At 42.4% G+C, this 72,089-nt stretch overlaps 1 protein-coding gene across 1 annotated transcript; it reads right to left on the bottom strand.

Moving 5' to 3' along the window:
* Nucleotides 1-24,501: 24,501 nt before the first annotated feature.
* Nucleotides 24,502-61,015, bottom strand: PKDCC (protein kinase domain containing, cytoplasmic). The gene is made up of 7 exons (XM_050314228.1): nucleotides 59,970-61,015; nucleotides 45,825-45,947; nucleotides 42,481-42,752; nucleotides 38,604-38,683; nucleotides 37,646-37,753; nucleotides 27,688-27,861; nucleotides 24,502-25,760 (listed from the first exon to the last, which is right to left on the bottom strand). Exons 1-7 carry the CDS (start codon nucleotides 60,630-60,632, stop codon nucleotides 25,675-25,677), a joined length of 1,506 nt encoding a protein of 501 aa, XP_050170185.1. The 5' UTR covers nucleotides 60,633-61,015; the 3' UTR covers nucleotides 24,502-25,674.
* Nucleotides 61,016-72,089: the final 11,074 nt, after the last annotated feature.

Raw genomic sequence — 72,089 nt, 5'->3', positions numbered from 1 at the left:
TTCTTTCACAAGGGCTTTCAGGTCCCCTTTGTACCACTGCACTTTGATATGGCTTTTGGAGAGAAAAATTAAGATATTTCCAGAGTATTCCCCCCCCAAAATTTACATCCCTAAATAATCTCCAAGCCAAGTTAGATTTGAAGACTATTAAACCTATTGATTTCTGATTCCAAAATGGTAAAAAAAATGACCTTCAAGTAAGTCCGAGAGTCATGATTTTCAGGACTGCTGTCTCCATACTCCAGCTGTTTGTACGGGGCTCAACCCTGCAAACACTTTTGCACATAAATGAGGAAAGCCATACCTGAGTGTAGATGTTTCCAAGCTGCCATTTCCAGCTACTAAACTCTTTGAAACAGAGAACTGTGTGTATGTGGAACTGTACCTAAAGGATCTGGCATGTCTGGGGAGCACTGTAATAAATCATCATAATAATTGTGTATAAATTTGCAAATTTAATTATGCAAAATATGTAAGAACCAATGGATTAAAATATAAATACATAGTTGGGACTCCTAGCATCAAAAGTGACCTCTCTGTCCAGTGGAATGATATAGATGAAAAAATTCTAGTTCATTAATCTTATTTTTGCTCTTTTTGAGTAAAATTCACCCCAGGGTTTCATTTGGTCTCTCATGAAACCATCCTATAGATTACACAATGTATAGTGCACAAAGATAATTATTTTGCTAAGGTTTAAGCTAAGTATTCCACTGCTGTGCTGTCATTTTTAAGATTTTTTTTTCCTCCTTCTGTAGCACTATAAATCGCAATGCTCAGATACACTTCATACCTGTTACAGAGTACTGTTAAAAAAAATGGATTCAAGGTGCCAAAATAGCAGGGAGCGCCAGCAGCTGCTTTGGGACCTCTGTGTTAGTGAGCCTGTGTGCAAATAGCTCGTTTCCTCCGTGGCTGTGGCCGGAGGAGTGAGCACTGCCCAGCTTTTCACAGCTCCTCAGGGAAGGGCGAGCTATTGCGTAGGGACTGACCTTCCTGTCAGCCCATGAGACACCACAAACCAAACCTGGTAGAGAACTGGACTCAAACTGTTTCTCCTCAGCCAAGATCACACCCTTCTGGAGATTGCTTTGTCCCAGCACAGAAGTGTGAGCTGCTGCAGTAATTCTGCCATGAATGAGAGCCTTTCTTTTGAGTCATATACTTTTGTTTCCAGCCTACAGTGTCTTGGCTTACTACTGTGCTGGGGATTATCCCTCCAAAAACCCAGAGCCTGGAAAATGAGCCATTTTCAACAGCTATGAAACGACATTTCAAAAAGTGTTTCCCTCTTCATATATATATGTGTGTGTGTGTGTGTATGAATTGGTTTCAATACAGTGAAAATATGTAAATTATTGTAATAATAAAAAATATGATAACATATTTTAGTACCATAATGTAATAGGAAAATGTAATAGCAATAATATTATCATTTCTATTATAATTATTACTAGTAGAATAATACTCTGACAGTTAAAGCTTCATTTTCCTAGGTGCCATTCACACATAATGAATTGAACTCTCTTTTTTCCAGGCAGCAAAAGCCTCAATCTTACAGAAAACTGCATACAGACAAGTCCCAAATGAGCACAGATGGGTCCTTGGCAGCTCGGGAAAATAACCCAGCGATGGCTGCAGCAGGACTGTGATCCAAGTAAGGCCCATAGAAGAACTGATGAGAAAGAAAAGGTAGGAACCATTACACAAGTACAAGGAGATATTTATATCAACAGTTTGAAATCAGTTCTCTCCTATCCTTAAAATCCTATCAAAACTGCTGCAAGCAGCATCAGAGTCATACTGGTACAGTTTATGGCAGAACTTGGCAGAGACAGTGTGTTTCTCCATTCCACGGGGCTGGAGTTCTGCAAAAGTCTGATCAGCAAATTCATAAATGCCTTGTGTAGTTATATTATCCTGTATTAATGTGAGATAATATATTGTTATTACTTCATAAGATCAAATGCAAAGTTTATGAAAAAAATCCTTGGCACTGCAGAAGCTGTGAAACTATACATACTTAAAAGAGAATACTGTAACACAGAGCAGCTCTGAACTCTTTAATGTTTTTTAAAAATTCCTTCATTTCTTGAGGGTGTCTGGAATTTCTTCCATACTAGAGCGCTCCGTAGCATGTCACACGCATCAGAAACAAGGCTGAAGTCTTGTCCTTTGCTCATCCTTTTAATGCCTTACTTTTGATTCTCCTGTGGTTGTACTTTTTTCATCAAGCCCTCTAAAAGTGCAGTAGCACAAACAGATCTACCTCTGACTACATCAAATGTTATATTTCAGCCTTTCTTCATCAGAAACCAGATGCTTTAGGTTCTACATTAAAGCTTGAAATGCAGTGCCCTGGCTTACGGATATTAGTCCTTCCTCTTCCCTGTATGCCTTCTAGTAGCAATCCTGAAGTGCATGTCAGTCTTGGGGCTTTGTTAATACTCATTTCACTCACTATTGGTTACAGAAATCCTTAAAAATACCCATTCTGCAAGAGTATCAGACTGAGATGTATCAGACTGAGTAGGGGCAGCAGGGTTAAACTGTGCCACCAGAGTTCATGTCCATGGAGAATTTATTTCTTTCCCAGATTTGTTTCAAGGATACGCATGCCTGGAAAGGTAGCCCAGAAGAGATGAGTCAGTAGGACCCACAATTTAAAAAGGAGGAAAAAAAGGGAAATCTTTATGGAAAAACCAAATGGAAACAAGAATGAAAGAGGAATGGAGAAGGACCACAGGACAAGGGAGAGTGAGGCTGCAGGAAAGACATAAGGAAAACCTGAGGCTGGAAAGAGTATGGAAGCAGGAATAATGGCTACTCTGTGGTAGGTACAGGACAGTCAAACCAAACTTCTGGAGCTACTGCTGCTCCAACTGTTTCACCTGAAGGGAGAGCCAGCTTAAACAATCTGGCCTGAAAAACTGCAGCAGGCTAGCAGCTGACTCAGAAACTGGTCCTCCTTGCTTCAGGATAACCATGGAATCATAGAATATCCTGAGTTGTAAGACACCCACAAGGATCATCCAGCTCCTGACCCTGGACAGGACAGACCCAAGAAGCACACCATGTGCCTGAGAGCATTGACCAAACGCTTCTTGAATCAGACAGGTAGTGACCACTTCCCTGAGGAGCCTGTTCCAGTGCCCAAACATCCTCTGGATGAAAAGCCTTTTCCTAACAATTCATCACACAAAGGTGGGGTGATTGGTGTATCTTCATACATCCAAATCCAATCTGATGCTGTAAGTCTGCCCAAAATCTAGTCTAAAGGCTGTACTGAGAGAGGATAAAAAACACTTTGCCTTTTTTCACAGGGAGGAAAATTGAATTAGCAAAATTAGCTATCTCATGTGAAAAGAAACCCTGCTTGCCAGAGTCACATTATCTAAAGTTTTGATTGACCTCAGAGACTTTCGACACTCTCTTTCCTCTGCCTTCCACTCCCCATACTATAGGAGGGCTTTTTAAATTACTTTTAGATGTATCATGACAACAAATTTAAAACTTTTGGATCTCTCAACTCACTCCTTTAGTTGGCGCCTCATTTGAGTAATGGGTCATGAAGTTGACATTCCTCCAGTGATATATTGCTTGCTAGAGTGGCACTGACCACAAAAGGCAGGTCAAATAGTCTTTTAATTTAATCTTTTACAGCTAGAGATGCGAATGCTATAAAAAATGCAAAAGAGAATATCCATGCGATACTCTCGCTGGGGAGAGTATCCATGGGGGAGAGAGAGAGAGACAGCATCAGGAGCCAGGGAGAGCTATATCTCAGGAAACATGGCTTATTTTGGGGATGAGCCAGACAGAATAACTAGTGAGAGGGAAATGACGGAGAGTTTCTGGGTTTTTTTCACTAGTTGATTACCTTCTGTTTAAAGGTTTGGCTCCAACGTCCTTTTAGGTGGCTTCATCCAGAATACCCTTCACAGCAGAGGAAAACTGTTACTCCTGGAAAATTACAGCTGAGTACATTAAACTTGGTTTTCTGCCTGTGATTTTGATTAATAGTGTTTCTTAAAATACATGTTATTTCTGTTAGGCCATTACTCCTGATGGCACAGACCTGAGGTTTTTTAGATTGCTGCAATTTATTACACCATTTCTTAAAGTTTAGTGTGTCCTCTTAACTGAGAGAAATTAGAGTACACACAACAAGAACATAAAAAGAAAATAGTGAATTGTTTAGCAAACCACTACCATTTTGCATAAGATTATGAGGTATGTTAACCATTTAAACAGCCAAGTTGCCATTATTTTAAAATTTTTTTCCACTGAATTTGATGGAGTAAGGTTTCTCTGATGCAATTCCATTTGTTATACAATTTAATTAGATGCTCCCCACAAACAATGAACAGAAACTTTTCAAAGCTATGAAACTCTTTTTTCCATCAGTGCTTTGCCATTTTATTGTTCCCTGGGCTGCACACAAGGTATATTCTTGGTTTTTAGATCATTCTAGCTTTTCAGTCTTTTTCTATTTTTCACTGAAGCACAAAGTTTTGTAAAACCACCATCAGGAAAACCATACACCAAAGCTTGTCTTGAATGAGCAGAGATACATGCTTGTACTTGCTAAGGATACTGATACACTTTCAGCAATCTGATTTCAGGCAGAAGATTAATAGTTCTGGTCACAGATGAAGGGCAATAATTCTGCCGAATCCCTAATAGTAATTTTTGTTGTTTTTTAACCCAACATATTGATCATGCTGATCTATCTCTTCATGCAGAAAACCAAATGTCTATATTTCATCTTTGCTGAAGGCGCCCCATAGCATTTTAATGTTAATGAGAAAAGTCTGACACTCCTATTCATTCATCACTGACATTGGAAAATTACAACATATTATGAGAATGTCTCAAGAAAGAAAAATATTTGTATTTGACTTCTCATATCTTGACCCTCTGAGGTTATTTGCTTAATATTTTCAATTTATATCCACATCCTGAAATGCTAGCATGTCTAAGTTTCCGTTAAAATTTCGTTGTTTTAATGGAAACTTAGGTTCTCACAAACTTCTCCTATCTCAGCAGCTAAGGTACAGTAAAAAATAAATATCACAAGACTGTGATAAAATTGAAAAACTTGGCAGCACTTATGCCTCCTGCTGATTAGCCTTTTAATCTATGAGTAATCTGATATAAAACCAATGGAGTAAGTCACCAGTAGATAATATTCACTGTAAAGCTGGCAGAAATATGTCCTGTTTAAAACAAAACATGCTGAAGAAAGTTCCCAAATTGATAATCTTGGTTAAAGTATATACACTGTATAAAATGTATGCACATATATACACAGTCATAGATCAATATACAAACATATACCTACACTGTTAAAAAGCCCACACCAGGTTAAAAACTAAACAGAGCTACTTGAGTGATGGTTCTGGTATGACCTCACCTTATTAAATAAAACACCAAGTTATTATTACTCTGTTAATTTTAAATCAAGTGAACTGCATCTGTATGAAAACAGAGACATTTGTTTAGGGCTTGTGTCTTAAATGGCAAGCTGCCACAACTGTGCGATCACAAGGTGGTACATGACATTAATTGACACATAGACCGGGTTGAGTAGAGAAAGCATTGCTTGCATCTGACAATTACAAAACCCTGGATTTTTTTGAGGACTTAGATTTGTTTGTTGTATACATCCCTTGATGTATAATAAATATATGTGTCAGCCTCTCCTTTAGACAGGACACTTGAAAAACCTCTTTCTGTCTCCTCTACTTGATCACTGACTGACACTACTTGTAAGAACTTAATTGCTTTCTAAATATCGGCTACCTCTGTCAAATTTACTTGAAATCATCCAGTGTTTTAAAAAATATTATTTTGGGGACACACAGTGTGACTGCAAAATAAGAAAAAAAGGAATATATTCACCTAATAGAAGTAATTCTGGCTTATTTCTGTATTCTATCACAAATCCCCATGAGAAGCACTAGCTGGCATTTGTAAATGGCAGCTGCTGCTTATGAGCCAGTGTAATCAATCTTCATGCTACTGCAGTTATCCACATAAGAATAATCAGTGACTTTGAGTCAACAGGCTGAAGCATGTACCATTTATTCCTATCCACCTAGAAGCATAAAAATAACAGCTCACCAAGGCAGAAAAGAAGGCAGTGGCTTCTTGTTTTCATGCCATATTTAATATGAATACAGTAGTTAAATACAGGGCATTCACAAAGCCTTACCTTGCTCATTCATCACTTTATTGGTTTGATATATTCAGAGAAAAATGAAACCAACCAGACAGACAATATTGCATTAACGTCTTATTCATTCTGAGCTTTGATATAAATGGCACTCTGGAAAATTTATAAACAGATATTTTGTTCCAAACATATGGTCTTATATACCAGTAAAACTAGAGTATAAATTCTCTAGAGTATTTATGTTGCTGACTATAGGACAAATGTCTGCTAAATCATATTATGGAATTACTATCCCTGGTAAAATATTTAAGGATATGATTTTTACCTGTATATAGATTTAGAGAAGATACCTTTCTATTTGGCATTTAAAAAAAAAAGGTTGAATCCTTACCAAACTGAAGAGTTGTCCTAAAACTATGTAGATTTGAAAAGCTGAATCAATCAAAACCTTTTTCCACACAAGAACCAAGAACCACAGTGGACCCATATTCAATTTAGAGTGTTATGTTCATGTTCTAGCAGTTAGTTACATATGTCAATGAATCACAGATTGACACTACTATTAAAAATAGATAAAGTAGTATTTCCTATAATTTAGATGTCCTAAATGTTTGACTCTGAGTTCAATCAGATGCCTTGAAATGTTTATACAGTGGGGGAAAGACGAAAGAAATGGATGCCTATTCTTCTCATTGACATTCATTATTTTAGGTTTGAAATCACATTTTAATCTCACTTAAGACAGTTGTTTTCAGCTCATGGGCTGTGGATAAAGGAATACATGGACTACTTTGTAAAAAGCCTGCAGAAAGTAACTACAAAGAGCAATGTCAGTGGCTGTCATGAAAATGGGCTCTCATCTCTCCTACTGAAAAAGTTTGACCATGCATCTGGTAAACCAAAATTTCGAATCAAAAATCCAAAGCTTAAATTTAAGAAAGTAACCCATTTTGTTAACCTGGTCTTTATATGTCAAATCCCCAGAGCTGGAGTAATCATTCAAGTGAATCTTCACATAACTTGAACTTGTTTTGTCATTCTTCTCCAGAAGCTTTCTCTGCCTAGCATGTCTTTTTACATTGAGGCATCCAAAACTGAACTGTGGTGCAACTGGGAATGTATCACTGGTAGTTTTCTATTAAATCATTATTACAGTGAGATATTACTTCTGTGAAGTATTTCTCTAATCCTTCCCTTTGTTAGTTTATTTTGTAAAGGCATATTTATTAAGCTGTAGTACTCACAATGATTCATATCTGTTTCCTCAGGGAACCACGTTAGATCAAAGTCCATTACAATAATGAGAAGTTTAATGAGAAGAATATTTTCTAATACATACTACTTTTCATTACAGCTGCCAGAATGCTGATAGATGGATGGAAGAATGAATGTTGTGAACAAATACAAGTATTTCTGGAAGTGTCTAATGATCCTCTTTAGTTGTTACTGATCCAGAACAATTTGTTAACAAATTGCATTAAAACTCTTTTTTTCAAAGTAATTAAAATAATAAACAGCAGTCTAACATGTTTTCTTATTGCTCTTTTAATTTAAAATCAGCTTTGCTATTAATTCCAAGCATCCTCTTGGCTGGCAACATGACTTGCTATTTATTTTATTTCAAAACTTCTCACAAAGGGTCCTATCAGTCTTTTGAAATTCCACATGAATTATGTTTGAAAGACACATTTCATCTCTTACTTTATGCACTTTTCTCAAGGAATTCTTGAAAGATAGAGCAACACAATTTGCCCTTACAGAAGCTGTGCCTGTTGGTCCTTATCGTACTATGCTTATCTTAACGTGTAATCTAGTCTTGAAGTAGATTCCATTTGAGGTCTTATCTTTCCCAACTAGAGCAGATTAAAGAGGAAAGTCTTTGTTCATTGAAGTGCTGTGACTTACTTGCTCTCAAATCCTTGGAATTCAGAGCCAGAGCCCTGCAAGACTGCTGTCTAGCAAAAGGTTTTATGCACTTGCTTAACCCCAAGCACAAACAGTCTCACTGCAGTCAGCAGCCCTCTCTCTTGCTTAAAATTACACGTGGGATCAAATACCTTCCAAGCTGCATTGGGTGAGTAAAAAACCTGAACCTCAGCTGAAGAAAAACAGCCGAATGCAACTATCTCAGGCAATTAGCACTTTTTTCCCTCTTTCAATATAGTTTCCATAAATCATACAACACTCAGATCATTCAGAAGCTTTCTCTGTTAAATACCCTGTTTCATTAGTTCTAACTTCCTCAAACACATTTTCTGTCATACCCAAGGAACTGCCAAATATTTCCAAAAGAAGCACATCATGGGAACATTTCTAGATGAGAAAAATGAAAAGAAAACATATGCCTGACTTTTCCAAAGCCTGTTAGAAGTTCTGACTAAATTTCTGTTCTCCTCACATGTATGGCTTTCAAGATAACCTTATACCTAACACTAAACTGACAGAATTAGCCTTTTTGACATTTTTCCAGTGACTAGCGGAAAATATGCCCCCTCTACCCCACCTTCTGCTATATCTCTTACTGTGAGGTTGTTTAGTTTCACTGTGTTAGCATCCAATGCAAGTCATTTTTGCTGTGTGTAACTGGGTCTTTTAACTGTTGTAAACCCTTTGAAGTTTCCTCTTTCTGCAAAGAGGTCAACGCGGTCTTTCTTTTGCCCTTTCAAAAGGACCTTTCATTCATTCCTGTGTTTGGTCAAGTTGTTGTGGGTTCTGCTCTGGCCTGGCACCCTGAGTCCCCCCTACACAAGCAATTGCTGCTTTCGTTGCTACTGCTGTTTGTACTCCTTATTGCTTCTTTCATTTATCTTCGCTGACACACCAAAGGAAAGAGGGGGCCGAAAGGGGAGAATATGGCTGTAAGCTAAATTGATTGCATGTTATATTTCATGGAAGTCTGGCAGGAAGAGTTGAGTGATCTCAAGGGTTTCAGGAATATTTTCGTTCCTATTGTGCAAATCAATCAAAGCACGCTCAGCCCCGGTCGCCCGCCCCCCTGGCAGCCCAGAGCAGAGCTCGCTGCATTGTCAACAAAGGTTTGAATAGAACAAAAGTCTCCCAAGTGGACACTGCATTCACTTGATGGGGTCACATATTACCCAACATTTAATAAAATTCACATGAATTTGAAAAGGATTCCCAGATAGATCAATGACTGGAAAAGTAGTAAATTTAGCTGGTAGAAGCGATGTCCTAGAATCAAGATGATGGTATTACATGTGGCACTTACTGTTCTGTTTAGATATTAAATATTATGGGTGTCTTGGGACTATTACAGTGAATTCTTGCCAAATAAACATATCTACTGCTTTCCAGTGATGCTTCCACTCACCTTGCATCTGTCATGGAGGAATTTGTTTAAAGTGCCTTGCTTTTTCCCAAGCCCTCATCCACAACATCAGCTGACCAGGCTGGTTTGGATCCATCGCAGCTTTACACACTTCCCTGTGGCACAAGCATAAACACGGCAGGGCCAGCAGAAATGGTGAGGCTCAAGCAACGCCTAAGCAATTGCCTCCTTAAGTGCTTGGGCAGAGATGCCTCCAGTAGATCACACTCCCTGCCTTTGTACCAGAGCATTGTCTTAACCTTCTCTAAAAACCAGAACAACCACTGTGCTGCCATTTTCATCCTGCTTTTTCCTTTTAAATCCAGGAGATCCTCAGGCTACAGCCACTCTGCTAAACTAATAGTCTTCCACCAGGTCCTGAAAAAAGGTGATTTTAGTAATTTGGATTGCTACAACAGTAACAAACTCTTAAATTTTGGCACAACATGTGAGTTTTTAATTTCATGCTTGAAAACAAAGTGAGAAATAATGACTCTGCATTCTTCTTTAGCAAATACACAGACTTTAGGCTATCAAAGAAACATAAGGCCATATGATATGTCACTGCTCAAAAATTTAAAAGGAATCCAAAGGAGCACTTCTTGCTTGTTCCTCCGACCTTATCTGGTTCACCACTAGCTTTGGCAATCACTGTCACAAGTGAGAGCTGAGGGAATGCTGAGTCTAGAGTCATCACTCAGCTAACAAGTTCATGCTTCTGCAAGATACATAGCAACAAGTGCTGACTGCCAGCACCTTATTTTGGACACAAGTCAGACTAGAAGGAGAGAATGGGCGCAAGAGTTTGAAAAAACCTGTGGCTCTGGGCAGTCCTCCATTCTGCAGAAACCATCATGCACCTAGTTTGGATTTTGTAATCCTATTTGCCAGAACCTCTTCCGTTTGTGGGCCATATTAATCACCTTCTCTGCAGCAAGCCTCCAAATAGACCATTCATTTGCAGTGTTTGCTTTTTAGTAACTCATTTTCTCAGTACAAATATATGTCCAATTAACATATTTATGAGAGGAGGAATATGCAGATACAATTTTAAATCCATATAAATATGCAATACAAACAGAAAGATTAGAAGAAAAGCCCTGGAAAAGTACACACAGGGACATATTTTCAATAAAATAATTATTTTCATACTGCTTCATCCTTTGTTTTTAAAGAGAAATCATTTAATTTTAGAAAAATATACAAGATCAAATTTTCCAGCTGGTTGCCCAAATTCTTTCCACCAATGCCATGCTTCTGCAGACAGAAGAGCAATAGTGCACAGAATGTGCATAGGCTTGCCCTTTACACATTGTCATGTACAATTACTCTGCAGGATAATTTCAGCTGTATGGTACAGAAACACGAAGTCTAACTTTATTGGAAAGGCTGAGATTTTCAGAAGATTTTAGAGATTGACTTTTGCTAAATATAGGTGACAGTTATTGTCTGGCTGCAATAATCACTTAAAAAAATTAGAGCCCCAAAAGCCTATGTGATCACTATCAGTTCAAGAATCCAGCAGAACTGTATTCTTTTTGGGACTTTGCAGAGGTAGCCAGAAAACCACAATTAAGGAACTTTAAAAACAGATCAAAACTTTGCTGTTTATGAAAGTGAGTGCTCTGATGTCCAGCCAGTTTATTTCATAAACTTCTCAAACATAAAGCTCACAAACCACCACAGAGCAGCCCACTGTTTGAAGTCACATGATCCACACCAGTCATGAGAATTAACCCTATACAAGGAAAGAATACTACCTGGCACAGTTCTGCATTCCAGCAAGGATGCTATCTGTTGAATCCGTGGATGCCAGGCTAAATGCTGTTACTAATCAAAAGTAAATAATCTGCCTAAAGCACAAAGTTGTTTTCAGACTCTCAGATCTATAGATAGAATAGGTATGTGGGATACGCTTTTATTATTAACCTCAGAGTTAACTGGTCAATTCTCTGCCTGCATCACCAGTTATCAAACCAACTTTGCTAACTAGTACTGGGTGAGCTGTTATGCACCAGAGCTCAAAACAGAGGTATGCTGGTAAGAAAAAAATGTGCGCTTAAGACTCATTTGCTGTTGCAAACCTTCAGGTGTAAGGTGAATACTTCTTTCATTGTGTCTAAAAGTAATTCATGAAAGAAATGAACCAATAAATAATGAACTAATGATCATGAAAAAAATACTGATATTGCTATCAATGCATTTTAAAATATTTAAACCTTTTTCTGGGCCTGGTTGAAATTCAAGAGGTTCACATGGGCCCACCTCTCGAGCCTTTCCAGGTCTTCCTTGATGGCATCCCTTTCTTCCAGCATGTTGACCATAACACACAGCTTGGCATTGTCAGCAAAGCTGCTGAGGGAACACTCAATCCCATTCTCCATGTTGCCGACAAAGATGTTGAAAAACGTAAGCTAAAATTAAAGACTTTCTATTTCCACCAAATGCTATTCTGATTTGCATTGGTTTGTTCCTTGGTTAGCTTGGTGAAGGAAGTTGGTGGACAGTTTTATATCTATTCTCACCACAAACTGGTAAACCCCATCAGGGGCAGTAGCAGGCTGAGGAAGCACAGGAAGCAGGAGACAGCTACAGAGGAAGGCATGGGACACACATCACATCCTGGACCGCAAGATCCCACAGGAAAAAATTTCTTCAGCTTCAGTCAGGGCTGAGGCAAGTCCATAAGACTTGAATGAAATTTTCCTCTTTTCTCAGTACATGCACGTCACTCACAACTGAGTCTACTTATTCAGATACACTTTTAATTTTTTACTGGGATCACTGGTAAGTGCATTTGGGTTATGCTGCTCAGTGATTGGCTAAAAGGCCTTGGATTGATTTCGCTCAGTTTCTGCACTGAATGTGTGAACCAATACGTCCAGAAGGAATCATTTAATGTTTAAGTCAAAATGTGTTTCCTCAAGTTTTCCAATAATCCAGTTTCTGCAAATATTTGAGATGGTAAAGTCTGATCACACAAACATTATGGAAAGCAAACACCAAACAGCTGTGAGCCATATAAAATAATTTCAAATCCAGGGAAGACGTTTTCAGAATTCAATAGGAACTATTATCCTTAGCCCCCAAGAAAAAGATACCTCAGTTACTCTTGCTGACTGTGTGCTATTTGGTGCAATTAACTAAAAAGTTGACGGATCAAGGATTTGAGGCCCTAGGCTGGGTTAAGAAGTGAGTAGTAAAGAACATTTCTATCTACTTAATCTTGGGCTTAGCCTGCAGTGTAATGCAGTCTCACAGAGCATTTGCATATGGGTGCTGTGCTGGATATAGAACTGTGCAGTTATAAAATATCAGTATACAATCATCTAAATGTGGGTAATTTAAACAAGACCTCCTGTGTTGGGTGGTTACAATATTTTTCCCTTTCTACCTTTTTTTTTTTTTTTTAAACTTTATCAATTTATTTATTTTCTATTTGGATTCTGGAATGTAATCAGCTGGAAAACCAGGCACACAGAAAACAGTGTTGTGGGGCTTCCAGCCAGGTCCAGCACTGCCCCAGGAAACACCAGGGCACCATGACTTTGCCTGGTATCAGCAAGCACTCAGCACCTAGCATGGCTGGCCAATGTAAATGAATGCTGGCAGGAGAACGATACGCTGGGATTAAAGGTGATATATAATTAGTCCGTATGACTTTTGTTGATAATAACTGCAGGTAACTCATCTGCATTCTGCTAATCCAAATGACTGTCACCATGCACTTGAGGGCATATGTTATCTGCAAAGGTTTCATATTTCATTTCAAACATGGAGTTATCCATTAATAAAACAGAAAGGCGATTACATGAATGTGCTCTCTGCCAAGACTGCCTAGCAAAACACATGCAGAGCTCTTTTGCCAGTGCTTCCCCGCCAAGCAGCGCTGCCCCTGCGCCTCCCTCAGCAGCACAGACAGGCACGGGAGAGGCTCTCAGGGAATGGTAGAAACGCCTGAGTAATTCCCTGTGGGGAATTGCAACAAGTAAATACTTGAACTGTGTTGTCCAGTGAAAAGGAAACAAGACCATCTTGCGGTGGGAGAAGGGGCATGAAAAGATGTTAATCGCATGAGCAGTAATCTCTTTGGCTGCTCAGTGTGCCACACTTGGGCTTTGTTTGCCTTGACTTATCTGGCTTACTTACCCCAATCTGTGTGATCATGAGGTGCTGGAGGGCCTCTTTAAGTGTGCAGGAGATCAGCTACTGGAGAAGGGCAATGAAACATTAAGAAGGAAAGGTGGTATCTTTAAAAAAAGCAACCTTCAAGGCCACCTATCTAGACAAAAGGGCTCAGACAGGCAATAAACGCAAAAAATCATTGAGGCAGCAATGAATTATGAAGGCTATTAAAACCCACAACTGAATTTACAGAATCAACCTCCCCTGATGTATTATAAAAATGCTTTTCCCCAGGAACTGGAGACATCTGAATTTGTATTGCAGATTAATTACAGCTTTATTTAGCACAACTGGGGAAGGGGAGTTCAACTCAGTAAAAATGAATATAAATAGTGTTAAACTTTCTGAATCTCATATACTACCAGGAAATCATTAACATTACATTTAACAATTTCAGGTACCTCTGGTTTTGAACTCCAATTTTATTATTTATGGAATCTTGATTGCAGAAAAAACATACCCAGCACTTGTATTCAGATTCTGTTTACAAAGGAGCTCTGTCTTCTCCCTAGAACTTGCATAAGAACAGAAAAGTAGATTATGTGGTTTCTTAATAGTTCTTCACAAAGAGTCTTCTGTTTCTGACAAATGGTTTATGCAAATGTATTCTCTGAACTGCTTTAAGCAGTACTCATGGAAAAATGACATTTTGCAAGAGGGAACAATGAATATTCAACGCGTCATTTCTTAGGTGAGCTAATGGACAGCTTGTATTCCGAGGCCACTGCTATTCTCTAATTTTGAAAGTTTGATAGGGGGCAGGGAAGTATCAACTGGCAGTGGGAACTAAAAAGCAGCGGCTCTCAGACCTTCCATCAGTATTCCAATAAAGGTAATTCGGGGCTTTAAATTACAGACTGGAAGAGAATTTTCAGTTTCTCCAAGCTCAACTAAAGGGCTGTTTTACAAAGGGCAGCATGCAGTATCTGCATGCTTGAAATCATAGCTACTGCTGGGCTGTGGAAGGGCAAGAGGGTGAAGGCTTCACAAAAGCCTCTCACAGATATTAATCCCTGGTGTGAATGGCACAAAAAAGAGGCAATTTGGAATGTACAGGCTGTATCTTACAGGCCTTATTCATACAAGCAGGCATGCTGAAGTCAATAGCTTTGTTTGTATTGGGCTAGAACTCGCCTGAGAGCAAAGGCTGCATGAGGAGCCCTCATTTTGCTGATCCAGTTCAGAAAGGATGGGTTGGCAGTAGGAATTTGACCTTTTCGTGACAAAACAAATTGAAGTCATCAATTCACATACAACTGCTAGATAAAAATTATAGTTAATGTGACAGAGAAAAAGACACCAAAAGGACTAAGAAAGGAAAGTTAAAGAAGCTGGAATATAAATGTTTTAAACCTCTTTTGCCTCTCATGCACCTCATGTGACAGCAGTAAGCTTTCTGAGTTGAGTCCCAGGAGTGACCATAACAGTTTAAGGAAAGAAGGCAGGGCTTCACTCTCTCCTCCTATCACTTCTGCACTCCTACATGTTTTCCCAAATATTTTTCTGATTTGGAGATAGGATGTAATTTGTTCTCAAGACTACAAGAGTTGTCCTCAAGAGTAAGGAAGTCTCATCTTGTCCATATCCTTTGTATTTTATTCTTAGTAGCCTTCTACATTTACCAGAAAGCTGGATAACTGTATCTGTGAAACTTAGACATTTGGAGATAAAGAATTGTTCAGAGAATCTTCACCCATATTGAAAAGCAGATCAGATCTCTTGTGTTCATTTACAGCAAAGGTATTCAGCATATGAAGCAGAGTAATTAATACCTTCTCAAGTTTATCACACTAAGTGCAGTTGGAGATTGGAAAACAATTTCATGCATATAAATGTCTTCTAGGAAGTATATTTGATTAACAGGTGACCTCAAAAGAGAAACTTTTGGACATGCTTTAAAACTTGCATTCCAAACAACGAATTTAACAGCAATATTTTAAAAAATATACACAATAGATATCTCGTTTCCACAGAGTCATTTGAAGTTAACAGCCCAAATTCAGTGCTCAGTTACCTCACCATAATTCCTGAATTAGTTCAACCTATAATCCATTCATTCAGCAAGGTTATTGTGGACAAGAACTCAGCAACTGAGACTGGAGATCCTGCAGTACAGGATCGGATCACACTGAATCTGCAACAGTTGTTTTTACAAACTATGCCAAGAAAAAGCAGAAACTTATTGCTTAGTCCAGATCTACCTAATAGTAATGTATGCCAAAAAGATTGCAGTTTTGCACTTTTTTTAGTTCTATTAGCAGAGATGCTTTAAGAAACTTTCCAAATCAACTGTTGTAGAGATAAGTAATAAGAAATTCTAATCTACAAGTAACAACATCATCCACTGCTAGACATTTAAATTAACCTTCAAGGGTGGTGAAAAACCCTACCTTCTTTGTGGGGGGTGGGGCTTTGCTAAACAACTGTTTTAAATGACCTTATGTGGACTGTATGTGCTAATATCAAGATTCTAAACTGAGCATTGTTTCCAGCTTCTCTTGGACACCATTTCTGGCCGATGAACAAACAAATACTGAAAGTAATTCACAGAGTAAAACCATTACTGAAAACCCCAAAGAAGTGCTCCATTTGTAGATTTAATTAAGATATCATGCCAATAGAAAAGTACTTAGTCGCAGAATAACAATTTCCTGCTGCTGCATATGCACCAAGACAAAACTGAAAAGCTTACTTTCAGAGCAGGAGATACTGGTCCTTTCACAGCTGCCACGACCAGTGATATGACACTCTTATAGACAATGACTGGAGTTGGTTTAATAATTTAACTTCGTGGAAATCCTGATCTGCTGCTTGACAGAGAGGAGGAGACTGTCAGAAGAAAGGTCAGGTCTGTACTTACTCCTTCCCTCAAGGTCAGTTGCTGGACACTGTCAGACATCGCAGCCAGGGCTACTGGCTTATTAGTCAGCCCCCATTTTGGAACAGATGAAAGATGCCTGGATGACAGACTCTCAGTATCACCACAGTTTTGGATACCTAACTTCACGTGACCTTTCAAAATCCAAATGCTACTTACTGTGGGGGAAGGCACTAGGCTTTGTGTCAACTGCCCAGTTTGCTTACCTGGCACCATTCAGGGCAAGTCCAACGTACATCTAAACATACTTCATGTGGCTAAGTAATGGTGGTGGCCAAGTGGGGTGTTCTTACAGTGTAAAGCCATGGCCAAGAAGCTGCATTTCTTACTATGGGTCACAGCTGGGGAAGAGAGAGAAATTAGAGAGAACAGAGTAGTTGGAGCACTCCGGCAGCTCCCCAGGGGATCATGGTCCTCTGAGGTCTGTGCAGGGCCTAAATAGGTATGAAAAGCCTTTTGCAACATGTATCTAGGGCCAGAGTGAAAGAGGGATTTGGGATGCCATATCCAGTGCTGATCACTTTTGTCCTCACTGGTGTCTTCAGCTCAGGTTATGCATAGTAGAAACTTTGGACCAGCTAATGTATTTTAGCAAGTAAAAGGCCATCTAAGTTATTTTCAGCAAATGAAAATGAGTCATTATTTAGATTTGCAATTTCCAGATACCACTCCATCTGACAAATAAATAAATATGTACATGTGCATCTAAAACAGTAAATGAATGTCCTCAGTTTGCCCAAATTATTGCATGTCAAGTTGCAACTAAAAAATCTCTCATCTCTCCATCAGACTACTTCGTTTATTATAAATAAAACCTTGGTGCAGACAAAGCCATATCCCAAAAACTTTCCACAGACAGGCACAGATAGGTGTTATTATGTTTGCAATCACATTTCTGACAGCCATCATGAAGAGAAAATGGCTTAAAACTTGACCAGAGTCAATACTAAGACTGTAACTGAAATTGGAGTGTGAACTCAGGTCCCTCAAAGTTTCTCTCAAATTCCTTCTTGGAAGTCATGCTTGCGCTGCTTAGAAAGATACTAAAATACTTCTTATATAACTGCTCAGGAAAAGCTGTATATGGGGAATAAACTACTGAGCTGGCATTAATTTAATTTTACCCTAGTGTTCTGCAATACAGCGTATTTTACATCACTGTGTAAAGGTCTTCTATCTATCAACTTGAAGAGAAAATTTTGACATTAAATTTATTTCTTGGATAAATTACTGGATGCTTCTGAAGTCTACACTGACGCATGAAGTGATAGTGTCTGCTGAAGCCATCAGTTCGTATTGACAAGTCTGGTTAAATTATCAGGTTGTATGTAATTTTATTTGAGTGTAGGAAAATGAAGGTTATAGCCAAGAACTTGGTGGGGTTTTCTTTCCTGAGATGATGATTTATTCATTTTGGCTTCAATAGCTACGGTGTCAGGCATATTTTATATTTTTCCAACTTTGACACTTCAAACATTTGATTTCCCTTTGCAACTTCCAACCTAAAACGTGTTTCCCATTATATATATTCAAGTGACTGCCTTGCACACACTGACTCATGAGGCTGGTTTTTATTTTCACAAAATATATAACCCTATTTGAATAAAATACAGATGGTGTCCAATACATTAAACACAGCAAATTTGCCATTCCCTTCTCCATCCCTTCTGTGTTCCTTTCCCCAGATTTTCTGTGGCTGTATGAAATCTTATCAGCCTCAACAGCTTTGGGAGGACATGGCAACAGAAATTTGATGCCATTCATATACAGTTTGCTACAAAAAAAATGTGCATTTTTTTAATTATTAGCATTTTTTCTGTAGGATCCTGCATATGGAGCTCTGCTTTAAAGTGAGCTTCACTGCCCTTGGAAGGTACTGAACAGGCAGCTTCACAGTGTCCTGTGATAGAGTTTGAATTAAGGGCAATCAACACAGCATATGGCATCAAGGTCCCAGCTGGAGCAGATTCAGTCGCCTCCTACATCACCAAGCAATTTAGAAGGAAAAAAAGCGCAATATACTAGTAGTATAGTAAATTAACTGAGTAAATTAGTAAAACCTGCTGAAATTAATTGAAGAAAAATTGTACTGGGTTTGCTCTGAAAGCATAAGTATACTTCATAGTGTACACATGCATAACATTTATTTGGAATGCACAAGATTTGGGTTTTTGAATAGGATTCTATCAGCATCACTAGATGGCATTGGAGGGTACTTTATCTCATCATAGGAAAACAGTCTACAGTAATTTTTATTAGGAACACTACTAGTTAAGGAATTCATCCCAAGCAAGCCAAAGGCATGTTCTATGCAACCTTGGTGAGGGAATTGCAATATGAAGCAAGAACCAAGGCTGGTTGAGAAGTCACTGCATTGCTGCAGTTTCCTTCTGTCACACACAAGGAGTCCACCATCTCTGAGCAAGAATAGGACTGAAATTTGGACAAATAAATTGCAAAGGGTACAGAAGAAACTGTGAAGTGGTATTACATGGGCTGGCACCTTCAGAGAGGTAAGAGTTAATGTCTTCCTTAGATGTAGAGTGGAATGTTTGGTACTGCATATTTGTTCCCCCCTCCCATTCCCCGCCCCCAGCAAATTATACAAACATTATTATACAAATGGCCTTTCTGTTTTTCTTACACCTTTTTTACTACATAGTTTTCATGTCCCTTTCCTATTACTTTTAGAATGAGATACGTTTGCCATCCTGTGATATTTTTGTTTAGCATCAACATTCACTTTGGAATTACTGCTAACTTTAGCCAAGAACTATTGTCCATTGATTGTTACTGCAAAGAAGACACACAGAATCAATTGCACCACTGCTACACTGGTTTCTGAATTGCAAGAGCATTATTACGCTTTAAGAGCTTCCTATTATTCAGACTCTTTAGTAGTTGGTAAAAAGAGGCAAGGAAGAGTTTGTTCACCTATGAATACACAATTCTAGGAGCTCAGTCTCTAAGAAATTGAATGTATATCGAATAATTATAGGTCATGGAACATATGCTGAAATATAAGGCAACAAAATGGTGATTTCTTTTCCCATCTGCCACTTTGACCCACAATCCAAGTCATTAAACTTTTCAATTCTCCAGGTAGACAGTGCAGAGTCTGTTCAAAAATTCACTGCCTGTATGACAAAATGTGCATAATTTTTTACTTCTATAATATTCTTTCTGCTTAAGAGCTGCCATTTATCAAAATTCTATAATGAAACAGAAATCAGAGACATGTACAGATGAAAACCTGACATTTAATTGAAACGTTTCCTTTCTTTAAACAGGCTTTAGGTTTGTAACTCTTGGGAATTAAAGGACAAGATGGTAAAATATTTAAAAATAGTAGGACTTGTGCTGATCAACAGCATGAATGCAGCAATACCTGCTAGTAAGTCATATGAGGTTTTTAATAGGTCATGAACTTGCACAAAGCCAAGGTCTTGTATAAAACATTAAGCACACCCACTTCTAAAAGTGCCAGTGTGCCCCTGGTCATCTATTTATTTGACTGGCTGCTCTGCATGCCTTCCAGTGTATTTATAGAAAGCTGTAATTCACAAATACCAATTTGTACCATTATCTTCACACATGCCAGGTACTTGTAATTTTGAAAACTGGAAATTGTTCTTAGGGCATACTTGAAGTTGGCAGAAAGATGATAAATAAGAAAGGCACTATACCTATTAAACGGTGAGCATAAAGGTGTAGAACTCATATTCCCTTCCTGATTGCTGCATCTTCCTAAAGTTTCCATCTAAAAGTAGGATGTTATGTTGTCATTGTTTAAATCTCACAGGAACCTACACATGTTCTCACACACATGTGTGTGTATATGGGAAAATCAGTGTATTTTTCCTCACTTGTCTGGTTCAAAGATTTAGTTCCAAGAAATAGGTTCTGCAGAGTTCCTACTCCATACATACTTGAAAATCTAACAGTCTAATTCTATTTTGCATGAACATAAATCAAGAAATAACTGAATTACACTGGTAAAATCAAGCTAAGTAAAATCAGATTCTGGCTTTATCATTTCAAGTAGCCACCAGATAGTTTAGTCTTCCTTCTCAGCCTCACAGTCATTTGCTGAAAAACTGTGGTTAGCGGGAATTTTTTGTTTAAAAGCCACAATTTCTAATAAATGTGTTGTTTGCCCTCTGGCTTGACATCAAAGTCAGTTTCATAATAGGGTGGCTCCTACTGAATTATATTTCCCCTCAGTTTGCATAGGGAATTGGAGCACCCATTACAAAAAAGGCAACTGCTGACTGCACAGAACTACAAAAGGAAGAGACATAATGTCTTGCTTCCTTCACATTTTTAAAATGTACCTCTTAAAAACATCAATTACAACTTGAAAAAAAATCACTTGTTCTTACTTGCAAGAAACATACTGGAATGAGTTAAAATGCCAAGGCCCATGTCTGTGTTGAAGGAAGGACAAGGACTCTACATCCGCTGGGAGCTCCAGAGGCAGTCAGCCCGAATCAGCCCAACGTGTCTCACTCCTCCTTAAAATGTAGAGAGAGAAAAATAAAATGCTTTCTTGACAAAAAAAAAAAAAGATCCCAAGATCACATCTAAAAACATTAAGCAGAGTATCTTTGTGAAGTCTTTATATACTGACTGCTTTTCACAAACGTTCCTCTTCTTCAAGCCCCTTTTTTTTCAGTCAATTGATGAAAACTTCAGATGAGTCTTTTCAACCCCGACCTGTTTGACTTCTTTCAACACCATTTCACATTTTGGCCAAAAGGTTAGGGATATGTTTTCCCAGAAAAAACTTGTGAACAATCTTGCCACTCCGTTTTTCCATTTTTTTCTTTCTTTTTTTTTTTTTTTTTTTTAGTAGTAGGCTGTAGTAAGTTTTCACAGAATTTAGTGGTAAAGAATACAAGACAGAGCTCTCCTTACTAAAGTTTGAACATCAGTGTATTCATATATTACTTCCTGACATGTAATATAACATGATCTCTGAATGTTCACTATCACCTTCCATATGCTTTGAATTATGAGTCCTCTAAATCATTTGCCTAATCTAAATTATTGTCAACAAGAGTGTCTTTTTTTCTCTAAATAGCAACAGTGCATGAAGGCTCAGGGTCTTATAAACATGAATAGGGTCAGCACCAGGGGAATAATGGGACATATTCTGCCTCTCTCCAATTCTCCTTGTAGTGCATGGCTCCTGCACATCTCCAGGTGTCTGTTGCAGTGGGAGGTAGGAGAGCAGCCATGCAGCTCTCTGAGGAGCTGCTGGGGCTCTGCTCTCCAGAACCATAGCAGAGAAAGCCCATGTGGGTAGCTATGACATATCATGAGCTGTGGTACAAGTCAATAAGTTAAATTTCAGAGGAAGGGAGAAGGTCTTCACTGTGCACCTACCATGGTCTGGTCCTGTTCCAGGCCAGTGCTCCCCAGTGGTTACCACACTACAGCCAGTAACTGGCAATAGGAATACCGACCTTCATGCTGAGTTGCACTCCTCCCTGCATCCCACTCTGCCATTCTTAACAATCTTAGGGGAAACTTGGTGGCAAAAGGTCCCAGCTGGCAAAAGGACTAAGCAAAATGCCTTAGTGAAGCAGTGAGTGGCATGGAAAAGCACATTAGGAATAGCTGTACTAACATTAAACTCTTCTATCTCATGTTGAAAGAATCTCTCTGAGATTCTTCACCAGCATCTCACTGCCCATCCAACCCCCTTTACTCTCTATACTAACTTACCTGAGCTCCTCAGCTGGCAACAGGGCCTGCTTGTTTTCTGGCTTTGTCTCATAGTGATGAATGTTCTTGGTGATATCACTAATTTCACCACAGATTTCTTCTAGATGTGATGTGAGTTGTAACCACCTGTTTCCGAAACTGAATAAAGGAGACCTCAGTTTTCCAGTTAAAAAGATGCACTGAAGTTGGGGGGAAAGCTTTAAAAAATGACCAGAGATGAAACAGTAGGCTCAGACAAAATAGAGAAAAGTAGAAGAACACATTTTTTTTTGGTCTAAGCAAAGACCAAAGGATGTCTCCCCAGCAACCCTCAGGATGTCAGACCAGAGGTGATGCTGGTCAGTGTTTGCTTCACTGCCTGTAGTCCATTCACAGTGGCAAAGCTAAAGTCACCCCTTCACCAAACCATCACGGAGACAGTGGGCAGGTCTTGGAGGTGCTCTGAGCCACAGATGAGCCAGGGCAAACACTCAGCACAGCCCCTCACAGAGCTGCAGCACCCACTGCCTCACGCAGCTCTCACCTCTCCAGATGAACTCAACATCCTGTTTAGCACTTCATTTTGTGCACAGCCAATCGGTTTTTCAGTGAGGAAATAAGCTCTCCCTGTTCAGTGCGACACGCACATAAATACGTATACACATACACGCACGTGCACACGTGATGCAGACATCAGTCGTTTAAAGCCCTGTGGGTGTCTTCTTTCATATTTCTACCTTGTGGCTTGAGGAAGCCAGGAAATGTAAAAACCAGTCAAAAGTTTAGGGGGAAAACCAGACATAAATACCTTTTCCACAGAAAATCTGAAGCAGGTTGACTGGCCCAGAGCTACCAGCTCACTTTGTGCCTTGCTTCCTGCTCCTGCTCCTGCTCCTCCTCTGTGGCTTCTCTGGGGTTTCCATGCCATGGGTGCCAGTCAGGCACTTTGCTGAATCAGACCTACTGCTGCCAAAGTCACTTTTTCCACATAACTCCAGAATTTTACCAGTGCTTATTACAGATGTTAAATTCCCTTATTGTAGTATCACACCTCTCTTACTAAGATTTTAATCAGCATTTCCACTGGAAAGCCTTACTCTCAGAGTTATAAACCTGCCTGTATAAAGTTGATTACTGCTGAAATTTAAATCCAGCCTCTTGGCTCACAGCTATGTTTCTCTCTTGCTTACTTGATCTCTGTGTGCAAAAGCTGATGTAAATTGGTTTGGCAAGTTTGTTTTAATTCTAGGGATAAACAATTCCTGACTTAAGAGGCGCTTTTTTTCCAGTGTGCAGAAAGTGATGGAATGAAATTATCTGAAGTTATCTGGCAACAACATTAAAGTATTACCCTAGATACTTTCTTTTTCTTTTAAATGTTGGTATTTTTTACCTAGGAATGCAACTAAAGAAGTTAAGTGTTCACATTTCTTTTAAATCCAGAGTATTTTTGGAACAGTGCAGTTCTTAATGGGAAGGAAATCACAGGAGGTTAAAGACTTTTAAAATACATACCAGCACCTCAGTGCCAACAACCCATATCACTTCAATGAACTGCACGGTATGTGTTGGCATGATTTATGTAGCAATTTTAAAAGAATCTGCAGTGTTTGTTTATTACCACAGTATGATTGATGGGTTCCTAAGTGCACGGCGACACAATCAGCTGAGCTATTACGGCTGAGAGTTTGATAATTTGTGAGTTACAGCTGCTACAGCATGTCATTTCAGCCAATTGCCAGAAGCCATTAGGGCATCAGTGACCTCAGACAAACCATGGTGAGACAAGACTTGCTGTTGGTGGTGCCACTGTCGGACCATCTCTCCTGTATGGTCACATTGCTGCCCTGGCTCTGCTACTCTCCTTCCCTGACCTTCCTAGCTAAAGAAAATACACCGAGCAATTCCATCACATTCTGCTCTCATCATTGCCCCTTCCAAATGCTAAAAGACTGGTCCCAGCACAGCACAAAGCACAGAGCAGGAAAGGCTGCTAAACCGTTGTCTTCTAACCATGGCTCACCATGTGACAGGCAACCACACAGACAAAACCACCAAGTACCTCAAAAACAGACCCTTCACTGGGAGTCACTGGAACAAGCTTTCTGGAAAAGCAGTCCTTTCTGAAAAAAAATATCCCAGGTTTAAGTTTACATACAATACATTATGTCCAAGTCTTCAGTGGAATTAGCCACCTATTTAAAATGCACACACGAAAAAAAGCAAGGATAAAAGAAATTTTATTTGTCTTTTACTTTTATTTTTTTTACAAAAATAAACAATTTGAAAAACAAAAGCACATTTTTCCTGACTGTACAAACTACAAAACAGTATGACATTGGTCACTTTAGCATTTACTTTATTGCTTTCACTGAAAGCAAATTCTCTAGACACACCATGCCTGTAAGACGCATTTTATAAAGAATTAAGGCTAGCATTCATTTGACATCATTAAGGTCATTTACTTCATTCACTCTAAGAATTAGCAAGCGATGCCTTAGAAAACCAAGGATCTGATGATAAAAAGTACAAATAACTGTAAGATAGTAATTAAATTAGTACTGTTCCACCAGCTGGACTGCTTTGCCAGTCTGTCAAAGATGTGGCTTCCTGAACAATTCAAATTTGATTCAAAAAAAGTCTTAAGCACGGGCTTAATTGTAAGCATGTGCTTAGGCCTATCCAGCAAAGCACTTGGGTAAGCCCCTACCCTTTCAGTGGGACTTTTCATATGCTTATGTGATTTGCTAGATCTACAAAATGGCTCTTTCAAATTAAAAATGAAACTTTATGATAACATTGGAAGCAAAAATGAAAATTACTTACAGTCTTGCAAATCTAAACATAACCAATTCCTTCCGTTTGACAAATATGCCGGTATTGCATATTCGATAGCTTTAAAACAAATGCTGATTGTCTTCAGTAACGTTTGCTATCCAGCACACAAACTGATACGCTTCAGTTACTCTGTTGTGATTGTATGTGCCCAAACAAATATCAGCATGGAAGATACACACTTCCCGTAGAAATTATCAACTTTCATCCCTGTACACACATGTAGAGGTCAAAAATGTTGTGGTAACCTTGGTTAGAAAAGCTAGAGCTGCCAGGTGATTTATAACCAAAATTATACTCCAACAGTGTATCATATCTTGTATTTTGCTTTGTTTTTTCTTTTTCTGTTTTTTTAATCACATTTTCAAAATGATATTTTATTGCACATTCATCCTGGTCATGCAGGTTTTTACTTTAAAGTTTCCTTTAGCACTCTATAGATTAGAATGAGTAATAGTGCAATTATTTCACCAGCCACAGCCATCTTCTACCTAACAGCTGCCTATATTTATACACAAACAGCTCTTATCACTCACATGTCAGACTGAGCCACTTTAGGTGTCAGTCTGTCACCTTCACATATGTTATCTTGTCAGGATCAGGCACAATATGATTTGAAGCCATCTTGAAGAAGACAAGCTGCCGACCTGCATTGAATAGGAAAGAGGGGAGAAGGAAATATTTACAAGTGAGCAAAAGGTTGTCTACGTCAAAATATTGACATTGCAAATTCCAGTTCAACCTATGCACTCTTCAGGCAATGCGAGACTGAACTCCTGCTTAACTTCAGCTGGTATAAACCTGAAATACTTTTGTCTAAAATGACACCAAATTTCCCCTGGTTTCAGTATGTTTACTCTCCCCTAATTACGGTCAAGATACAGCTGTGCACAGCTAACAGTAAAAGAAGAAAATGTCTAAAGATTTTAATACAAATTTCACATGAATTTTAAAAAAGTATTTAAAGACTCTCCCACTGATACAGGACTGAGTTAAGGGCTTAAATGAAGGCCACTGATTTGACTGTACAGGAGCAGAATCGTATTTGCATACTTGAATCTTTACAAAACTCATCAATGCAATGTACTCTAAAAACGAGTTTCTCCAAAATAGGTCTTGCTGATCACTTTGTAGCTCTGGGCTTTACACAAGCTGGAACAAGGTTTCTATTCCTTACACAAAAAGTAGCAGCTAGTCATAACAGCATGGGTAGTGTAAGGCACCTGCCACACATATATCCTAGGCCAGTGGGAGCTGAGGTTTGGTATTGTGGGAGCCACAGCATGGTTCTTCTATATCCCCACACTTACTGACCTGGAACCTTATTCACATCCCTGCCTCCCAGTGAGTTTCTGCTGCCCCACAGACCTGCATCATCATTGCCTTTCCTTGCAGCAAAGACCACAGAGTTACTTTCCATATCTGTGTCCACAACCAGCCAGTGCAGAAGAAAAACTCACCCCCACTTCAGTGCAGGTTTTATCTTGGGGGAAGAATACGAAAGAACATGAATTTGGTCCTCTGTCCATCATAGAAACATGACTCTTTTCTTTACTCTTGTGGGGTGCAGTTTGCTCAGGGCTGGTTTGCAGTTTGCAGCAGAGCTGGTTGGGTCCAGCTGCGGGGGCAAGGAGTTGTCCTGGGCACACAGGGAAGGGTTGTGGGGCTGGGAGACGGCTGCGGCATTCAGCTCTTTGAAACCCTCACCTGCTCTGCAGCTGCAGCTGGGGGGAATTTTTAGCAGAGGCTTGAAACATTTTTGTTTCTCAGATAGCTCTGGAGTTGCTTGAAATAGGTATAAGTCTGGTGCAGAAGTAGTGTGCCAGGGCCAATTCTACACTTGATGCCTGCCTTCAGGGGAACCACCCTGGGACTGCCAGGCCCACAGACCTTTTGGAAAACGTATTTCTCTTTTCAACAAGTGTATTCTGTTATACAAGAAAATGAGTTGTGGTAGCAAATAGGATTTTCCCCTGGAAGGTCTTCTTCTACTTTTACCTCTATTTCTACTTCCTCTTCTACCAGGCTTTAAACCCTCCCTTCTCATCGTCCTTTAGCCAAAGCTCTACTCGTAAAAGCACAGTGTTCCCACCAGTACCAGGGCATCTCTGACACCAGCTGGGAAGTCACAGCTAGATACACAGAACCTGTTTAGTTCTGTGTCACACTGCAATAACCATATGGATTGGAAAGATTTATTTAAATCCAGATGTTGGACCATGTCCTGCAAATTTAACTGTGGAAACAGGTCACAGGTTTTATTTCTGCTACTGTGTTTTAAAATAAAATTTCAGATCCTGTGCTTTGGTAAATTATGGTCCATGTGCTGTAGCCCAGTAGTGCCAGCTCCTGTGAGTCTGTCTGTAAGTTTCTGCTCCCCTAAAAGCTGGCAAAGAGAAACCTCACCAAAAATGAAACTGCCTCAGCTGAAGCTCCAGAAACTACCTTACTTCTAGATGCTTGTGGCTCCCACAGTCCGGCACAACACACTCTCCAATCTGTATTAAAACACTTAATATAGCCAGAATAGGTGATTCAGATGCTGCTTTCTGCTCCACAGCATCCATGACCTACCTGTCCAAGTCGTCTGGTTAGTTATGACAAAAGCTTTGCACTGGGAGTAGCTGTCACAGATCTCAATGGCTTCATTGACGTCAAACACGGAGAGGAGGCAGCCCTTATGATGGTAAGATGGCCAGCATCTGTAGTTCTCATCAGGAATAAAAGCTTCAGGCACCCGTCTGTACTCTGCAAATAACCAGAGCAAAGCAATCGTTTTGAAAGCTCCAGTGAACTGCTTGTTTTTAACAGACAAGGTTTATTATAACAGCTTAGGAGTAGGATATATGATGGAAAAGCTGACGGGTTACAGTGTACCAGCCCTGGTTTACTCCCAAATGTGTTTATAGCTCTGCACCTTACTTTCCTTTTCCTTTCCTCCTTTCTTCTTCTCACCTTTTTCTCCAGAAAGTGTCTGTAAATAAACAGTCTGTGCACAAAACCCTTTCCCCTTCCCCACTGCGTAGGCGAGGCTTTGGTTTTATTAGGAGTTTTACAGGAAGAATGTCCCATTGAATAAACAGCATCCACTTGAATGAACTGACTCACTGTCCTACTTCTCAACAGTGAGCAGGATTGTCAGGGTGAGACCTGACCAGGCGTTCACAAACCTCCCTCTCTCTCAGAAGAGCATGCTATTTTTCTCTGGCTCCTTTAGAGAAGGAAGAAAAGACAGGCTTTTAATTAAGCAAACTTTTTTTGCTTGCTCAGATTAGGACAAAAGAGGAGTCACTTGACAGGTCTCTGAAGAGAAGGGGGGGAAAAAAAGTAGCGGGAGCATGTCAGCGTGGTCCTCGCCCAGCGCCTCTGCGCTGCCCCGCCGAGTGCTCCTCTCCCTTGGCTGCCGTTCAGTCTCACTTGCCTTTATGAGCTGCCTCTTGTTCTCTGTTCACAGCTCCTCTCACTTTCCCAGCCGCTGACGGGGGTTTCTCTAATGAATGCATCAGCAAATTCAACTAATCATTATAAACATTTCTATTTAGCATCCAGACACGCAAATTAATGGTTCCCTCCTGTCTCTCCCCTCCATGTCCTATTCAAAAAAACTAAATACACTCTATATTTCTTCTAATTTTATCTATTATGAAAACCAGAGCCGCCTACCCTGACTCACAGCCTATTCTTAAGTCACTTTGGTTCAGGCATTTTCAGCCTGGCTTTGCTGATTCAGCCTGCTAATATTTCATACGGCACATTGTACAAACACCACTGAGTCAAAAGTGAGTGTGTCTACTACTCTAAACTGTCAGTATTTCAACTGGGAAAAGAAGTACACTTCCACAAGTGCTCATTCACACCACACAGTCTGGAACAGTGGGAAATAAATGCAGTAAATGCATTCTATTTTAAGCCTTGGGCTCATTAAAATATTATAAGAAACATTCCTAAATAAGAAGCAAAATCAGAGCTCATCATGTCCCAGTTAAATAAAAAGCAAAAGAATTTTCATAATTCAGAAAACGTAGATTCATGCACAAGAAGAAAAAAAAAATCAAAATGTAGTTCCACACTATAAATGGTCATTTCTCCATCAAAAATATATATGCATTTCTTCTGAATAAAAATCAGAGCGTAAATCAAACTGCTACTGTCTGGATGGGTAAAGTCCCTTTTTTTCCCAATTTCTGTATCAAATGTAGTGTAACAACAATTAAATGTGAGAGAATAATATTTTCTTATCTCCATATGGCAACTGCTGAGTATTGATTTGTACCTAACAGCCAAGGTCAGTAAAATGATGTGCACAAATTAAAAGCAAAAAAATCAATTCACTGTAGTTAGCACCATATGTAACCATTTGTATCAGCATACATGCCATGTTGACTAGATATAAAATATGATTACTCATAACTCCTCTTTGCACACAACAGAAGCGTCACTCAACATTGCACTGTGCCAAGTCCAACACCACTGAGGACATTCACAGAAGGATGATCCTTACTGTGACAGCAGAGGGTGAAGCAGCTGCCTGATTCTCTGTGTCAGCAGGGAGCGTGCCTGGCCCTTCTCCATGGCGCTTTTGGAGTCTGACAGGCTCTGCTCTGGGGCTTCGAGGGAGCTGCAGCATCCCTCAGCATGCCATCATGGCACTACACAGAGCAGCCTCATATCACATTGTGTATTTTTCTCCATGCAAGCAAGAAGCCCGTCTTGAAGATCCTTATTTTGAATTACTATCCAATCTTAAACTCTTCTGGTCACAAATGTGCTTCTCAACACACCAACAGCACTTTCCTTCTCACCACTGCTCCTGACACAGCTGTCAAGGGTTAGGCTCTTGGCTGATGCAAACAGACTTCAAAAGAGTAGCAATGATTTACGTGACCTGAGGCTCTATCAGAGGTAGGAGATAAAGTTCTCCCTTTCCATCGACTTTTTCAAGGTGACCAAGCCTAGTAAATCATTTGAGCAGCTTGAACACATTAATCAAGAGAGTTGGGCCAACAATAACTGCAATAGTGATGGCAAGGTCCTGGTTTGTCGGTGCAAGAGAGGATGGAAACAGCCACATCAGTACTCAGGGTGCTCTCACCATGCAGCAGAGTCCTGTGGCTGTCCCTACTCTCCTTGCTGCTCCCTGCCAGCTCCTACACAAGGGAAAGCGACAACCATCTCCAACAACTCATGGGAACAAGGCAGCATAATAGGTACACAGCAGCATGACCCACATGCAGAGAGCATTTTCCTTTGGCTGTGAGACCATTAAGCACCAGATAGGTGAAAATACAGCCACTGGAGTTTAAGTGAAAGCACACAGTCATACAGGCTCCAAAAAGGCAGCCTCTGGCAGTCCCTCAAAGTGGCACGGACTGCTGAATGCCTGCAGTCTGGGGATCTAAGTGTCCTACCTGTGCTGCCTGCAGGGAGGGGAGTGGGATGAAGTGAGGGGGAAAGGCAGGAAGATAGTCTCTCTCCTCACCTGCATGGCAGACAGCAGGGATGGCTGCCTGGGAGTACCTTTCCTCAGGAGCATCCCTCAGCCACAAGGAGCAGAGAGTAGGACACATCATGGCCATGTACTCTGGTTCATGCTCCCAAATGGGCCAGGCACTCCCACTGCCCTGGAAAGCCAACATGGGATCTTCTCTTAAGCTATTACAGTCAGAACTTCGCAGAAACTCATTCTAACACCAACCAAGGGCTGGTCTGACAAAACTGTATTTGTGTTCTCAAAACTCACTCTGCACTCTGTCTCAAGCACAGCAAGGTAGCTGCCTTGCCCATTTGCACAGTGAATCCCAGAAATCTCTTGCTTGCACAGTGACGATTTAAGGAGCTGACCCTTTAGCTCCTATATGTATAAGTTGCGAAGAATCACACTCCTCTCACATGAACTAGAAGGACCCTCCCAAAGGATGCTCCTCCCTTGAGATGTGCCCCCATCAATGACATTAGCTTCAATCCTCAAGAGACTTAGGCTTCCCTTACACTTTAAATTATCATCTTGGTCGCTACAGTGCAGTTACTCGCTCAATTAAGCAATATTTCAATGGTTTAAAGACAGCGCCAGCTCAGGTTTTTGTCCTGCCAAGACCTGAAACTTGCTTAAATGGAGTCCTTGGAATTTGAAGGCTCACAGCAGTAAATCACATCATAAAAAGGTCAAAGTTCTGGTCGATTTCCAGACTAATGGTGTTTAAAACCAATAAATGCTTGCCTAATACTATAAATGCAGCCATAAATTTACACTTTTGCATACATACACATAGCTTGACACAGAGTACATAAAGTCTATCAAGGTAATGGCAAGGAACAGATCAGAGAAGTGCAAGGAGTTTCTACTCATATTACAACAGAAAAAGAATCCTTTCCTCCATCTCCTAATTTTGTGAGGATTGAAGCAAAGAAATGCAGTGCAGTAAGTTTGATCTTGATGTCTCTTACAATGGATTTACTCCAGCTTAACATATGGGAGCTAATACAGAAGCTCACAGTTACACAAATAAATCCTACTGTGAAACATTTTTCTGACCTGTAAACATTTTTAAACTTCAAAATGTCTTCCTATGCTGAATCTGGCCAATCCTCAAAAGTTTGTGTTTGTTATATTTTCAGTAGCCTTAAAATGTTTTTAAGAGTCTGTTCTGATCAATCAAAACACTCCACTTTGATCAGGCCAAAATCTTCTCAGAAGTTTCTCAGCATGCTAGCCAGCCCCTCAAACCAAGCTCACTTATTTCTTGTAACAAGTAAGAGAGGCATCTTTAAAAGCAATTTGCAGCATCTCTGACCAGTGCAACAGCTATAAAAGAAAGCCAATGCATTAAATTCTTATTCTAAGCCTTTTCAGATGAAAATTCACCTGCATTGTTTCAAAGCCAACTACAATCTATAAACATACTCATTTTGATGGTACTAGACTGCATTATATAAAGAACTCCACAAGTATATAATAAACTATGTGAAACCGCCTGTGGTTTCCCCCTGTTAGCCTGTCTGAATCACCCTAAATCTGACTTTAATCAGTCCTAATGACCGTTTATTTCAGCCACAGCAGCCAGATTGCATTTTTACTACCAACTACAGCTACTTGTTGGAGATTTGCCCAGTTTTCTTTTCTAGTTATCACCTGCCAATACACCGTGGGTCAATGACACAGACGGAGCAATGTTCATCCTTGAGAGAGAAATCACGTTGCTCCTTTTTCTCCCTCCTTTTTTTTCGTCCGCTCTCAAGAGGAACACTGGCAGTCGACTCTGGAATTGCTTTTAATTGCTTTGCTTACAAGTAAGCAGAAAGAGCCTGATCTTGCCAATATCAGCAAAAAGTGGTACTGAGCAGTGTTCTGCTCTACAAACAGTCCCCTCTGATTCCCAGAGAGCTTATGGAGAACAGAATCACATCCTAAACAAACGACAATACACTTATGTTTTTAGTACGCTTCATTTTACGCTGAAATTTTCCTCATGTTTCAATACCTCACATTTAAACATGCTTCTGAAAACGAGTCTTGCAAAGCCCTACGCACAGTTTGCTATGGAAAGCTATTTTTTGGTATGTCTGAGAAAATGAGAGGGTAGGCGTATCCCATGTGTCTCTGCTTTCAATCATTTCTGACGCATCCCAACTGTTTGGAAAGACAGGCTGGCCAGGCAGGACATGGGTTTGCTGTCAGACTGAGAGATAGGACTACTTCTTTGGTATTTCCATCCTTTGGCTGCTTCCTGAGTGCAGGGTGGAAGCAAAGTGAGGCTTGTCTCTTTTTATGCACTTCTATTGTGCTTACAGTAGAGCCATATTTAAATCGGTATGCAAGCTGTCACCGAAACACAAATAAATAAGGAGAAGAACGCCATGTTCTCTTACATTTTATTCCTGTTAACGTGACACAGCTGGAGCATTTTTCCTGCCTCATGCCCCACACCCCAGGGCTGCTCACTGGGCTGTGGAGCTGCTCCATACCCACAGCCACCCTTCAGCACGCACTGATTTACTGAAGGCAACTCACCCAAAATGGTCCTACAAATACTTATACACATAAAAATAATGATGGTGACAGTAGACAAGCTAAGAGTTGTCTAGGGTCACGTGTGCATGGTATTTAAGCTTGAAGACAGATGCCTACGGGGTTTATAAAAGACATTTGGCCTTTAGTGTTCTGGAAAGGAACTGAGGACCTCAGCAGAAGGTATTCTACTGCACACTGCCAAGTTGTACACAAAGAGGTTTAGCAACAGCAGAACACATTGCTCAGTGAACAGAACACCTTGTTTTCACCATGGTGGAGATACATGTGAGCAACACAGCCCCACTGTACTACCAGTGTCCTATAGGTGCAAAGGAACCTGCTCCTGTATTCCCCACGTGCTGGAATTGCCCAGCTCCTGATTTGAGAGCCCTGCATGCAAGGCAGGGTCTAGAGGCAGATTTTCTGCCTGCGCGTGCAATCCTGTGTACCTTTCCCCCTCAGCCTTGAGGTCTCTGGGAAAGGAACACGAAAGGCACAAGTGCCAGATAAAGCAGGAATCTGGGCTGCAAGGACTGGGCTGCAGTAAGTTCCCAGCTGAGCCTTCAAGTACCATTAGCAGCATACTTTTAGCCTTTCAATTGCGGCCTGCCACGGGATATAGAAACTGTCTCCAACAATATTCCAGCAGCCTTGCAAAATTTCTCTCTCTCACACAGACGTGCACAAACACACATCCCCCCCCGATTTCAGTAATTCTTGTGTGGATTTACAATTTCCTAAGCAGGTTGCTATAGTGACCCTGAAGAATATTTTTTTCAAAACACTGTTGTACTGTAAATATTTACATACAGCATAATCCTGCCAAATTGTCTTGGGACAAAGAAAACAAAGTGTCTTTGCTTTATGTCCAGCTTTTTTAGCTTTGAGAATGTACTTTCAGCTAACAACAGCAGCTAATTATGCCTCTCTGTGGGCTTGCACACCCCCAGACCTAATAATGGCTCATCTATTAGCTTTAATGAATAACAAAGCTATCCGATTTACTAGTGTTAGCTGATTTCATGCATTTCTGAGTAAATTCTTAGTTAACTGAAGGGCTGGGGCTTAGCTCAAGGGCCAGATACTCAGTTGGTACAAATCACTGTCCCTTGATTGAAGTAATAAAAACGTTGATACTGGGGCATGACTTTACTGATGAACATCAGTAGGTATTTTTATAGTTTTCTTATCTGGACAATTAATAGAATTATTTAATCATTTTTAGATAAAATATGTCAGAAGAAATACATAGTTCCTGTTTTAATTTACATTCTTCTGGACTCCAGTAAGAGAGGCCAACAGTCAATGGAATATAAAAGTATTTGTTCGTGGTGTTGTTTTAAACACTGCAATGTTCCTATACCAACATTAACAGTAGTGTGATTTATGATTACAGAACACATACATAGCTATCCAATGTCTCCTGCGCCTCTACTCCAAGATACTAAACCAAAGTCCAGAGCATAATATAATTTACAGCACTATAAAATCTTTACAACTGAAGCACAGTGAAAGCTTAATATCCAAGGCCTTCTGTAATATGACTATGTCATCTTGTTAAACTTTATTTATGGGAACACTAGGGCTGACAAGAACTTTCTTCATGTCACTTCCCTACTGCTTATCAATATCACCTTTCTCACTTTGTGGTGTTCACTGGAGGAGGTCTTCCTTTCAAAAACGTAAGTTCAGACAGATAACACACTGTTTCTTAAATGTTTATGTTTAGTTACAGCCTTAGATCACTTGTCCAAGATCATGATCTCCTTTTTCCTACTACAAATTTACAATGCTCTATCCAAGACAATGCGTAATTCCAAGCATTTAGACCTAAGGCAAATTCTGAAGCACCATTACATAAACCTTCTGTAGTTTCTTTTAAGAAACAAAACAAACCATTGTAATTCTTGGATCTGAATTCTCCTCCAGTTCTGCTTTTAGACCATACACCAGAAAGGCCTTATTTTGTCACAAGCTCTTGGATGCCAGGAGACTGGCAATTCTTGCCATTTCTACTATTTGTGAAAGGAAAAGTCCTGGGAGCAGGTCACCTTGTGAGTTTTTCATCATCCAGAGCAAAACTGATGCAAACTTCTGCCTCCACGATTTTGGCATACCACCATATGAATGCAAGGCTGACTAACTCTGATCTGGCCTGAGAACCAAATGATTACCTCTAGTTTTATCTTAACTTAGCACTCAGTTGAAAAACACTCTCCTTGAACCTTCCCTATGCTGCAGAGCAACACAGAAAACATTTTATAAAATCCCGCAATCTTAAAAATACTTTCTGGCCCAAATAGGGGCAAAGCAGGACCTCATCTGACAGCTTGGAAAAGTATCACAGTTGTTCCTTTTAACTCCTGTCTATCCCTCTAGTACTCACCAAGATTAAGACAAAATATTTAATCTGCTCAACTGTTCAGCCTTGGTTTTGGTGATCAGGATGCCACCTCAGCTGGGAGCATCCTGCCAGTGGAAGAGGTTGATTGCTTGGTTGATTCCCTTCTGGGAACACCTGTCACCCTGTCCTGCAACTTCACTGTACCACAGGAGAATTTCTCATTCCATTATCTCTGAACAATTTCTAATGAGTAAATTCTAATTCTATAATCTCTGGGTTGAGAATATTAAAAATTAATTTCAACATGGTATTACCAGTCAAATATCAGCTGAGGAAAGGATATGTTTGAAATAAGTATGATACAAATAGGTATGCAGGTGTATTTTTACCCTCCTGATATGAATTCTTCATACTTTTCTGGCAAGCAAAGGGAGCCTTAAAATAGAAATAAATTACAACACCTTCTCTGTTTGGTTAAAGTAGCCTTAGAACAAACAAGAAACAGACCTGCACATCTTAAACACACAGCAGCTAAGTCTAAGAACACGTCTCTTTTAAGTGTAATTTCCAGTAAGATACCCGATTCCTCAGGCTTGCCGTTGGTTGAGAACATTTTCCTATCAAGGAATTCAGTATTACACTCAAGGTATTTAATGTAGATTAGTCAAATATGTCACACAGAGCACCTACAGATTTTCAACATCTTTGGTCACATTGTAGTGTCTAAGTCCATGACCAGTGTCCTACAAATAAAAAGGGCTCCTTGCAGAGCAAGGCATTACTAACCACAAACATGGCTAGCAGATTCTGTGTTATATTATCCAGGACTCTACAGAATTAAGCTAATACAAAAAAGTGTAATTACTACAGTAGCAAATACACATGGAGTTCTGCTCCGTATCAGTAGAAACCTGCACTGTTGCATTTACTACCGCTGTCCAAAGCTTCTCTCCTTGAGATTCTTCATAAACATGACAGACTCTAAAATCCAAAACTTCATCTTGTCCTGATACAGCAGTTAGATCTCGAATCAACCTGCACTACTGAACAACTTCAGCCCTCCTGGCACTTCTTCAACAAAGGACGTGTTTGTACTATTGATTGTACTGGTGAAAATAATTTTGCTATGTTGACAGGCATCACTCAGCACAGATTGTGATGAAAAGCTGAAAATTAGAAAGTTAAACGAACACCTGCAACAATTTTCCTGCCAATTTTACAACAAAATAAATATTGAATTATTCTGATAAGTGGGTCAAATTCATCCCTGGTATCATGGCCCTTTGAGGTTAACAGTGCTATGACCAGAATGACTCCTGTGTTTCTTTCACTAAGTAAATGCTACAAACTCCCTGTGCCAACATTCACCTTCATTTAGAACCCATCCTTCCCTCTTTACTGGGCTTTTACAGCAAAGCTATAATTTTCCTATCAACTTTTAGTCGATTATGTTGACAGTTTGACATGAATATTGTACATATACAAAAATAATTTGCAAAACAGCTTCTACAATTGTTGAACTTAACAGTCATTTCCAGCATACATAATCTTTAACGTGTTCAGTTCCTCAGCTACCCCTTCTAGGAAGACTAGGGCTCACTTCATACCACAGTTTCAATAGCATGTAGAGATTTTATGAAAAGGATTCTATTATGCAGATTTGTTTTCATCCTGTCGTGTTTTTTATTTATTTTTTTTTTATTCTACTGCTAGCAGAATGAGGGACACACTTTTTTTCTCTTGCAAAGGAAGTAAAAATTTTATTCTTCCCACCTACAAGTGATTATGTTACAAGAAATTCCTTTAAGTCCTAGGAAATCCATGGAGGGTTACCACATCTCGGTTAGATTCTCTGCAATATATGTTTGGGCAGGTTCTGATATTCCCAACAGCAATGTGTGGATGTGATGAAACATATTTTCCATAAATCTGTCAAGGAGAGCAATGCTCCCTTTGGATTTCCTTGTTCCCATTACAGCCTGCTGACACCTACGGATGTCCAGCTACATCGTTCAGTGAGAAGAGTTTGAGAAAGCTCCAGAAATCAAAAAGCAGATAAAATACTATCACATGCCTCATTTCAAGGACCATTGAGCCCCATTTTCTGCACATTTGCCCCTTCAAGCCTCAAAATAAAGACAAAAGTCTCAGATTTTAAGTTTCAAGAAAGACAAATTTACCAGCTTTTGGCATCCGGGTTGTGTTCTGTAGGTATTCCCCACTCTTATACAGATTCAAAACTCTCTCCAGCTGAGCAGCTGTCTCATCTATTCCCCAGTGAAGTTCTCCTTTAAAGTTACAGAAAAAGAATGAGTTAGATGAGGAGCACCTTGCATAGGACAAAATGTGGTTGCATTTGAATAAAGCCCTAAGCATCAGAGCCCTGTGGTGCCCTGCTCCATGGCAGAGTTGTGATCTGGACATGAAATCCCAAAGTTACTACAGATCAGGTTTCACACCTGACATGACCCAGGCATGTCAGAGGCTGGCTTATCCAGCTGGGAACCCCAGGCCTGAGGGTAGAAAACACTGAGGTGAGCTCCCCCCAAGGGAGGAACTTCAGCCAATTACAGGGAACTCCAAACCTTTTCTTGTTAACTAGCTATAGCCCAGCATCATTCATTTCCCCCTTTGATGCACACTGGAACAATGCACTGAAAAACCTCTGAATCAGATGTACAGGCACATGCAACTACTCTTGTCTCAAAGGTACTACCTTGGTAATCAGTAAAGATCTATGGCAGTGTCACTTGCCTCTGGCTTCTGAGGTATAAACCACCACTGGTATCACTGGCAATGAGGATGTATTCTGGGTTTTACCATTAAAACTTTTCTTTTTAGGGACAGAAGTTCTTCCAGGTCCCACAAGGAATTGCATTCTGATGCAGTTCACCCCAGAGCACTGAGGTGCCAGGATGAAGCAAATACCTCTGTGAAGCTTAGATAAAATCTCAAAATGGGATTTCTCTGGTGTATGGGGCCCTTCTTGTCTTCTCTGTACAGAAGTAATTTTACCAAGGATAGAAAAACAATCTGGTTCTATTGCAGTGAGCATAAACACAGTACCCTTCCCATCTCAAACATGGTAGTCACACTAAAAAACTAAGTACTTGCCATTACTATGTTTATTGTGATTACCTGTTGCATTGACTATTTTATCCAGTAATGGTCTCAGTGAGGATGGAGCACTGTGTGGAAGAAGATAGGTAAAGAAAAACCTGCAACAGAAAAGTAACCCATATTGAAATTGGTTTTTAAAGAATTAAAAAGTGTCTGGTAACTCCTGAACATCATAAGGAATAAAATTCCTATAATTTATATGCCACTGACCTATTCAGGAAATATGATCATATTCTATAGTCAAATAAATACATAGCTGAGACTATTCACACAGCTGTCTGGCATACCTAGACTATGCTGTTATACACAAGGCTGCCTTGTACCTACATGTAAATGTTCCATTAATACAGCAATTTGCTGTGAAACCCCATAGATTGTGACTATTTGCAAAGCTGTCTGTACTTTAACAAACTAAAAGGATGCCATCAATCCCAGAAGTCTTGTTGGTTTTTTTTCAGACCTTCAAAGTGCATAAATTGTATTTCTGTTCATTTCAAATAAATGACTATTATTTTCTTTTCTACAGTTTTGTTAGACTTTAAAACTAATTGACAGGAGAAAGCCGCCTTCTATTGTTTTAACCCCACTGGAATACAGAATGTCCTCTTTATTCTCATCATTTATCTATATTCAAGGTGCATTCATGTAGGTGTTCATTGGTGGATGTACAATCACAGAATCACACACGCAGAATCACAGAACGGGTAAGGTTGGAAAGCACCACTGGAGGTCAGCTAGTCCCGCCTCCCTGTTCAAGCAGGGACCCCCAAAGCATGTTACTTAGGATTGTGTCCAGATGGTTTTTGAGTATCTCCAGAGAAGGAGACTCCACCACTCCACTTTAGTATTTTCAGTTACAAAAGAAAAAACAATAAGCCTTTACCATCATTTGTAGTACATTTAATTTCCATATTCTTCCTTTAACATTCTATTACTCTGCCAATATTACTACGTATTGCAACAAACTCAGTGTCACAGAAACCTAAGATGGAGATGGACAGTTCATGATCAACAATATAAACAGAACTATTGGACATAAACATTAGCTAAAGAAAAGAACACGAACACAACTGAGAAATTTCCCTGCTTCACATCTAACTTGCAAAGCAAACACTTTTTCATACACAGAGACCACATTGTCAAATGGAAACCCCCAGGGATTCATACTCAAGGGAGACCAGGAGATGCCTTACTTTAACACATATTAAAAAATTAAGTTACTGATAGCAAAAAATGATCATAGATGCAGGTATTATCGAGCTGACATTCTACTCATACAACGAATATATTTCCTTGAGATTATATCTCCCTTTTTCATCCCTCACAAAAAATAGTATTTATGATTTTCCCAACTGGGATTATCCCCTTGTAGGTTTCCTTAACAGTGAGTAGGAAACAGGTAATATAAATACATACAGAAATCTGAAGAGCAGTACAACATTTGTGATGAATAATTTGTCAGGTAAATTTTACCTCACTGTTTTTGCTCAGAGATTATCCCTAAAGCAGAGTCCAACTGATTGTGAATAGTTCTTTGCAAAAATTCAGTAGCTGTCATTTACTTTGCTAAATGCTGGCTGGAAGCAAGTCATGGAGGTTATTGCTTTTCCATGGTTACAGAAATATATGACTTGTTCTAATGCAAACACCCACATGAGAAATTCTGACATGTATAGACACTGGCGTCTGCACAACTTAATTGCAGAAACATTTGTTATTCATCGATTCCAGGGCCAGTGGCATCCCTTGTGATCTGCATAACATAGACTGTCAGATCTTTTTACATTTGTTCCTACAAATTGTTTCTTTTTGAGAACTATCTAATCTTAATTTAAGGATTGTAAATGATGGAGAGTTGGCTACTACTTCAAAATATTAATTATGCTTACTTTCAAAACTGTCCAGTGCTTTTGAAAACTGTTCCCCCAAACATCTGGATGAAAACCCATAGAGACACATTTGTGACAGGAGGTAACCATTTGAAAGTCATGATGGGCCAGTTCTTGCATAGTAGAGGTTTTTCCCAAATGTTTTCTCTCCATTAATTATTTACCTCATAAAGAAACCAGCTAGATAGACTAAGTATGCTTTCAAGGCTAGGGTGTGCTATGCTTTAAAATTACAGGGGGTTTACACATTATTCGACATATTGCTGCTTCTACCTAACAGCACCAGAAACCCTTTACTGAGGGCAACCTTTAAGCCGAGAACAAAGTGCATCCATGAAAATAAGAAATTTACTATCCTATCCCTAATGAAGTGAGGATTTCACCTTCTGAGACAAGTGCATAGGGTTTGTCCTAATGCCCTAGCATGGGTGGTCAGCACCTACCATAACACACATACACTGTTCAACAAAACCCCACTGTCTCTATCATATTAAGTTAAAACAGGAGCTGAAAACACTGGAGCACTGTGTGTGCAATACATGCTGGTGAGTGGTTCAAAGGCAATACTAAAAACTGTAATAGAAAAAGACCACTTCCTTCAGTATGACCAGCAACCTGCCACAAGCCCACCACACCGCAGACATATCCCTAACTTACCACCAAGATGGATGGGTGCCTACTAAAGGTTTCTTAGCCAGACCAGTAAAACAGTTTTAACTAAAAGCTAGCAAGCTAAGCAAGATCTTTAAGCCAAGCAAATGGAAATGGAAACTTTTGCAGGACACACTAAATACTGCACTGCACAACTGCAGATGGCTGTCATGTGGTGCAGCCCATTTCAGTGTGGTCAGCTAATGCAACACACATGCCAGTGAGCGCCTTGGGACCAAAGCAGAAGGCTCTCTTTGGAGCAGCCTCTCCTCACTGTGGTCTGGCAGGCAGTGAATGGCATGATATTTGAAAGGGAAGCCTAAGAAATGAGCACACCATCATGGCTCTACTCAGAGATTTCCATCTTCCTATCTGGATCAGACAAGGCAGCTGCCTGTCCCGGCAGTGCCCACCAAATGGAGCGGCAGCAGCAGGAGGAGCTCAGCACTGAGCATCCACTACTGAGTCCCTGGAACGCAGCAACACAGCTCCCCCAGCATCCCACTCAGCCCTTTGAGGGGAGTGATGGCCAGTGGGGAGAGCCAAGACCACAAACACAAAACCACTGCCCAGAAGGGCTCAGTTGTAAATCTGGAGCCCCCTTAAAGTGAAATTTCAAACATGGATGCATCAGCCGAATACCTTCCTCAGCGTGGCCAACCGATCCAGTGTGACCCACCATCTATGTGTCCCCCACTGTGAGCACAACAGTGGGAGTGAGTCTCCCAGTTCCTGCCCACAGAGACCAAGAGCTGGGAGGGGAGGGTGAAAAGACCATCTCTTGCTTTATAAGGTTTGGGCTTACACCCCAGATTTTCAGCAACTGAGGATGGTTTTGGCAGCCCTATGGCTGCACCAGGGCTGTTATCATCCTACCATAGCAGGCTTCAGCAAAGCAAGGAGCATTGAGCCAGAGTGCAGGATGTGAACTAAGCTCTAATTCTGTCCCTGAAACCAGCCCTTTACTCAGCTGGTGGTGGAAAACACGTGATGACCCTTCTTGAATCACACCAAAGAAGAGCTGCTGGAATTGTCTCACCACAGAGTTTGTGGGCCCCCAGCTCCACAAGTGCTTCTACTTCGCTACCATGAAAATCTCTACTTGTGTGAAGAATTCAGTCTGATTCTGTGTTGGCTGAAACCCACTGAGTGGTGAATCACACTCAAGAGTATGCAAAACTTTTCAAAAGTTATAAATGCTACATGTTTTGACAAATTAAACAATTCCTCACAGCTTCACTGACTCTTGGATGTTGGTTCTGAGACAGTATGTGCTTATTGAGAGGAATAACTGTAAAGAATGCTGGAGCTTTACGCTCCCTCTTAATTCTCTGTTACCTTATCCAATCACATACCTGTAAGCATTGTAGAGATTCCTCTTTTCATTCATACTCTGACACCGTCCCTCAACCGAACAGGGCAGGGTGAAGTTTCTCGCAGGGAATTCCATGAAGCAGTCACTGTTACTGGTGCAAGAGCTCTCCTCAATGCTGGCATCATCCAGATCTGTCACCTTCAGCTCCCCATCCACAATCACAAACTGCCGAGGACGAAAATCCAGTAATGTCACAGAGCCAAGAGGAGAGTGAGCCAAATAATGCAGAAGCCGAACTAAGCTGAGACATATCTGAAACACAAAAACATGGGTAACTTGCATTATTTTCTCAGTGTAAAGTATATAATGAAACCACTTTAGCTGAAGATATGTTCATAATTATATGACTTAATATAAGCATTATAATTTATCCTCAAAACTGTTGCAACCAAGGTATTTTTCACAGGATTAACATAGCTGATTGTAAAACCCTTAGAGACTTGAACCAAAAATAAGCTTCTTTACCAGTGCTTTCCCACACTATTCTTGAAGCAGGGCTCATTGTTGCTATTCTTACTTTTAATAGAAATAAAAGCACTAACTTTTAATAACACATTACACACAGGCCTTGACCACACAGTCTGATCCTGCTCTTTTACAAACTCCAGGTCTGGAAATTTTGGCTGGACTGCCCTGCACCCGTGCCTGGAGCCCCAACTGCAGACAGTGTCTGTATTGCCTCTGTACTGATCATGCCTTTTGACTGCTTTTATAATTTTTTTTTTCCACTGGTTCCTCTGATGTTTGGCTTTTGGTTTTTTCCAGGAGAGAAGGAAGCAAATTCCCAGAAAGAGGAGCTTCACAGCTCCTTTGTAACTCTTCACCATGCCTCAAGGTAGAACACATATATCTGTCTGCCTTGGTGGGTCTGTCTTGATGGACCCTCCCTCACACACCACTTTGAGGCTGTGGTGGAAGCTCTGCGCTGATGCTTCACTTTTCAATTGCAGGTTTGTAACTTGAGGAACTGTTATTAGACAGTAAATTCGATGAACATTGAACTCAGCCCCCTTACCAGAGTACTGTTTTCAATTCATACATTCCTTTAGAATCCGCTGTGTAACCTATTAATGCAAATGTAGCATTAATATGAGCACAGTTAAACACTGGAATTTTTATTTTATGTATTAAATTAATAACAGGTCTTATTCAGTCTAGCAAGCTTTTTACTGTTTATACATAATCTTTGTTTTCTGTTAAAATACAATGTTAAGGGCATATGCATTAAAGGAACCAAATCCAAATTTAATCTTGGGGCATAAATGATATCCTCAGGGGAACACCTGAACACATCCTTGATAAGAAAGCTGAGCATATCTGAAACCATCCCTCACAGACCCATCACTTGTGGGACTTTAGGACTATCTCATGCTTCTACATACTCATTCTCCTGGCTGACCAGACAAGAACATTTTTCTCCTACTTACAGGATACCATAGTTCACATGGAAATGCTTGTAGGTGTAGATAGGTCCAGTTATGGAATGCCAAACTTGACCATGCTTTACTCCCTCTGGAAGGACACAGTACTCATGTATGTGCTATCCCTCACTACACTGTATAGAAAAAGCGTATCCAGCCCAATCTAGCCTATAATATACATATCTCCAATTGGCAACAAACCCAGGACTTGAATAAAAAAAGCTTGAATAAAAACACAGGTTGTCATCTGAAATTATTGCCTTTACTCAAATGCCAAAAAGTCCCTGTTCCTGCACCAGCAACCTCTGTGACCATCCCCATCAGGCTCTGCTGTGCAGACCTGCTGCCAGGTTGAGACTGCAAATGCCCCCATACAACAAGCTTTAAGCACACAGATGAAGGCTTTGCTCTGTATCACACATCTCTGGCTTACTCAGATTACTGCTGAGCTCCTCAACACAAGGAAATTATATCTGTAGGAATAAGGTCATGTATTTACGCAGCCTCTTAAAGGACTGGATCACAAACAAATCTCACATATCAAGAAGACACAATTTTATTTCCTTCCTCTTTATGTTAGTTGCATCCTACACAAACTAATGAGCATGACTTCATTACAGTAGTCACAGGAACGTTTCATCTGTAATTCTACCTCTGTGAATCAGCTCAGCACCTTCATCTCCCTTTGCAATTGCTCATTCAGAAATATTCATTCTGGAAGGAAACTTCTCTGTTTATTACCCATAATCTACTATATCTCTTGGTCATTTACTTAGTACATAATTGCTGTCACAGTCCACTACTTGTACTCCCTGGATGAGAAGAGCCAAAGGCAGGTGATTCTGTATTTTGGGAGCCCTGATGAGTACCTGTACTGCTTATCAAGACCGTGTTTCTTTCAGGAAAAGGGAGCTGAAGCTTAGCACGGGGAACACACTTGCTTCAGCTGTATCAGTAAAATAAACTCTGCCGGGGAACGTTCCTGGGCACAGAAACTTAATCTCACATGCACACTGGCTAGCAGGGTCTCTGTCCTGGGTCTGACTGGGACCAAGGTTGTTCTCCCACACTGTCCCCAGACACGATCCAGAAGGCAGCACGGCCCAGGGACCATTTCTGACAGGCATCCTGCTTGCAGCCTTCAGAGAGTGCAAGAATTCAATAGCGCAGACGTGGGCTGCACCTTGCTGTTTCGACTCTGAGATCAGTCAGGCGCACTTTTAATTTTCTGGCACAGATGCAGCCAAGCAATCCAAAGTGTTTTAGATGAAGACTGCTGCTGCCTTTCAACGTCCTAGGGAGTTAACTTCAGACAACGACACATCCCAACATACATCAAGCGAGACAGTGCTGTCTTGATCAAAGCATTGCTGCAGTCTGGCTTCATTTTGGACAAATTAAGTGTGACCTTCATGCTCCTGGTAAATTGCCAACGCGGTGGACAAACTGGGTTTGAGATTTGTGTACATTTATTTCACTCTTCCTCCACTAAAAAACTAACAGAGCAGGAAGCAGTAGAAAACAATTATAAAACAAACCTATGATAAGGATCAGGAGAGAAATATAACATCCTTCTATTGTTTAAATCCCAGTTGCAGAGCACAATGCTCAAAGCCAAAAATCCTGGCCCTCAAGCTTTAACAAGAAAGAAATAATTGAAGATATCATGTAAAAACCATATAACTGGCTACAACTAAATAACATCGATAGACAAAATAGCACAGTATCTTAAACACTGCAGAAAGGGAGTGCTAAATACTGTTTCTAAATAAAGATGTAATCATATGCAAAACAAACATTTAATGAATGTGAATTGCACTGAGTAGTACATAACCCTTGCTTCATAATATAATTTTGTATTCCTCGTTCTCTTAAGAGTCCTTATAATACAGTTGTTACTCACCCGAAATCTGTCTTCCCAGGAAGTCTGTAAAAGCTGAATCATCTCTAAAGGTGAGCCCAGTTCAGTGATGGTCGTCAGTGTGTCTGGGATGTCATTGCTGTCTTGGTAGCAATAGCCATAGAGCTGAAAACAATCACAACCAGGCAATATCAGTGTAATGTACCTCAGTATGTGGATTCCCAAAGGAGGTTTTGAGCAGGTTTTCTGCTAGGACTTGTGACCCTACAGGGGGCCCATGCTGAAGCAGTTCATGAAGAACTGTAAACTATGCGAGGGACTCAACACTGGAGAATTTCATGGAGGACTGTCTCCCATGGGATGGACCCCACACTGGAGCACCAGAAGAGTGTGAGGAGTCCTCCCCGCGAGGAGGAAAGAGCTGCAGAAACAACGCGTGATGAACTGACCACAACCCCCTTTCCCCATGCCCCTCTACTGCTCAGGAAAGAAGACAAGGAAATCAGGAGTGAAGTGGAGCCCAGGAAGAAGGGAGGAGTGGGTGGAAGGTCTTTTTAAGATTTGGTTTTATCTTTCATTACCCTACTCTGATTTTATTGGTCATAAACCAAATTAATTTTTCCCCAAGTTGAGCCTGTTTTGCCCATGACGGTAATTGCTGAGTGATCTCTCCCTGTCCTTATCTTGGCCCATGAGCCTTTCTTTATATTTTGTCTCCTCTCTCCAGCTGAGGAAGGGAGTGAGAGAGTGGCATGGATGGACACCTTGCATCCAGACAGGGTCAACAAACCACAAACATATAAGACCAAAAAAAAAGTAATAATTTAAAATGTCAATGAACGCAGAAACAGATATTGCCACTTAACTATACCTGATGGACTTCTGTGTACAGTATCATTAAAGCAGGGCAAATACTCCAAAATACTATCTGCCAGTAGTTTCTAAAATTTAAAAGCATTTAAATGACAATTTCAGCTTCAGCTTCTTCTTTTATTTGCTTTCCAAGGACATTTGAATGATTTTTACTTGCACAAATAATTGCACAAGGAGAATATTTAAAGACCATGGAGAAGAGATGTCTTGCTTTATACGGAGTGGGACAATGAAGGGCAGGGGGACAGGCTTTTACAAACTCCCTGCCAAGCCCTGACAGAGAGCCTGTTAAATGAGCCTGATAAAGATCTGATCGCAACTTTCCAGCCAGAATAGCATGCACATGAAATAAAATTAAATGTAATCTCTGCCCCCAATCAAATAAAACATACAGTAAAAGGGCCTGTGTGAAAATGCAGCATTAAAAAATGCCCTGTTGCTGTTGCTCTGCTGCCTTGCCTTGAGTAATTTGATTTTTCAAACCTCTTTTAGTTAAAAAGCTCAGGAACGATGACAGGGGGCTCCTCTGTGCTGAAAGGACTCAGATATGGCCCTGCAGAAGAAGTCAGGTTCATGCAGATCAGAACAGGGACCAACACTAAATCATGAGGAAAGTAGAGCCAGACCAGCGAGTGCCATCGCTGGAGGGAGCGAGCTGAGGCTGCACACAGCCCTTCTGAGCAGATTCCAGTACCAAGCACATTCTTACGGCTTGTGACCTTCCCAGGCAGAAAAGCAAAGACCAGGCTAAAGTCAGCAAATACGGGATTTGTTATGAACCACACTGCTAGTTTTGACTGTAGCTGTCTACATTTAAAGGAAAAAAGGGTGCCAGAAAATGTAAAAGAAGTAAACAATTTTTCTTTTTGGTGTAAAAATGGCACTGTATTTCAAAACAGCTGCTTAAACACGGACATTAACCTAAACAAAAAAAAAGAGCTAGAAGATTTTATTTTAAAACATGCCAAAAAGAGAATTTGTGATAGATGCCAACATGAACATTTGAAGTACGAAAACAGACCTTTGTCTTTACTGCCACAACCATGACAAAGATATCAACAGCAATAATTTCTTAATTTAGAGCCATTCAGACCAGACTTGGGTTTGTAACTTATCATCTCTGACACCATTTTTCTGCAGCTTAGTGACAGGAGTTAAATCTTTGTGTGCTAAAAACTATCTTGGAGAATCACATCAGCACAGTTGTTTAAGCCTTCTGAGCTAACCAAAAATTAAATTAAATAAAATATTTAATACAATATATATTATTTTCTCAGGGACAAGTTGGATTCTGTGGTCCTTACCAACTATTTCACATCTCTCTTGCATGTGGGCAGACTAAGGAGGCAGGATGAATCTCAGTAGGTTTGAAAATCCTCACTTCTGAGTGTCAAAATCTATCATCTTTCTCTATCAGCTGCAGAATTCAGCTCTTGTCTTTAGCACAGTAATACTATCCATTGGGGAAAAAAACCATAAGGGAAATCAGCAAGCAGTCCAGGCTGGGAAATAACAGTATTGCAATAACTGTTGGTTCAAAGTAACACTGAGTACAAAAAAGGTATCAGTCTTCATTAGACGTTCTCAACACTTGTGAAAACAATTTGGGGAATAGAAATACAGAAACCAAAACAACAATTACCCATTCGTTTTGATTATAAAAACATAAAACATATATGTTGGTGTACACAAAATATTAACAAATTATTCTTACTATCAATTTATGTGTAGATTATCACATAAGTAGAAATTACAGTACCTATTTGCCTCTATTTTATCTCAATTAATAAATGTCAATAGTAATAATAATGATTTAAGTTTGCTCTCAGAACATTACTCGTAAGCAAATCTTTCATTCGAGTGTCCAATTTGTACCTTGGCAAAAGTCTTCACTGCCCGAGTGTCTGATTCAGTTTTGGCTTTATACTAAATTGCTCTTTATTCTCTCAAGAAAAATTTTTTGCACAAGTACTCCTGAATTTAATCAGCCTGACATGGTGAAAAACACATTACTGGGCAAATTAGTATAGGTCTAACTCAAAAAATTTGTAATCTAACCTGAGCTCCTTATTGCTTTTACTTAAGCGAAACCTCTCCAGATGCAGTGTTATTACATAATTATATAGAGTTATAAAAGCACAGAAGTCTGAGATATAATGGATTTATTGGGATGCATTTATATTTTTCTAAACAAACTCCTGAAACTAAATGTAAAAATGCATATGTAATTACATGGCCATATTTATATGTGCAATTACCATGATTACAAACTGGGCAAGCCCCAACAGCCAGCTAAACATCTAAAATGGTTACGTTTATTCCCTCCTGATGAACCAACACCCAGTAGATAGATGTTTCAAAATACAGAATATATATGTTTATATAGATGTAAATTATTCCATAAAAGATGGAAATATTTTGCATCTATATAAATATATATATTCTGTATACTTGGGCAATTCATTTAAGAAGATGGCTTACACAACACCAGAAACAAGTACAGAGGTACTACCCAAAACACTTTTTTTTTTTTTTTTAACTTCCTTTTGTTTTTGTCCAATCCATTTTAAGGTCAGAAATGAGACAGAATGGTTTGTATTCCCAGACAGTGAAGTAAGAAACAGATAGCTGGTGCATAAAATAACAAGAAAAATAACCACACGGGGAAACTGAATATAGCTGGAAGCAAAAGATGAGCCAAAATATCTTCTCTATCTGAAATTCTATTATGTTGGACATCATTCTCAGCGTCACAGAGCTACACTTCAGACATATTCAAGAGTGATGGTTTTCATACACTTTAACAGCATGGTTTCAATTAAGTGAATGGAAAGAAATACAACCCCACATCTTTTTGCTATCTCGAGTCACTGCATTTAAATGCCATCCCGATATATTTTTGTGTAGAATCTAATAGCAAACACTCACCATACAGGGATGCTTTTCTGTCTGTTTAGAAAAACGTACACCAGACATGAAATGTTGACCTGTTCTCACATCATGTGCTGTAATTCATTTTGAGTAGCCCTGTTTACTGAACTAGTCCCTCAGCGTTCGGATTTTCTCGGTTGTAAAGGCTCAGTCGTGCATCAGTCTTTCTGCACCCAAAAATCCCACTGACTACCAACAGTTTCTAGCACATTGGGCACAGAGGGTCAGCTTCTGTGAAAGTTGTATTGAATTGTAGGAGCCTATGTCCCTACAGCCGGTCAGTTTGCCTCCCTTTACAATTCCCTTTTACTACAAATTAAGGGGACAGAGGTGCCCCTTTCAGAGGAGCTGGGGCAGTGGGGGAGGGCAAAAGCAGAGGTCATCCTCTACACAAAAGCCAACATGCTTACTGAATAAAAACACAAAATAAAGAAGCTTATTAAGCTGTCATCAGCTGGGTAAGTCTGTGCAAACGATGAGCCCTCCTGCATTGGTGTAGGCACCCTGGCCAGACTTTCAGAAAAACAAATGTCAAGCAAAACCACCGCCAAAGTGTTACATTTCATTTATGGAGGTTGCTCAGTTGGGAACAGTAGGACCCACCTTTTCTAACTCGGGTCTCCAAACACTTTCCCTAGCTGGGGCTCTGTCGGCTAAAGCTTGGCTCTGCTGCCAGGCGGTGACAAGATCACTGCCCTGGCTGCTGGAGGACAAAATGCCCCTGTATAGACCATGCCATTTCCCTAAAGGTTACAACACACTGTGAATGTTTTTCTTTTTCTACAACCACAAGAACTGGAAATTTCCCCTTTTTTTCTTTAATGAACATGAGATTTCCATGAGTCCAGGAATGAGAACTTCAAGTATACCGCTACCAACTGTAACATAAGTGACAGGCTCAACTGCATTACACCAGAAGTAATTTTCAGAATCTTAATTCCCTTTTTTTTAATTTGGACTTGCCTACACTGACTACAAGTGCTGCCCACAATGGAGAAGTGCAATAAAATAAAATCTCACTTGTAGGAAGAGCAACAGTAGTCAACACTTGACACATCCTTTCTTTTCAAAAATACATGGACACAGGGTTACTTAATCAAAACTGGTTGTGTTGAGATTGTATTTTGAACTGCTTCAGTGCCCAGGGGAAATAAAAAGTTCCCACTGGTACTGGTAGCCTTTTGATGAGCCATTTGCTTGAGCTGCTATGTTTCAAAACCAGAACAGCACATTTTACAAGCTACTTTATTGCTAAGTGAATGTAATATTTTTACGCAACCAGTCCTTGGATTCACCTTTCATCCCTGGAGCACTCAAACAGTCCCTGCGAGAGCAGAAACCCCCAGCACGGCCTGATACAGCTATGATTTACCAATACATGATTTGAGACATTTGTGTCACTCTAAGATCTATTAATAACTCATGTTTTAAATATTTCCCTTCATTGTTCATAGTATTTACATACATATACACACAAGCATATATCTATGTATATATGTGTGTATATATGACAAGTATGTGTATGTGTGTTTTGATATCAAATGTATACATGACATGTACTTTAATATGTTTTATATATTTTTAAAAATATATATTAAAATACTTTTATACATTGCCCTACCTACTCAGCCCAAAAGCACCTGCAAACCTGTAACATGCATCTCTCTGGAAAAAGGATGAGTTCCCTGAAAAGTCTAAACTTAATAAAGATCAATCCAATGTCAACTTTCCTGATAAGAATATAAAATTCTAGGCACATAAGAAGTAAATTGATTTTCCTCCACTGAAATCCAGCAATCAAGCCCCACAGAGTGCTGAGTTTCACTGGAAAAAAGACTTCCATACAGGGTATCCCCAGCACCATTCAGAACCTTTTGAGAGCAGGACCCAAACTGTGCACTGATAGCTGTGAGACAGGATTTCCTTGGCTGCTGGATACTGGAACCTAGAGCAAGCAGTGGGGGACTTAAATACTAAACTCTAAATTCACAGTTCTGTCTAGGCTTTTGTTTATAAATGTATTACTATGATTAGCACTAAACTCCAGAAGAACTAGAAGGTACAAGAACCTCCCACCTGGCACTGTTAGTGAACATGTAATTAAACATTTTCATTAACAGAAAAATTGGAATGTAGTACTTAGAAACAGAATTCTATGTGTATCTAACCATATCTGTCAGTATATCCATAGAGGCCCACAGATATCTCCATATATTTCATATGTATATGTGTGTATACATATCCATACATACCTGCTGCTCTGACACAGATTATGTTGGCTATAATCTTATGATTTAGTAACATTATCTCCCTTTTACTCTCCCTGCTTTCCTTATACTCTGAAGTGGAAAATTCTTCTACTAAAAACATTTACAGGACTTTGAATTTGCATTGCACTGCACAAGCTCAAGGCCCAACCCTGCAAATATTTAGTCACACAAGCAGCCTACTCTTGTAAAGCCTTCCAGTGAAGACAAATAGATCACTCACACAACCATGAATTCAATGGAAACAGGCTAATATCACTGGAGGCATAATTCAGTATCTTGTAAATAGACAGATCAGAAGCTCCCCTCACCTCCACCCACAGCCACTGCATTCAGTTCCACTGCCCTGCAAATTTAACCCTTTAACATGACATGATTTTGCATTACAAAACTGTCAAATAACTTCTGTGCATCATATGTTCAGAAAAACTTGTCTTGAGTTCATTAACATAAATCCATCTGTGTAATTTTTGTTTCACAGGTATCCAAGTGATATCATTATGTACTTTATCATGATGACCTTTAAAGTAAGCCTGGAGTGTCTCTGCAGCTACATAGTCCTAGAAAAAGGTAAGTCTTTCCAAACTAAGCTGTTCCCAATTTGGTCTAAAACAATAAAAAAATACCCATGTTTGGTGTTTATTACCTAAACTGAGCAGTTCACCTGAGTGCAACAAAAAATAACAACTCCTTTAAAATCAGTCTAGAGTCAGTGTTAGTGTTAGCACAGTGCCTGAGAGAACGAGACCTTGTCAAGTTTTTTGTGGCCATCACAGAAATTAAAAATAGCAATAGAAGTTAGATGTCACAAGGCATCTACCTGAACCATCAGATGACTGTTTTGGTACAAAAATCCACAAATAAGATCTTTAAAAAATCCCAGCTTGCATATTTGAGACAGACACTTCACAAACGAGGGCTGGAACACTTCCTAGCATGGCCCCAGCTAATGCCTGAATACACCAACGCTCTCTCTGTCCAGGCAGCAAGCAAAAGGCCACAGGAGCAGAGCTATTCCAGCCTTGGTATATCCTTCCAGGGATCATATCCTGCCTCCCTGGCCAACCACCACAGACGCGCCTGCCCTTTCCAAATAGAGCTGCAGCTAGAAGACAGAGCATGTACAAAAGGGCCATAATTACCTGATTCGAGGATAGGATCAGATCAGATAGGATAGGATAGGATAGGATAGGATATTTCAGTTGGTCAGCTGGAAGAGACATGCAATGATCACCTAGTCCAACTTGCTCACCATTTCAGGGCTGACCGAAAGTTAAAGCACTTTACTAAGGGCATTGTTGAAATGCCTCTTAAATACTGATGGGCTTGGGGCATTGATTACCTCTCTAGGAAGCCTGTTCCGGTGCTGGATAACCCTTTCTAATGTCAAGTCTCAACCTTCCTGGGTGCAGCTTTGAACAATTCCCACATGTCTTATCACTGGATACCACAGAGAAGAGATTTACCTAGCTACCCCACACAGGGCAGAGGGGGCAGGCAGCAGGGAGTGAAAGGGTAAGTTATAAAAACCATGTGCTTCTCTGTACAATTCTGTCCTGGTCATAACTAATTACAGGACAGGATATTGACACAGTGGAACGGTCTTGTTCATTCACAGTTGTTCCCATGAAAAAAGGCCAACAGCAAGGGAGAACTTGATCATACCCACAGCATCCTGTGGTGACCAGTGAGATCTCCAAGCCACTGTACAGAAGCAGCAATGCTGGGCTCTCCTCAAAGAAACTGGATGAGGTTGCAAGTCATCAGCCCCCATAAAGGAGGAAGAAATTCAAACCAGAGTCTTCTGGAATGATTTACATGGCACATAAAACTTAGAAGCAACCATAGAAAACATTCAACAAACGACTGGGATTAGTTTTATGAATGCTACTTTCAAAAGTAAGGACAATGTAGCCCTTTTAACTTATGTGATGGCACGTGCGTTACGGAAAGCTCTTCCTGCCAGCAGCTTTGCAAGTTGAACACCCTCTGCCATCCCAAGCAATTCAATTGGGAAAAAATGTTATTTGGTGACTTCAGCATCAAGATGCGCAGCTTGCCTTCCAGGGACACGAACAGTTAGAGCTGATTTGCAATTGTATCAGCTCTTTGCTTCCAGCAGCTTTGGAGTTCTTGTTAACAGATCCTTTCTTCACTCTTAAAAGTGCAGGATAACATCTGCGCCTTTTGGGAAGCAGTCTCGCAATAAAGAAGCACTTTGTGTAATTCTTCTTTCCTCGCCAAACCGCATCTGTCTGCTCTCACTGCCCTTCTCCACTCCACCCGAGCTCCTTGGGGCTGTGGGGACATCTGTTAGCAGATGCAGGCTGTCTCCACCGAGCCATCAGTAGGTGGCACTGCCTGCTTTTTTCTCTCCACCCACATGAATGTCCAGTCCCAACACCTTATATCAAACCACCACTAACAATTTTGAAGGGTGTCGAAGAGAATTAGATGTCTCATCTCCTTCAAGGTGCACCTACGGCAATGTCAAGCAATGAACTGACTGGGACAAAAAAGTAGCTCCATCACTGCTCACCGGACAGCAGTGGTGGCAGCAATTTCCAGAGGTGGCCAGCAAAAGGTGCAAACCTCTCCTGTCACTGACAAGACCTGGCAGGCTCATCTGTCTGAGATTTGAAGTTCCTCTGATCCAAATGCCATTTAAACAGAGAGCATTAGCCTGGTCTTGTACCATGTTGTGGCCTCATTTGTGTTTAGCCAACCTGTCCCAGAAGAAGATCAACTGAGCTATTTTAGAAAAGCATTAGATAGCATTCCAATGCAAAATGACCCTCCTACTTGCATCAATGCCCTATTGATGCATGTATGGAGTGCACGGTCAGACTCCAACCAACCCCAGCTCCAATCTGGAAGGTTAATTTTCATTAGGTACTTGATTTTGAAAGGTTTGATCCCCAAGAGCTGGGAACCTCTGCTGCCCCGTCCAAAACTCAGAATCACACATTCTCCACGTACTCATCCAGCTGGTATCTGATACTGCAGTACTTTTCTCAGGCCAGCAGTTCTCAAAGATGTGATGATCAAAGTGCATCCAGACACAGATCAAGACTTATTGCTGGAAATCCTGCACCACCACCACTACAAAAGGGATTCAATTCAGTGCCCACCCACTGGCAACAGGGAAGATGTCCCTGTGTAGTTGTTTTCACCATAGCATGATCTCCCCTTCCCCCACCCTTCTGTGAAAACAACTGTGGATTCCTGCAAGAAGGATGGTGAAGGACCAGACCTTCAAGAGTCCATACACTCCCTATGTAAATGTGCTTGTACCGGAAATTAATTGTATAATGACTTTCTTCAGACTTGGAAAGATTGTCTATTTCCACCTGGAATAAGCAAACTGGATACAAAGCTTTATTATTTTAATTCTCACATTAAAATTAAAAGTGCCCTATCCTGTTGGCTATGCATATGTATAGGGAAACCATCAGGGTAAGAACTTTTGTTAATTATCGTATGTAAAGAAAATAAAATCTTGTTTAAAAATAGGTATTTAAAAATACTGTGATTGGCTAGCACATCCTAAGTCTATTTGTCAGCAGCAAGTGATGTATTATTTGAAGCACTATTTTACCTAATTAATTTTCCAAGAAACAAATATTCTCACTGTAATCATCATGACCACTTAAAAAAATCACTTACAAATACAATAGAACTAACCGAACCAATTCATACAGAGGCTGTTTTGATGTTTGGATGGTGACTTTTTAGTGCGGATGCCATTTTTGTATTTCATCTGCATGTTTTAACTTTACACTACAGCTAAATACACCAAACGAACCGGCCTTGTCTGGGTAGCCAGCGAGCCATTGGTGCTGTTAGCAGCTAGTGTCTTCCATCAGCCTCAGACAAAGCCAATCCTTTTCCCTGAGCTTTTGTGTGTATTTTTAAGAAAGCGGTAGCTCCTTCTTAAATGAATCATTGTGAACTCACACTGGAAGTGCTGATAAATAGCTGTCACAGAAATAAGCTTGCACTTTTCCAAACATCTGAGGTTTCAGACCTTCCCTCCCCTTCTCTTCAGCAATGCAAACGAAGAAAGAATGGCAACACCCTTAATTCTGATACTCCAGGGCTATAATTACACTATTACAGTAAATCAAACATTGCCTTTGTGTCACTACAATCGTGCTCGTTGTTTGAAATTAACTGCAAATGGTTTGATTTTCTTTTCTTCCTCAAATATGGGCAGGGAGGAATTAAAGCACACTAAATCATCTTCCCCACTAAAATGCACGGAAAGCCAGGATTCAGACAGCAGCATTTGAACTCTGCAAGAAAAGAAACCACAGCATGGAGGGAAAGGGAGAGATCGGGCACCGCATTTGACACAGAGCAACTGCAAAGCAATTAGCGGGCCACTAAATCCAATGTTACAATAAATCAGTGACCCAATTCCCCCTCTACCCCAGTGCCCTTCATTATAAAATCAACTTTAATGAACTACCCCTCTTTTCCCCACTCCAAAGCAAATATATTTCCACTGCAGCCTGCACCTGCCCTTCTCAGCGGCTGCCGCCCCAGGGAGCCTCGGGCAGCCCCAGACTGCAGGGGCAAGGGGGGACGACGACCCAGTGCTGGCCTTTCATGCAAGTGATGGGCAGAGCACAGAAATAAAAACAGGAAGGCAAGCTGCCTTTGCCTCAGCATTGCCTAATGTGTAACCAGTCTCCCTCTTGTTGGTTTTCCGCGTTTCTTTTGCTAGACTTGATTCACCACATCTGCCAGGGCTGACACATCTGGCTCCTTCCCCAGGCAGAGGGCACAGTGGATATGTCATCATGTTGTCTGAAGGCACTGGTACTTTCTGGAAAGAGCTCTTTTCCCTTCTATCATATATTGTACAATAATCAAGTCTTTTAAAAAGGATGGCTAAAAAAAAAAAAAAAAAGCTGATTTTGACAAGAGACAGGCCAGAATGAGAACTGCTGAGACAGTAAAGAACAAGCCTGTTATCTTACAAACTACACTTCAGGCTGTCAGCTGCCAGAGATTTACAGGAAAATCCCCTTTCCTAGGACTGAACCGACACAAAACTTTATTTCCAGAAAAAGAAACTCAAGAACGCACTCACCCTAACTAGCCCCTGACCGGGGCCGGGGATGCTCTGGAGAGGCAGGGAGGGTTACAGCTCAAGGCAGGGCGGCTGCCGGCCGCCTGCGTGGATGGGTCCCCGAGGCCGCTGCCTCCCACGCCCGCAGCGTGGGGAGGCGGAGGAAGATTTGCCTCCAGCAGCCCCGGTTCGCCTCCAGCCCCGGGCCGGGGCCGCGGGGACCCCGCCGGCCGCAACCGGAGGGGCGACCGGGCGGGTGCCGCCGCGCCGCCCAAACCCTCCCGGTTCCCCGCACCTGCCCCAGCCGGGTCTGCCCGCGAGCCTTGCCCTCCCTCGGCACGGCAGGGTAGCAGCAGGGTGGCAGCAGGGTGGCATGTCCTTCCTGCTATTTATAGCACCCGAATCCCATTTGGGTATGCCGGGAGTGCCGGGGAGGGGGGAAGGAGTAAAAACGAGGTAAGAAGCATAGACGGGAAAGCTCCCGGCCCTTGATGGCCCCAATAGATGTGGTGTCGTGCCTTTGGCAGCCGTAGCTTGTTGCGGTCCTCCAGCTCCAATAGGAGCTGAAGCGCCTGTCAAAAGCCAGGGGAGAGGAGGAGATGTTGGCCTTTGAACTGATTTCCTTCACCTCGACAGCAAACCCTGGATAGTGAATTCTAAGCCCTGGGTCGGCTTCTAAAAATCCATCATATGGTCGGCCGATCCCATCCCCTTTGACATTTTAACAAAGTCATAATCAATACAATTCATGCTATTTGTCGGTGCCCATTTTCTGCACCACTTGTAGAACTCCTGCATGACACGAGAGACTTGCTCCTGGCGCACAGTGCTGCCCCGACAGTGCCTAGACAGACACTGTCAGGTTGATTTTTACGATCTCCTTTCAAGGTTATGCCTTATCATACGTTTGTCCCTCACTCAGGCCACAGCAACCTATCCCTGTGCACCCCTAGAACGCAGCGGGTTAAACAAGGGGGAGAGATGTCTGGGGGCCCAGGGGTCTCCTACTCCCAGCCTGGCAGCACCACTGGGGCTAATGCTGCCAGGGGGCAGGCAAAAGAAAACGCAACCACAAAATCAGAACGAAACTGAAAACGTGTTTCTGATTTAAGTGTAATCTATTTTTAAATTGGGTGGCATGTAAATATGAAGACCTAATTAACAGACAGGATTGTTGCCCATGAGAGCATTTTCCCAGCACGGAGGCAGGGCGTGTTTCTTCCAGTGCTGGTGGCTTCCAGTGCCTGCTCATCCTCCAGCTGCTTCTGCTCCAGCCTCCTTGCCACGAGACACCCCAAATCTCATTTTTGCCTCCCCCTCCAGAGTCCACTTGACATCCCAGAATGGAGGAGTGAATTACTGCAGCTCCTCCAAGGTTTGCTGTGAGGGGAGCAAGGGCTGTGGGTAGCTTCGACAGCATTATAGGAGGATCGCCCTGCTCACACATGCAGGGGACAGACAACACACCCCCCCTTCCATTTTGTGGGGAATGGCTCCAAATTAATGCCAAATTATTTTTTTCAGACGAGAAAACTACACACGAGTAACACGGGAAAGAAACACTACTGCCTACCAAAATGACTCACAACTTTAAAAACACACACTTCAAGTTCAACCTGGCCAACTCGCTTACACTGAGGAAAAAAAAAAAAATCTTGGGGGGAAAGAAACATCTTCTCAGAGCTTACAATTAGGGTGTGTTTCCTGCTGTCAATACAACCAGTAACGATGGCTGCACCCAAGCACAGCTTTTCCAAAAAGAATTCATCACAGCACAACAGGAGCAACTAATATCCTTCCTAAGAGCACAGGTATTTGAGTATTGCAAGACGTTGTTCACCCTATGCATTATAGGTGGACCTAGCACTACAGAGGAAAGAATTTGGACATAGGAAGGAAGGAAGGTTGGTAATATCTATTTTCTTGCCATGGATAAATAATGACCAGCCTTTCTTTGAACAGTACATGAAACTCGAGAGCTTTGATCGCTGGGACCCGAAGTTCTCGTGGGGGAGCTGGTACTCCTGCTGCAGCTGCTGAAGAAGAAACACAAAACTCCTTTACCCGATTCAGTTCAAAAAGCACCTACTGTGAGACCGTCTGGTCTCATGTTCATTTTTTATTCTGCAACGCTCATGCTATGCGAAATGTAATAGGAATTTCCATACCAGCATTTACATCCAAATGGACCCGCTGAGATTCATGCTGATGTGTAACAGTCCTACAATGCAGCCCCTTCTGGTAAGTGCCGCGGTGCCGGCGCACCGGCCAGCAGGACTCACACTCGGCCTGTCCTGGGTGAGCACGCCGTGGGCTGACCCGTGTGCCGGGGCTGCGTGGAATTAGCAGGCGCCGCCGCCGAGGCTGCGCCCGCCGGCAGCCCCAGCAGAGGCTGCCGGGGTGACCCGCCGCCTCCGCCTTCTCTCCGGAGGTGTCCGGAGCCTGCGGCTCTTGCATTCAAGCCCGCCGTTATTTCCCGCATTTGGGGAGTACTTTCGGATCTCCGAGTTCTTCCTCAGCCTTCTCCCTCGCCCCTTTCCCCACCTCAATATTCATTTTGTTTACGAGGAAGAGAGATCAGAGGACGAGCGGCAGGGCCGGCCGCCGCAGGGGGATGCCGGGCGGCAGGGGGAACGCGCCGCATCCCGCACCGTTCCCCGACCGTGCCCCCGGACCCGGCCAGGGCGATTCACTTGTCAACGGGGGGTGAGCACCGGTGCTGCCAGCGGAAAGCGCCCATCGACGCGCCTCCTGCCTTCCCCGCTGATACGTGAAGGGGAGAGTAGGTGCCGAGCTGCCGTGCCAGGGACATCTGTCTCGGCGACCGCCGGCCCCCACCGTGCCTCTCGGCGGGGTTGCGGCTCCCCGCGGAATAGAGTAGGGGATGTGTGTGCAAATTCCTGGGAGCTCCGCGGCACGGTCCCGGCTCGCTCCCCGCGCACGCTGGGAGTGGTGGCGGCAGTTCCGACAGGTTGCCCTCGGCAGGACTAAGAAAAGGGCGGAAAACCAGCGCGACCCACCCGCGCCCGACCCGCGTACCTGCAGGACGTTGGCGTGGCGCAGCCGCTGCAGAAGGATCATCTCTTTGACGATCTTGTAGGCGGCCAGGCGGTAGCAGTCCCCCAAGGCGGAGAACTGCCGCACGCAGTGGGCGATGTCGTGCCCGCCGAAGTCCACAGCTTTCAGAGCCACGGCCAGCGTGCGGTTGAGGACCGCCTTGTAGACCGCCTTGGTGTACCCCGAGCCCAGGTACTGCACGCCGCTGACATCGCGGATGTCGCGGCAGCCCAGCAGCGGCGGCTCCAGCGAGAGCTCGGCCGAGGCGCCCGCCCACGGCCCCGCCGCCGCTCGGCCCCGCGGCCCCGGCGGCCGCGGCTGCTCCGCCGAGGTGCGCGGCGGCGCCAGGTCCATCAGGCGCCGCTCCCGCGGCCGCAGCGGCCGCCGCCCCGCCGCCGCCGCCCGGTGCTGCCGGTAGCGCAGCACCTCCTCGTAGCGCTCGCGGATCTGCCGCGCCAGGGCGGCCTGGCCGCCGCCGATCTCCTCCTCCGGCGGGTAGAGGGGGGCGCCGGGCGGGGAGGGGGGCACCTCATCGCGGGGCGGCGGCGGGTGCTCGGAGCCGGGGATGAAGAGGAGATTGAGCAGGGTGCCCAGGAGGAAGGCGAGGCAGCAGCCAGCCGCCACCGCCGTCTTCCTACGCCTCATCGCCACTTCGCTGACGGCTTGTCCAGCCCTTCGGGCTTCTCTCCTTTCGCCCCTTCCCCGGGAACCAGCTCGAGGCTTTTTTTTTTCCTCCTTTTTTTTCTCCCCTCTTTTTTTTTTTTTCTTTCCTCCTGGCTATGCCGGCGGCAAAGCGGCCCCGGGCGCTCAGCCGGAGCTCAACCCCTTACGGCGCGCCCGCATGACACTTGCCTCCCTGCTTTTAAGGCTCTGAAGCACTTATTATTAGCGGGACACGGGGAGGGCGGGGGGGATCCCCGTCCCGCTGCCCCCGCCGACGCGCGCTGATTGACAGCCCGGCCCTTCCCGCGGCCCGGCAGAGCAGCAGGGGGGCCTGGGAAACGTAGTCCCCCGGAGAAGTCCCGTCGGCCGCCGGCGAGCCCGGGAGCTGGGACTACATCTCCCAGGCTCGGCCGAGCCCCCCGGCGGGGAAGGCGCGGGGAGAGGCGGGGCAGGCGGGCGGACCCCCCCGTCGGGAGCTACCGCCGGGGCTGCCGGGCAGGGCGGGCCCGGGGCGCTGCCGCCGGGCGGGGTAGGAGCTGCGGTGATTCCTACGCGTGTTCGCGCAGCGTGGAGAAAGTCGCCCCGGCAGCGATTTGTGCGGGATGCCCTTGTGTCCGCCCCCCTTCAGGCAGCCACGGGGTGTGGGGGGTTGTGTTGTGCAAGCACCCACGTACCCACAGAGCCACACAAAGGAGGGAGGATCCGATACATTTTCCCTACCAAAATAAAGCTAAAGGAGGCGGCTGCAGCCAGGAGCTATTGGATTTGTCATTCGGAGTGAAAATTGCATCGGTCGCGCCCCCTCCAGCCGCGGCGCAAGAGAAGAGAGAGGAGATGGGGCTGCGTGTCACCCATTGGAAAGTACGGCCACAAATCACTGGCTCGGCATGGGGTAGCTCCTGCCCTGTTGGAAATGTGAATTGCAGGGTTGAGCGCTAATGACATGGTTATCCATCAAGCCCACATTACGATGCTGTTAGCAACTAATTAACAAATACAATCACCCCGCGAAACTTCCACAAAGGAGAGACCATCAACAAGAAAAAAGCCGTAAAGAGCCAGGCGAGGCAAAGTTCACCACAATGGAAGCAGGAAATCATTTCCAATAAGGGAAAGGGACGAGACATTTCGGTAATACACATAGGACAGACAATGGAAAAAAAAAACCACCAAAAAAAATAACAACAAAAAAACCCCCAAAAAATAGCAACCAAAAAAACCCCACCAAAACCCAAAAAAAAACCCAAACCAGCGGCGGTTCCCGGGAACCAGCGAGCTGTGATCGCCAGCGTTGCCCCCAGTACCGACAGAAACTGGAGCTCATGCAACCTCAGCTCCCGCTGTCGGCGCCCAGACGCGCGGGGAAGCGCTCGGGGACCGGAGGCAGCGGCGAGACCGAGAGGAGGCGGGCGGAGGCAGCCTCGGCAGGGGATATGGAGACGGACCGTCTCTCCCAGCAGCCTCGGAGCCTTGCTGTCGCTGCTTCCCGAGAGCCCTCCGCAGGCACCGGGAGCACGGCCCGCACCTGGGGTGGGCAAAGGCATGGACTGCTGCGGGAACCGGGCGCCCCATCCCCGCGGGAATCCCGAGCCTGGCACTAACCACAACAGAGAAGTGACGGAAGGGCGCGTAATCACCAATTAAAATAAAAATAACAACTAGAGAATGGGGTGTAGGGGGGGGGTGTCTGTACCCGGCGGGGCTCCAGGCTCCCGGGCGCCCAGCCCAGTCTCCGCGGGCGCTCCGCTCCCACACCCCGCTGCGGGCCGCCCCGCGGTACTCGCTCCGCCCGCCGGGGCAGTGCCACCTGCCCTCTTCGCGGGTGCGGACCACAGGTCGGGGGGAAGCACGCTGTGGGTGTTGAAGAGTCGGGGTTTTATGCTTGCTGCATCCCTGGGGGGGAGGCCTTTTTTTTTTTTTTTTTTTTTTTTTTTTTTGGAGGAGGAGGAGAGAAGAGGGTGAGATGGGTTTTTTGTGCTTTTGGGGAGGGTTTTTTTGTTGTTGTTGTTTTTGGAGGGTTATTTTGTTTCCTTCCCCCTTTGCTTTGTTTTCTTGTAATCGTTTCTGTTCTTATGTAGCGGGAGCAGCGTTTTACCTTTCAGCCACGCCAAAGCAGCTTGGTTACGGACTTCCCGAGTCAACTCGTTCCCTCTGCGATCAGCGGAATTTCACGGGGGTAGAGCACACGTTGCAAGCCGGAATATTTTTTTTTTTTCAAAGTAAGCGGGCTCATAACGGTATGAAATAAGTTTCCAGAGATGTTGTGACACCTGCAGCCCTCCCTGTTTTGAATGGGATCCCCCCAGTCCCCGCAGGCGACGGGAGGCTCAGGTTGCCTTCCCGCGGTAGGTGTGGGAGATCTGACTGTACCGGACCTCCCCCGCTGCGGAGCCCTTCCTCCCCCGACCCCTGGCAGGGCAGAGAGCTCTTGAAGAGATACCGTGCAGTATTACCCAGCCGATCATCCTAAACCGTGCGTTGTAGGCCAAGCCACCAGGGAGGGGGCCACTGTTGCGCCACTGTTAGCGCGGCGCGCAGAAGGTGCACGTCCTCCGGGGAAATCCCGGCGATTTGCCCGTGCGCTTCAAACTTGCACGCTCGGCTGGATTTACGGCTTGCTTGATACGAGCCAACACGTTCTGTTATTGCACAGATAGAGTCAGAATACAGTCGGCGCGGTTGTGCAAGCCGACAGAGGAGGGGCCCTGGAATCCGTACCAGCAAGTGGTGTGAGCTCAGCGGAACATTGCTTAGAGGCCAAATCGGAGGCGACCCGAGGCCAACTGCCTCGTGGAAGGGGGGAGCCGGGTTCTCCCAGGGGCCAAGCGCGCCACGAAAGCAGAGTGTGGCCCTGGGGATGCAGGCAGCCCCGTGGGAGCAGCTGAGGGTCCCCGGCAGGGTCAGCGCGGAGCGAGGGGAGATCCTGCTTTGCCAGGTACCTCGCATGGTACCCGCACCCCTCGGTGTTTGGAGGAGTGCACATCTTCCCGAGGCGGGGGCAGTGCCCACTTTTCCTGCAAAAAGGGAGGGAGAGGGCCCGCAGTGACACGGGGCATTCCCAGGCGCCGCAGAGGCTGCGCGCCCGCGGAGGTTGCGCGCCCACCGTGTTTGCGCAGTTTACGGGAACACAACCGGACCGCAAAACAGATGCTCCGTAACAGCCAGCCACCTGTTTTTCACATCATGCTCCGTCTCAAAGCCGGTTTTCTTCATTATATCCCTCCCGACAGATACCATGAAATACATCACTCATTTAGATATGGGAGCTGGCCTCTGGAGGATGACTTGCACGGAGCACTTTGATGTTGAGAGACAGATTTCAAAAGACAGAAAGCCCCTTCGATGTTTCTAATTACCCCGAAGCCGGGGTCTGCCACTGATTAGGGCGGCGGTGCCGGGATGATGCCGAGGTGGCTCGGCTCGGCTCGGCTCGGCTCGGCTCGGCTCGGCTCGGCCCGGCCCGGCCCGGCCCGGCTGGCGAGGAGGGGCAGCCCGCCTCCTCGATTCGCCCTGCCAAGGAAAACGACACGGGTGCATCAGCAGAGCTAAAGCCAACAGCGAGCCTCGTCCCGTGCTGGCGTGAGAAGGGGGCAGCAGGCTTTGTTGCACCCCCAGCGCCTCCCAGCCACGGGAGGAGGTTTGCGAGCAGGCGGTATCTGCTCCTGCAGTCAAGACCCTTTTGCAAGAGGCTGCACTGAAAGCATTACAGCCCTTGCTAACACTTCTGCTCACATGCGAGCCTTTTATCTCGGCAGCGCAGTTGGAAAAGCTGAATCACCGCAGAGAGAGTGAGGACTGAAGGGTATTTTTTCATATGCAACAAGCTGCTCTTTATTTGATCTTCACAGCCCCTATTGCTATCAATATTCCTAAAGCTGAAGGATCAAACACGGAAAAATTAAAACCATGCTACCACACTAAATAAGATTAAGATCGTGGCAATACACTGACTGTTCCTTGGGGAAATAATTTTGTTGCTGCAGGAGCCATCGCCCTCCTGGAGGCAAAGCTTGTGTTTCAGGAATGGGTGACGGGAAAGATGTTTAGGAGTCAGCCTCAAACCAAGCTAGGAGCAATCTAAAGTGCCCATGCTCCTGTCCCCCTCTGTGCTCCCATCCTGGCTGCATGGGCATCACTAGTCTATGGAGTCAATGAAATAAGCTCCACTATCCCTATTTTCAAGCGAGTCCCACTGTTGGTCTCAAGGGATTTTGACAGCAGGCCCCAAAAAGGAAGTCCCACATTTTCAAGCATTGGTAGCTTCAAGATCTCACTTAAAAACCACAACTGGAAACTGGGAGCTGGAATTGTTCAGAGTTTCTCCTGAGGAAGTTTATTCTTCCAGAAGTGTTCTGTGCTCGCATGATTCCTCTTTGACAATGAAGGAGTTGGTTTTTTTGTTTGTTTGGTTTTTTTGTTGGTTTTTTTTTTTAAATTACTTCATAACCTTTTGAATTCCTGGCCACCTGTTCTGGCTGCTGTGGAAGGAGAGCTTTCTTGGAAAGTCCAGCCTCTGACATGAGGCCAGAAGTCCCTTGCAAATAGAGTTCACGTCCTGCATGCCTTTTCACTGAGGAGTCCTCCATGTCCAATCTCTCCGTCATTCCCTGCTTTGCCAAGGGTTTTTCAGCATTCAGTGCAGGGTGGAAAGCTTCTCTTTCCTCAGGGATGTGGGGCCAGCATTGGACCCTTGCACATGTATATTTTGTAGCCTTTTGTAAGTTTTCTTACATGGCAAAATCTTTATAGTGCTTTTTACTTTAAGCAGGGTCTCTTTTTCTGGTGTTCTTTCTTCCTTTTCTCTCAGGAAACCCACTCCTGTGTATATTTGAAGCAAGCTGAGATGCAGCCAATTGTATTAGTTCTGGCTGGAGCAAAAATGCATAATGAAACACTGGATGTGTGGTTTGAGTCCAAAATAAATGGTCACTAGCAGAGCCAGCAAAAACCTACGAGCTCAGATAGCCTGTGAAAAAGGAAAAGCTTGGACTTTACCTGCAGTGCTCTGCATTTTTTCAGAGGAAAAAATGAACACTGGGGTTTAGAGGGCTTGGGAAGAGATGCTGGGGCACAGAGCCTTTTTCATTACATTTGTGAATTGTGATGATTCTTGCATTTTTTGTGAATACAGCATCTGTAAGTGGGAGAAAGTGTTTTATCTCCTAACCTGTTATTCTCAAAGCACAGCAGTTCAGTTTTTATGTGCCAGATGTCAGTGTGCCCTGATTCTTCAGTTGGGATTAAAGCTTCCCTGAAGCAGAGAGGTGTTATAAGGATAACTCCATTAATGTATGTAGAAATCTGGTACTGCAGTGATAAAGACCCTGTAAATATTTACACAGACAGACAAGCTCATGGAAATTTTACATTATTAGCTTAATCCTTCATTACAAGGAAGTAGTTGAGAAAGTCAGCAGTATATTACATTCACTTTTTTTTTTTTAATTAAACATTGATAACACATCTGGTGCTGCTTCAAGCCACAAGATTCAGAGGGTCACTCTTTTAAATATTTTACAATCTTCAGGGAAATATCAAGTCTCAGGCAAAGGAAAAAAATTAACATAGCTGCTATAAGAATAAATCTTGCCAGTCAGACCTTTTACACTTTTAAGAGTTAATAAAATAGTGAGTAAAGAACAACCAGAGAAAATAATTTATTTGGACATTCAAAAGCCTTTTGATAAACACCCATACAAGAAACTGCTAAGGAAACTTGGTAACCACAAAGTGAGAGGTAAAGTCCTGTCATGGATTAAAATCTGGTTATAAATGGATGTGGAATAAATAGCCAATTCTAGTAGGGAAAGAGATTAATAATGAGGTGCCCTAGAGAGCGAGACTCAGACCAATATTGTTTAATGCTTTATTAATAACCTAGGGGTGAATAGTGAAGTGGCAAAAGTTGATGTCAATAGAAAAGTACTTAGCTTAGGTCAGGAGCAACTCCAGAAGAATTTAATAAAATGGCAGGACCACATACAGAAGTATAAGGGCAGCTTGGAAAGTGCCTTCAAATCCTACAGCAGCCGTTCTGCTCCTCCTGGCTTGCGTGCCTGTCCCACATCTCTGCAAAGGTGAGGGTAGGTAAGGATGGGCAGATGTTTCTAATCTCAAGTACTTTTTCACTCCTCCCAGTAACTGCCAGCTCCCCTAGTTTGTTATGCCAAAAAGAAAGACTGAACTCCCACATGGCAGGCCCCTCTACCAGTCTCTGAATATACAAGCTCCTCCAGTAATTGTTTTAAAAAGCCAGTGTGGGTTCCCATGGCTGAACCTCCCCAGAGGACATGCCAAAAGCTCTAGAGGTCACCCCTCACAGCCATTTCAGAAATTGTGTGTTCGGTCTGATAAGCATGACATGGCAGCAAGCCTCAAGTCCACTTGGCCTAAGGATGTAACCTCCTGAGTGCTGCCTGCACGTGGAAAAACAAAACCTGCCAGTACAGCTGGATTGCAAGTATCTATATGAACATAGTAGTCACATCATCTAATACCTAACAGGATAAAAGCACAGGTAGCCTGAACTCACTGCCACTGAGCTTCTGTGTGAGTTTTTTAGTGAGTTGTTTACTCTGTGGCTTTTTGTTCCCACTGATTTCGCTACTGGAGTGTGGCTGCATCTTGCTGAACTGTGTTGATGTGAATTGTGGCAGCATGACCTAGCACAAGCCTGAATTCACATTGCAAGCTCAGCATTTGAGCCTGGTGCACAGACAAATGTATTATCAGCACTTTGGATGACATTTGATGGTATCTTTGTGTAATCTTGTTGCTGCCAGTCCTCAGTTCCAACTGTTCTGTCTTCTCCACAGTGCCACCCAAACGCAGTGCAGGCTTTTGAAGGTAAATGACATTCATGGAAATTCAAACGGCTGTTTTTCACAGGGATTTCTTATTGTTTTGTTTTTACTCAGTGGGTCATTTCCAAGGATTCTATTCTGGAAAAGAAAGCAACTCATAAAGAAAGATTTTTAAAAATCCTCTTGATATGACTTGTAAAGTATTTTGAAGTACCAGCGATAAAAGAAATTGTTTTTAAATCCCCTCTTTCATCTGATGATTTATATTACATTAGAAATGCCCTATGTCCCCAGCACTGGGACTCTAGAGGAGTAAGTGGTGTGTCAGTGCTGCTCACAGAGGGCTCTGTTCCCAAAGAGAACTGGAAGGCATCACACCACAGGTGGGAAGTGGGAACTCCACATTCATATGGGAAAGTGATTTATCTCTGATACTGCAGCACCCAGGAGACAGCCCTGGGCTCCCCCCTCTCAGTGAATCACACTGCCTTGCCTTGTCCCCACATTTGTAGTTCAATGCAATCTCTTCATGGCTTTTAGTCCACCCTCTTGGGATTCTTACTTCTACTTTTTTTCATGGTCTGAAATGAAAAACTGTGCATATTCAGCCTAAGACTTTAATGCAGCAGGGTGGGCTTTGTGTGCAGAGCTTTATGAAATCAAATGAGGACCTGCTTGGAAGCGAAGGACTATCTTCAGCACTGCTGGTCTGATCACCCAGCATGTGGAACCAGGGATTCTACCAAGGAGCAGGCTGGAAAGGAGTGATTTTACAGGCCAGGGGTGCATGGTGTCTTTGTTGCTAAGCCTGAGGCACAATTCTCTCTGGCCTTGGTTCTTATTATGGGAGGCCAAATGTTTGTTCGGGCAATGTCATTGTAATACTTGCAGTAAGTATAATACTACATAAGCATAGTGGGAAGTCATGAAAACGTGAAGGTGACTAAATGTCTTGGAACTGATGGTTTCAAATCAGTATGTTTCACTATTAGCACCATCACTTTTCTCCGTCCAAAGAAAAGGTTTGGGAGCTTGTTCTGGGAATCAGGATAGGACAGAGTTGAGGGCAGCCCGTGGACCTGGGCAGCTGCAGTGTTAAAGCAAGAAAGACTAAAACTCATGTATGTGACTTCAAACCACTGAGGCAGAGCCCTAGCATTTCCTTGGAAGTGGCTACCCTCTGCCTGCCTCACTGCCCAGGTGTGGTGGGAGGTCTCTGCTGTGTCTTTGCCACTCTTCAGGCTCTGCTTGAGCTCTGCTTGTCCTTCCCATCTTCACCACTGAGCCTGTTTCTCACAGCACACCCTGGTTTTCCTCCACACAGCAAACCCCTCCAGTCATCCCTTCTGATCCTTCCTCCTGCCAGCAGAGAATATGGTAGTTTCTCAGTCGTGGCCTTCTCCTCCTCCACCTCCTCCTCATCCTTCTCCTCTGTCCTTTTGTGGATTGCAGTGACTGCATGCAGTGACTGAACCACTCCTAGTAGAGCAGTGCTGATTCCTCTCCTCCTTTTTCCCAGGACAATAAGCAAAGCTGGCATTTTGTTAATCCAGGCATAATTAATCACCACCAATGTTTTTATTTTAATTCCTCTGTTTCCATAGTCTTGAAGAGCTTTAGAAGCTGTGAGCTTTGTATATGGTTGTAGAAGATGTGGATATTTTGCCGGGCCATAAAATTCTTTGCAGCACTAGTAGTTTTTTAGAGGGATTAAATAATTTTGGATTAAAATCAGGACAGAAATAGAAAGGCCAGACTGGAGAGGTACAGAAGGAGGTTGTCTGAATCTTACTTGTTCCAGCAGCATAGAACAATGGAAAGGAGCAGGAGCAGAGTATTTTGTACTCAGAAGATGATTTTTTGCTGTCTACCAGTTCACAGAGTCATGGCAAAGAGGAAGACCTGGATCTGTAATTTATTCCTTTGCCTTGGTATCTACCTCCAAGGATGCTGGCAGGCAGGATAATTGCAGTAGTTGTTCTTAGAGAGGGGAATGCAGTACTTTCTATGAGAGAACCCAAGGCTGCATCCAGGAAATATGTCAGGTCACTTTACAGCCTTTCATTTGAATAGACAAGATGTTTGATTTGTTTCTCATAGTCACTTTGAAAAAAAAAAAAAGGCATGTGAAAATGTCAGAGAATTTCCTCTTTCCCTTTCCCACCCAAATACAAAATCAAATAAAAGCAAACACATGGGACACAAATACAAGAGCAGCCCCCTCTGCACGTATTCACTGTGATACACAGGCTGTTTCCAGATGTATGGATTAGACCTTATCCAACTACCGCTTAAAGCTGGGCCTTAGCATATACAGTGAGCGAGCTGGAAACTTTTGAGGAAATGGCTCATTGGTCAGGATCCTTCCTTCAGCTGTGATATTGGTCACTGCGTCTTTTCTGTGACCCTTTTGCCATCTCTTCATTTCAGCTAGGCCATTTTGAACCCTGCTAAAGTATAAATTTAAAGTCCTTGTAATTAAAAATGAAAAACACATTATGTGATTTTTTTTTTTGTCATTTGCCTGAATACTTTTACTGTTGGTATAGTATAGACAGAAGACTACATGATGAGATTCCCTTCACCATGATGGGAGGGACACTCCCTCCACTTATTATTAAAAATGAGGCTCATTATTAAAAATGAAGCTGATTATTAAAAATGAGGCTGATTATTAAAAACTATTATGGAAATTATTCTGTATTCTGGTGGTTTTTTTCAGCTGTTGCGTAAAAGCATTGAGTCAGTCCCTAGTTAAAAAATTAATAGAAAAAACAGAGACACACAGAGCACACATTGCCAGCAGTTGGGGCACGTTTAACAACACAAAAGGTGAATTTAAAGCCTGTTCTGCTGATATCGACTCTGGGAAAGTAGATGCAGTGACTCAGAGATCCGCGGGAGATGCCCAGTGGGTTTCTGCAAGGCCAGCCGAGCCCTGAAGATGTCTGTAGTCAGGCCCTCCTGGGATTCTCATACCTGCATGGCTCAGCACGTGGCCCACGGGAACAGGAGCACCCTGATGCCATGACTGGGGAGACTGACCAGCCAACAGGCTTCGGACACTGCTTCATTAAGGGTTGATGGGATTTCTGAGGATTTTTCAGGTAATATGCTGTTATTCAGGGGAAAAATAAAACCAAAAAACTCCCCCGAAAAAAACATTAAAATTGTTTTAGTCCTCAAACCCTGGTTAATTTTTGAGCCACCTTTGAATCTAGCAAAGTCATATTGATCTCAACTACTTTGACAGAAATACTGAGAATTTTATATTCTTTGAGTACCCCAGTGGATTGAAAATATTCCTGAGAGATTATTAGGCTCTCAGCTACTGCTCCAATTCACAGAAATTAAACCTTCCATCATCTGGTTTTTATATTTGGAAAATGTCAGCTATACTTCCTATCACGTATATTGTTGCTTCAATGCACTGAGCCTTCTGTGAATTTCAAAACACATAACTCAGCTCTCAAGCATTTCTTTTGTAAATATTGATAATGGTTTCAAGTTCTTTATTAAATAACTTTTTAATGAGTTTGAGGACAAAGAACTATTTTTTCACAGTCTCACAAAGATAAGAATCATAACATATCTTTCTGTACCATGGAACACATGGTTCTCAATACCTCATTGTGCAGCATTGGCTTTCCTCACTTTAAAATAAAGTTTACTTAAACAAAAAAAGCTCCACAATTATGAGATATAAAATCTAAGCAGACCATACTAAAATGTCCAAAATCATATGCAAATGCTATGTGACAGCTTTTCAGGTCAGTATGTGCTGACATTTGGAGCAGCATTAGAAAGCTCCCTTTAATCCCAGCAAGAAGAGCTACAAAATGCCACCATCACTGCTTAATATGGTTCAATGTATAGACTCTCCTGGCTCAGCATTATTTATTGCCCGTGTTTTTACCAGAAAGGATCCCTCTGTATATGTTTAAGATTGAAGACAATAAAATATTACGGCAAGGTTCACCAGGGGAAGTTTCCAGGGAGAGGTTTTTTATCAGTTTACAGACGTGGTCGAAGTCCTGCAGGAAAACTCCTCCTTGGAGCAGGCTGTAAACAATTTACATGGGAAGGTAAGAGGAAGTCTTTAGGGTACCTTGGAAAATATTAAGTTATAGAAGTTCTGACCTCTGTCTTCTAGATCTGGCCCAGAGGACTGATGTTTACTAGCAGGTATGCAGCTCTGTAGGAAACTGCATACTGTTGGTGAAAGTAGGGTTATTTTTTTAATACACTTCAATTAGAACTTGGACTGGTTAGCAGTATACTAAACCAAATATGCTGTACAACTAATTTTCTCTATAAAAAGCCAAATGTTTACCTTTGAACTTAAAAATGTTGCCTTCAGGCAAATAGTGTTCCAGCCAGCTGTAGTTTAAACGCGTGGTGCATGTAGCTTGCTTCTTCATTCAACACTCAAAATCATTCATGTTTGCTAAGTGGAATTAAAAGCCAGCTAGGAACAGATTACTGGTCCCCTGATAATAGCCTTTCTTCTCACACATGCCCTTGAAGACTTTCGGGTCTAATAATAACATTTGCCTGTGCTGATCCCATTGACAGCTTGAAACCTTAATGATGATCCATTTGAAATGTTAATACTTAGTTTTATTTGCATGTTTAT

Source organism: Myiozetetes cayanensis, unplaced genomic scaffold (genome assembly GCF_022539395.1).
Source record: "Myiozetetes cayanensis isolate MyiCay16 unplaced genomic scaffold, myiCay2020 scf2-11, whole genome shotgun sequence".
Taxonomy (NCBI): Eukaryota; Metazoa; Chordata; class Aves; order Passeriformes; family Tyrannidae; genus Myiozetetes; species Myiozetetes cayanensis.
Note: the sequence above shows the minus strand (reverse complement) of the source record. Positions and strands in the feature narration are given on the sequence as shown.

Coding starts and splice junctions, on each gene's coding strand:
- PKDCC (XM_050314228.1), bottom strand. CDS start 60,632: ATGAGGCGTAGGAAGACGGCGGTGGCGGCTGGCTGCTGCCTCGCCTTC. Junction 38,684..42,480: donor AATCTCTACAATGCTTACAG/GTATGTGATTGG, acceptor TTTCTGTTGCAG/GTTTTTCTTTACCTATCTTC. Junction 37,754..38,603: donor TAAAATAGTCAATGCAACAG/GTAATCACAATA, acceptor GTAACTTTAAAG/GAGAACTTCACTGGGGAATA.